The 72089-nt window shown below is 47.2% G+C and overlaps 1 protein-coding gene across 1 annotated transcript; it reads right to left on the bottom strand.

Annotated features, from left to right (window-relative positions):
* Window positions 1–4521: 4521 nt before the first annotated feature.
* LOC125943311 (peroxynitrite isomerase THAP4-like) lies at window positions 4522–44421 on the bottom strand. Its single transcript, XM_049662391.1, has 9 exons — window positions 44244–44421; window positions 44014–44145; window positions 43401–43490; window positions 42628–42690; window positions 42057–42119; window positions 41485–41547; window positions 40304–40336; window positions 37733–37972; window positions 4522–4598 (listed from the first exon to the last, which is right to left on the bottom strand). Exons 1-9 carry the CDS (start codon window positions 44419–44421, stop codon window positions 4522–4524), a joined length of 939 nt encoding a protein of 312 aa, XP_049518348.1.
* Window positions 44422–72089: the final 27668 nt, after the last annotated feature.

Here is a 72089-nt window from a genome sequence, read left to right on the forward strand (position 1 = left end):
CTTCCGCGTCCACACGACCACGTCAGCACTGACAAAATTTGTGAACGCTGGTTTATGAAAACCCAAAGCTCATTGCTGCAAAGATATGTAGGCAATCTCGAATGCTGTGTTTTTAGGCAATGTCGTCTTGTCTGCGCAACCAGATGGCAGAGCATCGCACCAGCTCTGAGGTCCATCCTAAAGCAGTGGAGCGCACCCACTTCGAAACCGCGAAAGAGCGTGAACGTTGTTACGCAGTGAATGTTCCGAGCAAAATGTACGCGGATGAGCCAAACATGCTGTTCATTAGGTTCCTAAGCGTGATCATTGACGAATTCGTAAGAGTAAACAAATTATTTTAATTAGAATCTCCCAAACCAGTTACACTGCACGAAGGCTTGACCACATTTATTGAGTTGATGAAGGGAACGAATTGTCGATCATGTCCAGTTACACAAAAATAAGCTGTGAGGATTAGGGAAAACACCGCATATCCACAGGGTGAATGATGATGAGTGAGCGAAGCTCCAGAGGGAATCATCGGTAAACCGCGAGTCTTCTGTGTAATTCGCCCAGTCTCGCCGCACTAAATCGAATGATTGACTTCCACCAATGACACGGGTATATGCGACGTCATTCCTATTTTACAACAGTGCCCCTCATTATAATTGCACCATCTCCCGCTTAAAGGGACGCTAGCACAAATGTGTTAGAAACGTGCAGTACTCTCTAGTAAGGGGGAGAGGCCACAGCGTCTTACGCAGCCGTTTACACATGCCGGAACGTGCATCGCATTTGCCGACGCCATCACATGACTGCTGAGAGAGTATAACCCCCGTATTCATAAACGCTCCTCGACTTGAACTTGACTTGCCACCGCATTCAACGCGTTTCGAACGCGCTGCCCAAGGCGGTGGCAAGTCAAGTTCAAGTCGAGGAGCGTTTATGAATACGGGGGTAAGGCGGAGAGGCCACAGCGTCTTACACCAGCTTCTTACACGGGCCGTAACGCGCTAGCACAAACGCGTTAGAAACGCACCGTCTTTCATTAATGTTGGGTATTTATTGTCATCGTGGTACATGTGTCCATGTGCAAGTGCACATGGACGGAGTGGTTACATGGCACATGGTAGTGGTTACATCCATGTACACGGCACATGGACGTGGCGTAGTGGTTAGCGCCGCGCGTTCGGAAGCGAGGGGTCCCTGGTTCGATTCCGCGCTACGGACACAGCTTTCGGAATTTTTTTTTTCATAAAAGTAGACGTGGCTACCTACTACGACGACGACTATACTACTACTACAGAGGAGGGACAGACCCACACCCTAAGGAGCTTCGCCCCTAAAACACATCCTCCACGTTAGGGCATGCGGATTCGGAACGGCATTTCTCGACTCTCTCGAAAACTCTGCTCCGATTTTGAATTGATTGATTTTGGGGTTTTACGTGCCAAAACCAGTTCTCATTATGAGGCACGCCGTAATGGACGGCTCTGGATTAATTTTGACCACCTGAGGTTCTTTAACGTGCACTACAAAGCAAGCACACGGGCGTTTTTGCATTTCGCCTCCATCGAAATGTGGCCGCCAGCTGCCGGGATTCGATCCCGCGATCTTGTGCTCAGCAGCGCAACGCCTTAGCTGACTGGCCACCCTGGTGGGTAACTCTGCTCTGAGTGAGTCTGACAAGATAGCACTGTTGGAAAGATGCTGCAAGTCAGTTGCTGCATGCATCAAAAGCGTGAGAAAGCGGCTCCCATCAAATCTGAAGCTTCATGTGCATAATAATATTATGCGGCATTCTTTTGATTCCCTCCGTCTTTTCTTACTTTCTGGAAGATAGCACAGTTTCTTCATTAGAGCCCGCGTATCGTGTGCTGCAGACGACACTATTCACAATTTATAGTAGAAGGCACTGAAAGCATCACCAAGTTGTGGGCTAATATCAGGAATGCAAAAAACAGTGCAGGAAATCCAATGATCCCCTTGCTCTCTGAGCTTGCTTTGTCCCTACTTTAGCTGCCTCGAAAGAAGCAGCGCAAGTATTTCGAGCCAGCGCAAGTAGGGACAAGTTTCTACATTGCCAGAAGCTTGTAGGCACGCAAAAGTGGAAGACCCTGCTGGCCAGCTCTGATCCGGAAGTACAAGTCCGGGTCACAGCACGAGCCCGAGAGGTCGCCTTCAGCGCAGACTGAGGGCCATCTGGTGGGGTCGCAGAACCCATCACTCCCAGTACCAAGAATAAAGTTTTATGACTGACTGAATACATTGCCACAAGTTTTGACAAGTTTCTACATTGGTAAAAGTTTTGGCAAGTTTCTACATTGCTAAAGTCGCGATTGTTTCATGGTACTTATTGAACATTGCATATTATTACAATGATATAAGCTCTGCAAATATATATATAAAACTATGTTCGTCCACAGTGAAGATAAGGCAATTGCTCACCACAGGTCGACGAGTGATTGCCTTGCCAACGTCAGGATAGCTCATCAATACTCCTGTGACAATTCATTCCCTTTAAACTATAGGCGTATCTACCAGTAATTACGGCTTGCTTTTTATATGCACCTACTTCATGATCAATGGGATTCCTCTTTGTTGCTCTTACTGGTCATTACATTGTACTTTGCTCACGCATATTTTCCAGTGTGATAAGAAAAGTACAAAATCTGCGATTAATATACATAATAGGTGCTTGTGGTACTGTTTACTCCATATTTTATTATTGTTGCACACGTCGCAGTGGCGGTTGGGCAAAGAGGTCTTGCCAGTTTATAAATGTATATATAGTGTTCTACTGACTTCCTTTTCTGATGTATAGTGCTTGAATTTGTTATACAAAAATGTTTACTTTGTACTTAACTTCATGACAACCGTGCGCGACCCATAATATCTATTTTGTGTGTTCCTAATGGAAACACAGTTCTTTATTTTTTTCCAAGTCCCACTGAAAGTACGGTACACAGCCCCCCCCCCCCGGAAATTTGGCAACACACATATTCGTTCCTGCATTCACAGAAACTTACACGTTTTCATATTGCACCAAATCTTGCCATCGAATCCCTGTTGAAATATTGCGCAGTTGAACTCTTTTCGATACTACTACCACTTGGATTATTGCCAGCATCTTAATCAAGGTCGCAATTAAAACTAAACTTTAATTCACCTCTTCTGTTATGGGCCAGCAGATCATTCCGTTTGTTGTGCTGGTTGCATGGCGGCAGAAGTAATATTGGAGCCGGAAATACGCGATGAGATTTGGACACCATCTATTTATAACACACTTGCAGAACATCATCAAACGTTTCGGCTATGTTTTTGGCTACTTTTCGCTTAGAAAAAAATTTGGTCTGGCTATTTATGGGCTACCTTTTGAGCCCATTTGGCTATTTTTTGTTGTGGCCATCTGGCACGTTGTTGCTCCTTGCTCCATCCGCCTCGACAGACGTCTGCTTGCGAGCTCCTCTCTGCCTTGCACTATCTCTTAGATTATTTCCTCTGTTTTTTTTTGTTTTTCACTGGTTCCGTGGTCTTCATCTTCATTGCTGCACGCAATGCCGGCAACGAAGCTCAAGCCAGTGCAGAGGTTCGGTGTGCAGAAGCGTGCTATGCGGCTTGTATGAGCATCGAACTTCCTATCTTCTGCTGCCACGGCTGATTGTGTACATGCTTCCAGCAGCAAAACTGTGCTTTCGGCTGTTGCCAGTCGAGAATCCGGCTCATTGAGTGTGCCTGGAGCCGCAAGCACACCCGAGTGTTTCCGTGACAGCCGGACCCAGCTCGTGTTCTGAACCGGCGCCATTGAGCGTGAGCGGACCGCTGACTATTCATCTGTGGGCATGTTTTCTGACTAAGGCAGAGATCAACGCGAATGCGAAACATCGTGATGTCGTTTGCGCTGAACTCGGCTCTATGCCAGCAACCCGGAAGAAATTTCAGCTAATGGTACCTGCTCTTAGACCTGCAGTTACACCTACAAGTGAGGGCGAACATTTTTCTCTCGTTCAGATGGTCGTTTTTAGCAGCCTGCTCGGCTGCACAGTGTGCAAACATTGCTTGAAGGGTGGTTTCACTGTGCGAGAGAGCACCAAGCTTAGACTGGCAACAAAACTCAAAGTCGTGTGCCCCTCTTGTGGCACCATTAAGAGTTCGTGGACATCACTCTGTAAAAAGGACTCTCAGGCTTTCGAAGTCAATGTCCATGCCATAATGGCTATGAAGCAAATAGGAAAGGGGCAGACAGCTCTCAACAATTTTTGGGCAGCAATTAATGTCTCTTACAGAGGTGTGCACCACAAGAGGTTTCAAAAGCATTTAAAAGAGACGTTCAGGGATCCAGAGGCCCACGCCTTGGATAAGTTTTATGCTAATTCTGCCGCAGCAGTCATTACCGCGTAAAAACAAATAGACCCCAGCTTTTGCAAAGACATCACCGTGGTGTACGATGGAACATGGCATAAGTGCGGGCACACATCTCACATTGGAGTAGGATCCATAATTGACTTCCATACAGGTCTCATCTTGGATGCCATAGTTCTCTCAAACCACTGCCTTGGATGCCAAACAGGGCCCAAACCTGGAGATGCAGCATATGACAGCTGGCACCAGCACCACATCTGCCAGAAGAACACCGATGCAAAATCTCAAAGAATGGAGGTGAAGGCGGCCTGACTCTTTTAAAGCGGTTCATATCCAAGCATGGCCTGTGTTACACTACCCTTGTGTCTGATGACAGTCGTACCTTCCCTGCCCTCATAGAAGAGAATGTTTACGGGCTTGTGCCAATTGTGAAAGAATGCCTCAATCATGTCCAAGAGAGGATGGGAAGTGGACTACGAAACATTGTGAAAAAGAGTGATAAGCCACTAAGTGGTAAGGGGAAGTTGACGAAAGCCCTCATTGAGAAGCTTACGGACCATTTTGGTTGAGCCCTTAGGAACAACTCTAGTAACGTGGCACTAATGCAGCGTGCAGTGATGGCAACATCATGTCACATCGACCGACCAAAACCCTCACCGCGAACTTTGCCCAGAGGGAGCTGAATCGTGGTGCAGCCATAAACCTGAAGAGGCAAAGGGTGAGCCATAACCCAAGCACAATCACAACCTTCCAGACTACGTTGCTGCAGCCAGCGGTGTCACAGGTGTCTCTTCTTCAGCGCTGCATGGGAGCGAACACTTGGAATGCGTAGAAATCTTTCCACTCTGTATTCTGGTCCTTGATGCCAAAAGAGCAGCACGCATCCTTGATTGCTGCAGAAACAGCACTGCATGACACGGTGCTGCGCTACAATGCCAGCTGCTGCAAAGCAACTGAAGTGATTTCAGTCTCTGTTGGACTCCAGCCAGGACACCTAGCCATCCAGTGAGCTTTTGAAAACGATGCTCTACACCTTAAAAAACACCAAACGACACAAAGAGAAGCTGAGGATGGAAGTAAGGTGGAACAAGAAAAGAGTGCACAAGGACACTTCAAGCTGCTCCGCAAGAGCTTTCTAATAAAAACACATGTGTTCAACTTTCAAGGCCCGTTTTCTCAGAATGAATTTTTTTGCTAGTAGTGGTGCTGAGGAAGGCGATATCTCAAGAACCGCTTTTCAGATTTGTGTGCCGTTTTTTTAATTCTGTTCCTCAATGACTGCCAGGGTGTAACAAGCTTCTTTTTTCTAAAGCTGGTGCAGTTAATTTATAATAAGCAATTATTTTTGATGAATGTGGTCATTACTGGCTACATCAAATTCTAAGTTGTGTTAAAATTTTTTGGACGAAAAATTAAAGGGCTTTGTAGCTCCACAGGATATCTATCAAGGGATCATCACTGTGAATTTCAGCTTCCTACTATGTCCTGGGATTTCTCCAAGCTCTTCCTCAGGCATACACATGAACAACCTAGTTAGACCTCAATAACTCTGGAACTAATCAACACAGCTTCATGAAACTTTGCAGTTCTTATTAGGTTGGTGGTGTGAACATATCCTGAAAGTTTCATCCGGATATCCTAAAAAATAAAAACGTTCGGTCTCCAGGGTAGCCCCACGAAATACAAAAACAACCACGTGAAAGCACCACTATTTCAGCGCCCCCAGATAACCAATCAGTAAAGGACATTGCTTGCATGCTTTTTTCGAGACTCACTCGCGTGCTGTGTCGCAATCGGGGGCACAGCGCGAGCGCTGGTGATGAAGGTGTGTCGCACTTCGACATGAAGTGGCATAAACATATTCGCATCATTGTGGAATGAAGCCCGAACACACATGGCAAGAAAAAAGAGAAGCTCGGCCCTGAATAAATGTTGACCGCACAACTGTTTAATCGGGAAGGAAAATGCAATTGCCACATTCTTTTCGTTCGCGATCATATCTTACTAGCAAGAGTTGCTGGTGCGTACCTTGCGGCCACCTGAAACGCTAAGCCCGTCCCGGAACCGCTGCACAGATATGCGAATTTTGTTTTTTGATCGATCGTCTGGGGGCACTGACATAGTGGAGCTATCACGCGGTTGTTTTTGTATCTCGCAGGCTTTCTGTAGAGAATTACAAGAAGCTCCATCAATGGTACTCAGCTGCAAACACTTCAGTCGGCCATTTTTAAATGTGATCTACAACTTTTGTATTGGCACTTTTTTGGTGAAGCCAATATTCAAAAGGTTAGGCAATGAGTTTATACTAATTATTTGACTTTGCGAAAGGAAAAAAATACCACACACGAGGACACGCGATCCTCAACACCACTCAGCTGCTTTGAGCATCTTAGCACACTCTGTCATTTTTAAAACATTGGCTACTTTTAGCTGGGGCACCCTGTTTATACAGTAGAACCCCGCTGTTATGTCGTTTTCGGCCAGTCCCGGCATAGCTCCCATAGGACCCAATGCATTGGTAACCCCGCTGTTGCGCCGCAACTGTGCGACCGTTCCCGCATCATACATTGCGAACTGCTACCCCGCGCCGGCCTGAGCAGCCATGTTCACTTTTAATGTTGCTTGGTAGCTTGACGATGGGCCCAAAGCCCAAAGCGGCCGGGGCAACACCTATGACGCATTTTCAGTTTCCGCAAAGCAGAAGCATGGCCTTTGAGATGCGTACTTGCTATCTAAGGATGGTGTCTATGACGCGTTGGGGCCATAAAATTGTTTTTGGCACATAGTTGTTCCGTGTAAACATCATAAGTGAGAGCTGGACCAGTTGATATGGATCCATCTTAAGAAAAAACTAGCGCGAAAAAGACGTGGACGAGCAAGAAACGATAAGCACAGTGCCTGTGTTTGTAGTAGTTTCTTGCTTGTCCACATCTTTTCGCGCTAGTTTTTTTGTTAAGAAGCTTCCATGGGCTATAACGCTGTTGCCGTGCACCGTATGCTGTATGTGCAAGAAGAGCCGACGACCGCAGCTAAATCTCAAGTGTGCAAGAAATAAAAGCGGGGAGGAAGCGCACCTTCCGTCGCACTAGAGGCACCAGAGGGGTGGGGGTGAGGGCGAGGGAGGCATAGCGGGCGGCGTTATACTCTGGCATCAACTGCATACCGCACGGCGGCGTGCAGGCCGTATCTTCAAAATCTGCATTGGGGGCAGAGTCTAGGCAGTGTAGGTGCATTGGCGGCTTGTAGCTTTGTGCGTGCCATGTGTTCTCGGCACTCCGTTTACGTTGAAGCGATCGACGGCACGCTTCCTCGACAGCAAGTGCCCCATCGAGTGTGACGTGTTCATATTTGCCTGTGCACGCTGACACCGTGCTTGTTAATATAGTTAATAAGCAAATGTTTACTAGTTTATGCGGCAACGAAAAAACTACTATCCTAACTTTGTATAGCTGTCTACTAATTTGCTATTGCAAGCGATGCTTCGGCTTTCGGGCGAATCTACGACTTTTCTTAAAACGCAAGAATTAAAATAAATTGTGTGCAGTTCACCAATACCCTAATTTCTCAATTTTTTCGATAGAATTTGTCGATAGCAGTCGCGGTTTTCTCCGCAGCAGTTGCGGCGAACAGTAGTTTCGTTTTTACTCAGCATGCACGTTGGCCGCATGCTTAAAAAAGTGCGTAGCCGCCATTCATGATAGCATAGTCAGCGACCATGGTTTTGTTCCCAGTTCCTGCCGCGAATGGTAGTTTCGTTCAGACTCGGTGCATGCGTCCGGCGCATGCCTTCAGCATGGCAAATTCGCCGCTCCTAATCGCACCAATAGCGGCCACGGTTTTCTCCGCAGCGGTTGCGACAAACACTTGTTTCGTTTTGACTTGGTGCAAAGCTGTCGAAGTTCAAGAGCACTGGCTACATCGCGATACTACAAAGCATGTCGCAAATGAAGGCGTGCGCCGCGGCCGTGTTAGGAAAGTCGCGAGGCCTCGATCGCCACTGCAAGAGCCAATGAGTCACGACGTGAGAATTTTAGCTTCCACTTTGCTTTCGTGCAAAATAGCAACAGGAGTAGCTCACTCATTCACTAAATAAAAGTGCATTGACGTCGGAAGCATTTGCTTTATTGTTTTCTAGATACCCTCGTTAATTCGACATAAAATTCTTCCCATAGAGTTACGCCGACCCCATCGACCCAGGATCGGCTTCGCCGCAGTAGTTGATGTCCCTAATTCCTGTACTTGCGTAAAAACCAGTCCAACCTGTATTTTAATTAAACGAACGCTGCGGATCACGGTTACGTACATATATTTTGCCTTAACTAGGCCTGAGGTTTTATTTGCGCTGTATAATGACGTGTATGACCCGTGCCACCAGTGCTCGTAGCTTTATTGGTTTTGGCCGGATGGTTGAATCGAGTGACAGACAGACAGACAAAGTATCTCGCGTTTAGGTACCCAAGAAAGACTATCGTCTTTAAAAATGCCCAAGTTGCTTTAAACGAAACACGCGACGGGTAGAGCCTTTATGTACAGCTGCAGCGGAAGAAGATTAGCACACGTGACCGATCAGATCAACGGCGGTACGCAACGCTGTTGCTCCCTAGCACGCTGAAAACAGAGTGCCAGGCACTTAGAAACATGAATCACGTGACACTTTAGATACCAGTGTGCACGGGAACAAGAGCGCCACGTACAGCAATTTCCCTGCTCGGACCATCGGCCACTTGTGCAAATCTTTTTCCGCTACAGCTGTACATGCTCTGCGAAGCGCGGTAGTCTCGACTGTGGAACAAAACTAAATGTTCTGCTCTAGTTGTGGTCTGCATGTTCTCCAGAGCACTGCACTCAGTGAGAACACTGACAGCTTCTGATGGGGAATGCTTTTCCCAGCAGAGAGCAGTGCGCTGTGTAAAACAAAGTAGCGCGATGCAGTCATGGCTTCCATTACGTGATAGCGCTAACCACAAATCAATAAGGTCTCATCAGATATTCTGGTTCAAGCAAACGTAGCGCATTCTGGTGACAGTTATAGCCACTTGGAGGGCACGAACATGTTCAGGCTGCTGTAATCGTCTGACTGAGAATTCTGGGGGAAAAAAAACTTCTCGCCTTCTCAAAACTGAGCATGCATGGGCAAGTGGGTGAAAGACAGCTGTGCATACAATGAATGGGAGAAGGACCCCTCTTTTAAAGGTAAACTTTACTTGATGCACATCTTTGGTTTTAAAAGTCTGTGCTGCTGCGTAGTTTCACAATGGAATAAGAAACTCGGCGAGTTTCTTACTCCATTCCAAAATTTACCAAATTCATTCTGCACTGGAAATTCATCTTGCATCTGCAAAGCATCCATTCAAAGTTTAAAATATAGCAGTTGAGAATGAGCATCTTTTAAGGTAGAGTCAAGGTCTTGTGTGAGGTTCCCATATAATCACGAAATATTTTTCCCGACTCTTATAGAAAATGCCTGGGGTAAATCGAGGTGTGACCTAAAGTTCGCTCACAACATGGCTCAGTAAATACCGATAACGTCATGATTAAATCGGAAAAGAAATCCTTCGGCTCATTGTAACAATAAGTGGTGTTCAAGTGTGAGTGGCAGCTATCACTGGAATTCTTTACGCAGGTCTTGAGGCCAGTGTTGTGCTGGTTTCGTGCGGCAGAAGTAATTTTGGGGCCGGAAATAGGCGGCGATATTTGGATACCATCTACACCATCTATAAGACACCTACAGAACATCAGGAAACGTTTTGGCTATGTTTTTGGTTACTTTTTTCTCACGAAAAATTTGGGTCTGGCTATTTCTGGGCTACATTTTGAGTTAATTTGGCTATTTTTTGTTGGGGCCATCTGGCAACTCTGGTGCTAAGCCTGCTCTAGTGTGAGCATTACGATGCGCGATGTTTACAACGGAGTGACCTCTATAACGTTTGGAGGTCCCAAGCACTTCATTATGAATGCGTTTGAATGTATATTTATCTGTACATGAATGCTACAAGTAAATCTAATGCCATACATGCTAAAAAGGCGCTCTATCCTTCGAACAACGCAGTTGCTCAGACCACATTTCATTGTCTTGGCTGAATTATTACTCAGAATTTTTGGCAATTGCAGTTCGCAGACAACAGTCAGGAAACATTTCATTTACAGCACCTGCCTTTTACCTTGAATCCGAACCCGCTTCACACTCGTTCCTCAAGTACAGCCATATCCGACGCTTCAACGCGCTGCGCCACGAATACTGCGGGAAGAGAAGGATTTGTAGCGTCCTATATAAGGCGCAGCGTTTTGTTACGGCTCGAGGTGGCGTTTGGGCCAAGAATCCACCGAGCCCACTGATGAGTGCGTCCGGTCGTACGAATGAAGGCAAAATTATTTAATTTACAGTATTTACACTGGCCCCCTGGGACGGAAGCCCACTCTATCAGAGCCATATTAAACATCCGAGTTCACATCAAGACACGTCAGAACCACCCTCACTGCACCACAGGTCTCCGCTTTTAATACCGTCGTCTTCCCTAGGAGACTGATGACGGTAGCTCGGTCTGTCCGAATCGTTGAATCGGTCGCAACATCCCTCTCATGTTGACGCACCGTTCCGCCGGGCCGATCTCCAATGTCGCATCCCCGTATTCTTGAGTAAGCGTGGCCACCTGGGAAACTGAGCTCGAAGCTGTTCCCATGGTTTTGGGCAACGATCGCTCGTTTCATCAATTACCGGGCTCTGCGTGACGGCCCTTTTGTCAGGATCAGGATTAGGTAGAGTGATCTCCACGGTAATTACCGTATCCACGGATGACGGTGGCTGTTGTTGACTCGACGCGAGCTCCTTTGTTAACGCGTCACAGTCTAGACACGCCCGATCGCTGTCAGTGCGCGCGCTGATGAATGGACCGCCTCGTGGGAAACGTCCAAGGTATGCGCTTGTCCAGGTTGAAACTTAACAGTTTCTTAGTAGCGTCCGAAGGTGTGCACGCTGCGGCGCCTGCGTGTATAGCAGTGGCCTTACCATGCTTAGCCTACTTCACCCATTACCAATGGTAAATAGAGGTGTCTTGAGCAGTACGGTTTGACGCTGCAGTGCTTCAATGCTAAGTCATCGTAAGATGGATTCTGCCGAATTCTTTTCTCCTGTATCGCTGCACGTCGCGCCTTCAGAGGCGGTCCTGCTCGCTCTGCATCGAGTTACTTGTGCGCTGCAGATGGGACGCGTGTGACGCGGAAGCGCCATGCCTGTGACGTCATGCCGCTTGCTGCCGGCTTGACGGCTTGTATTAGAACTTCGAGGGGCTTTAGCGGTTTCAACAATGATCTAAGCACGACCGGCGCCGTGAATGCCTGTTCGCGATTTCGAATCCGGATGATCGGGCCCTTCAGGACGTTCGCCGTGCTATGGCATGCATGTCCCGATGCTGTCGAAGTACAGCCCTAACTTTGTGTGCATTAATGGGACATGCTAAACGGTATTAGTTGGCGACCGAGCTTGAAGTGACTTACTAACCGAAAGGAGTGTAGCGTGGTCGATGTGCCACGACTGGTGTAACGCGTCATCAAGGAATACCAATGGATATTTTTCTAAATGGGAGTGGGAGAAATTCGCACCAGTTCAGTTCTGACATGCTGTCAAATTACTCCCCCCCCCCTCCCCTCCAGAGTACCCTTCAAAATATGGCCGCCACAGCCGGAATTGTAGCCGCGGCCTCGAGCTCAGCAGCACAACGATATAGACACTGCGGCGGTTATTCCATCTTTCAATAAATTTTACTCATCTATAGTGCTTAATCAAGCGAGCGAAAACAAGAACAAGCTATGAACTGTCACACAGTGAGCGCATGCTTTGTCATCCGTCCTGCCAATTAAGCGATCCTGCGGGACTAATTATGTTTCATATACGCTTGCATTAAATCACGAATCCTCATTATTCAATCAAACACGTTATTGTACAAGAATGAAGAGAAAAGAGCTGTTTGCATGCTCTGTTATTACAAAATGAACCATTGTGAGAGACGGAACCGTGCTAGCCAGGCGTGCCTTCGTGGTGGTGTCCCGGTTCTCCGAGAACGATGCCAACCCGAGGTCACCAGATACCGGCATTTCCATGCATGCAAGTGTAGCAGCGCCCCCCAGTTTTCTCTCTGAAATTTTCAATACACGGTACATTTTCTTTAATGCAGCCCATGTATTCTTGCTCGTCTTTTAATGCATACATTCTTACCCGTGCTGCTAGGGCCCAGATTGTGCCTACAGCGTTTTAGTAAATAAAAAGGAAAGACATAAAGTAGGTGGCATTGTAAGAAACTGTGACAAAAGTGCCTTCGGCTGCGCGCATACCATCGGTGAATTTAGCAAAAGCGCTCGGCATTGCACTCGCATTTCTTCACATATCCTGAGATTATGACGCTTCCGCGTCAGGCGATGCATTTTCTTCAGCTTGTTAAAAAGCATGAAAAATAGAAATGCCCAGGACATCACCCCTTACACAAGCAGGAACGCGCCCAGGATTTTTTTTCGGGGGGAGGGGGGTAGCTTTACAAGATGAAACGTGAATACCCACAATTCACCATAAAGGTGCGTAAACCCTCGAACGAGAAATGAAATAAGGTGTATCTCACAGGCGTACCCGTGAAGTACACCTCTCCTTTACTTGGTAAACAAGGAACCACATCAAACGCATTCAAGCAGGAAAGAAACGCAGGAATGACACTGTGCCGGAGACTATACCGGTAACAAAGGAAAGGGCTATGCCGGTTAATTTCAGGGAAAGGGGCGCCCTGGGTACGTGCCCGCGTACAAGACTGCTTTCGCTCAAGAGTTAAACGTTAAAACGAAGTAACTGACACATGAAAGTGCAGCCGCCGCACGGGAAAGCCTATTGTTACGTTCATTCTTTAAAATGCATTGTTCTAAACAGGATGCGATTGTTTGATGCCAATCAAGAATTCTCCATAGCAATCGGTAAAAGAGGCTCCAAACAATAAGCGCGAAGCATGCATCGGTGACTTGGAATTGAATAAGGCCGATTGGGAGTATTTATGTATTGATATTTTCGGAATATTTACCCCCACGTGCAGATTTTACTAGGGTGTTATATCTGCACAAAATGAAAAAAAAAAGAAATAGTTGCAAAAGAGAAAAAAAAGTCGAGCCAAACTTTCCAGCAAGCTTGACAAAGAACACATTCTGTAATGCCGAAGCAAACAATTAAACGCAAACAAGAGCACTGTAAACAGACGCCAGAATGCACGTCTCTGTCACACACACACGCACGCACGCACACACACAGTTCGAAGCAAATAGTGATTTTGGCCAAATATTGCTTTCGAATCACATAGTTGCTGATAAAAAAAATCACGGTCGTAAAGTGGCATGCACGATAATTATTATGTGCAACAATTTGCGTGTGGTTTGAGACGGTTATTTTTCCCGCCGTCGTCTTCAGTTACTTTTTGCTGTTCACGGCGTGCTTCTTGTTTAGAGGGAAGTTGAGGGAAATACTACCAAGCTAAAATTTTCAGGCTGTTATTCGTGTCTGTCTTGCCGACCAACAGAGCTTCCGCCATTTGGACAGTGTTGATGTCATTCACTCATCTTATCGCTTTCTTTCGGAATATTATAGTTTAAAATCTTCGAAAACTGCGTTTAATAGTTTTCTCGCAAATGAGAATTTGAGCAACTATGAATGTTATAAGGAATGGTCAAAGGTATGTATTTTTATCCGAAACTTGCATTTACAAACCACCAGTGATAAATATTAGTTAGACTTGTGTTCAGGTGATCCTGATCGCTAGACCAAGTTATCTGAAGGAAGAAAACTCCAATCATCTACGAATGAGCTTATTTAAGCCCACATGGGTTCACAATATCATTTAAACATAATAAAAAACAGCAAATGACCTATAACACGTACTGCCCTATGGAACACCAGCTGTGACCACAAGACAGTCCGAGTGCTGCCTTCACACATCAACAAATTGTTCGCGATTATTCATGTGTGCGCTGCAGTCCAAGACATAAATAGCTCAGCAATGCCACCTAATTTCTAAGCTTAAATATTGATTTATCGTGAGGGACCTTAGCGAATGCTTTGCTAAAATCTAAAAATAATGAATCAATTTAACCGCTATTATCGAGAACCTAAGCATATTAATGTGTAACTAAAGCATGCTGAGTAACTGTAGAATAGCCCTTTCTGAAACGATGTTGTGTTGCATCAGTTTACAACAGAAATTAGCCTGTGTTTTCAAATAACATTCGATCGCCCATTTTGAACACTGGCACCACTCGGGCTGTCGTCAGGCAACCTTGCATGCAAACGAGAAGCGCGAAAATGATTGCTAGAAACGTTGCATGCAAGAGACTGCGTACTGCCGCAGAAAGACATCTTGGCGAGTCGTTCTTAGATCAAGTAACATGGAGACCACTCCCTGATAGTTAATGAAGTTCACATCCTGGCCAAGCACTGAACTCTAGGGCATTGGTCGTGCATGAAGCGTTCGCTGAAACGAGACTATTACAATAAGTATTACGACGCTACGTAATATCTTTTTTATCTGTGATAATAATGCCATCAGCTCAAATTCGCGACACCAATCTCCACTTTTCACTGAGAAAGTCCCAGAACTTTTTCGGGGCTATTTTGATGATGTAGCGTTAGTGTGAAATAATTATTCCTTGACTGATGCAGTGCACGCACAAGGCATCTTTGTACTCCAGCTATTGCCGTAGGTGATGCATTTTTTCCGTTTTAATCTTTTCAATTCCAGCTTTACTTTTCAACAAACTTATTACAGAGCCTGCTAAAGGGGCAGAGGCGAACGTCTTAAAATTCCTGACAAAGGCCTCTGATCCCTTACAGTTTGTAAGCGGTTTAAGCAAAAACAATATGCACAGTCATGCTTTCATCACAATCAAAATACAGAAAAACACAGAACATAATCATTTTACACTTTTATAAAGGCAAAACAGTATCACTAAGGTTTTTTGATCGTGAATTTAGCACATCAATGATTAAAACCCTTCCAAGCGAGATTTACAGCCCAGGCAGAAGGACTACAAACGCTAAATATTTAGGAAACTGTCTGAATAAGGGCCTTAAGCACTCTGGTCTCACACAGCACTAACGGCGCTCACGCTCCGATCACGCGCGCCGGAGGACCACCACGGGTTGGAGCCCCACGGCCGTTCCGTGTGCAGACCCGCCGCTGCGTGCGCACGTCCCACCGCAGTCCCAGCTAGGGGAAAGCGAGACCGCGCACGCAGGAAGGGAGACACTAGACGAAGCTCTCCGGAAACGACAACGCGACAGTTCAAAGCCGGGATTCGATACAAATACAAGGTTAACAAGCATGACCGAATCTGAATCTATAACTGCTATACAAAATGGTTTGCAGGTGACCGCTAAAGGTTGCCGCTATCGAGACAACGTGAAAGTGCGCGCGCCCGCCGAGTCGAAGCAAGCGTCGGCCGGGGGGTAGACAAAGGGGCAGCCGCCGGCAGAGAGCAACCGATTGTGGAGCCAGGATCCGTGGTCTCTCCCCTCAAGGCCCGAAACGCACCCGAAAGTCGGCCAGTGGGCCCTTCCCGTGTGGCCGGATGACATGGACTTCTCGGAAACGCAACGGAACGGCGTCCCACGACTATTGCGAGCGCTCGAAACCTGACAATGTAGGATAAAGTTCTTTATTTGCTCTGCAGCACAGCTTCTTGCAAGAAACACAGACAAGTACGACCAGATATCTTGGCACTGCTGGAAGTATTTCGCCTAAGGACAAAATTTGCTAACCCGTCGAGGTGGCTCAGTCAGCTAAGGCGTTGCGCTGCTGCGCACGAGATCGCGGGATCGAATGCCGGCCGCGCCTTCCGCATTTCGATGGAGGCGAAATGCAAAAAAAAAGAAAACGTCCGTGTGCTTGCGTTGCAGTGCACGTTAAAGAACCCCGGGTGGTCAAAAATTAATCCGGAGCTCTCCACTACGGCGTGCCTCACAATCAGAACTGGTTTTGGCACGTATATAACCCCAGAAAGAAGAAGACAAAATGTGCTAAAGGACTCTTTCTTTTAAAAAACATGCAAATTCTTATTTGCGTGTTTGTGCATGCGTGTGGCGCCAGCTGCGTGCACGAACTTTGGTTTGTGAGGCGCACGCGTACATGCCTTTTTTGGAAGCTTAGCATAGAACTCGGTCCCTTCTCTGTGGCACTGTACGGGCCTGTCTCGTAGTAAACAAAAGTGGACGCTGCTAAAATTGTGCACAAGGAAAACAGGACTTTACGTAACTCCACATTTTAAATACGATCCACGACAGCACAGCAGAAGGTCCGACTCGCTGTTTCGCGTTGTCGGACGTCGGCCTTCCTAATTTCTGGTTTGTCCACAGTCATCAACACTGATGTTGTCTATCTATCTACGTGAAATAAGTGCAGATGCGCACTTCAATCCGTGACGCTATTGACATCCATATCTGCTGTCAATGTCGCTGAACGAGGGCACCAAACACGGAAGAAAGAAAAGAACCAGGAGAGAGCGTCACGTGACCACATTGATGCCTAGTCATAAAAATGAAAAGGCTCAAGGCGTCATGCGCAAGCGGTAAATTTCTATGCGCTGAGCACGGTACGCGAGAGGATAGAACGGAGAGCGCGATAAGGGCACCGCTAACAGGTCACTGCGTACCCCGAAGTGTCTTGAAAAGGTCAGGCCCAGAAAAGGGGGCGATGGGGCGGCGTTGGAAGAGGCTGGCTTGCCGGGGTTAGCTGCTTGGTGTCATGCTCCCTCCTAGTTTTTCTTCTTTTTTTACTGTCTTCCAAGGCATCGAAGTGCCCGCGTGCAAGCTACATCTGCGACGTTCAATAGGATTACGGTTCACGAGAGCATTGCTGAAGAGTACAGCTCACCTGGTTGTTCTCGAAAGCTGAGCATTTGGAAAGTCCGGTCGATCCGCAGAAGCAACTGGAGTCCCACTCATTCTATAAGTTGCCATGAGCGTAGAGGCACAGCACAACCGGCAGACGCTCAGTGCTTGGATGTCAGTAGCGCTGAACGTTGGCCATCACCGCTCCCGCACAAAAGCAAAAGAGGCGACAAACCGGGGGATGGGTCGAGCGAGTGCAGCAGAAGAAACCTGCCAGACTCGAGAAACACGGACGGCGTAGCCCTTGCCTGCTTCCTGTTATCACTGCAGCCCACCGAGTGCTGTAGCATCCCCTGTCATTTTCCGTGCGTACGCACGGAAAAAACAAAACGATACTTTTTTTCCAACGTTTCGGCCTTGGTCCAACCTTCGTCAGGGAATACATAAAATGGTGAGGCGGCGTGCTTAAATACCTACATGGTATTGAGGGGGGGGGGGGGGGTGTGCGGAGGGGGTCCTCACGACACACTGGTGCTGTACGGCACCCGTGTCGCATCAGCATTGCGCATATCAAACGTGGTTAGAACAAATGAAAAAAATATATATAGATGAGAAAAACAATATATATATATATATATATATATATATATATATATATATATATATAAATGAAAAAAATGTTGACGCCACGGTATGGTTCCAAGAAAAGGTTTGTACAACAAAGTCCGTAGAGCAGCCAATGTCCCCTAGTATATACACAAGAAGATCAGGGTTTACAACAAGATGACACATCAAACAACCTTTACAGGGAATGACAGACAACTTTGACAGAGACCAACATGGTATTGGGGGGGGGGGGGGGGGTCCTCACGCCACACTGTTGCTGTAAGGTACCCGTGTCGGATCAGCATTACACATGTCAAACGTGATTAGAAAAAAAGAAGAAAAAATATAAATAATAAGAAATATAAAAATTAAAAAAACATTTTACGCCACGCCATGGTTGTAAGAACAGGTTTGTACAACAAAGTCCGCAGAGCATCCAATGTCACCAAGCATATAGACAAGAAGATGAAGAACAACCTTGGCAGAGACAGCTTTTTGCTGTAGTGTACTTGCACCATGACGAATGATCACTCAAACATGCTAAGAATGCACCACGGGATGATTGCAACGACAGGTTCGTAGAGCAACAGATGCAAGAAAGGAACAGTTTACAAACGAGCTTAGCAAGAAAGGTGTGTAGACAAGTTCTAACAAAAATAAGACAGCAATAAATCGTTAATATCACTCATCCTAGGTTAAATATAATACAATGACTCATCATCAATTAGAAAAGTGTTTCGGGCGAAGCTTGTGTGTCGGGTGTGCGAACAGCAGTTCTGGCGATGTGGCGTAAACGATGCGACGATACATGAGCTGTTTCTTCTGAGGACAGTAGGAATATGAATCTATTTCGCGGACAAAAAGGTTAATGTGCACGGGTTTTTGTTAATCCTAGAGGCCACGGCACGAAATTTAAAACCAGATTCAAGTATGGTGGCAATTAGCTTGTCCAGGATAGAGACATGCTTGGATAGCGCAATATTCAGAAGGCTCACGGCATGCCATCTATGCTTGTTCAAACGCAATCTAAAGGCAGTTTCCGTTTGTCCAATGTACTGTAGCTTGCACATTGAGCATTCAAGTAAATAGACAACATTGGTTGTGTCGCAGTCGATGTTGCCTGTGATCTTGAGGCTAAAACTTGAAGCGGTGCTCATAACACTTTTCGATGTCGTCATGTGAGCGCAAACCTTGCACCGTGACTTTTTGCAAGGATGACAGCCTATGTGGATTGGTTTTCTTATTGTAGAAGTAGGTAGCATGTCGCGTAAATTTTTTGATCGTCGGTAAACTGCGCGTGGCGGCTCCGGAAACACGTCGATGCGGTGATACTCTGCATGAGTATGTTATGATGGTTTTTTTTAAGGATGACATTAACGTTTGGAATCGATGCAGAATGTGTCAAAACTAAATTTGTATGCCTTCGTGGCTCAACACGCTTATCCTGTTTAAATTTCTGCCCGGCTACCGGCGGCTTTAACGAATTTCAGCTAGCTAAATATTTAGATAACTTCGCGAGAAATATGAGGCTGAGGGAGTTTTTTCATGAGCGAGCCGGCTCGAATACCATATCTCCCCGCCAACACTGGACCCCGCCCACTCAGCGGGATAAATTTCTTGATTTGTATATTTCAGTGGTGCAACGTGACAACCTGCAGGCCTATGGTAAACGCATTTCATTCAAACAAAACATTCCTCTCCCCGAACGAAAAGGAATTGAAGGATTGCAGAAACGCTCACACATTTTTATAAAGCCCGCCGATAAAGGTATAGCTATAATACACAAAGCTATAGTATAGTAATGAACATGACTGACTACGTCAAGGAGGCTCAGAGGCAATTAACTGATGAGTCCTTCTACAAGCGGCTTCATGACGATCCAACTGACAATTTTAAAAGTATTGTCTCTAACACCATCAGTCATCTAATAAGAGATGGTAAACTCGCCGACTAAGCAATGCACTCGTTAATGCCTATCAGTCCGGTACGAGGAAGGTTTTATTTACTACTCAAGATACACAATACTAATAACCCCGGTCGCCCTATTGTGTCAGGCATTGGAACTGTCACCGAGCTACCTTCAAGCTATGTCGATAGCCTAATATAATGGGATTCCCTCTACTTTTCCTTCTTATCTAAAGGACACGTCCCACTTCTTAGCAGATATAATTACACTTGACATCCCCTATGACTAGTTGGTAGTTACATTGGATGTTGCCTCTCTTTATACTAACATTCCCCATGACGACGGAATCCGATCAGTCATTAACGCTTACGATGATTCTCCTCTTGACAAATCTGTTGATAGCTCTACTTTAGCTACCTTGCTTAAATTATCTTGCATCCTAACAATTTTGAATTTGACGGCGTACACCTTGTACAAGTGAGTGGCACTTCAATGGGGACCAAAATAGGTCCCAATTACGCTAATACATTTATGGTACAACTGGAAAATGAATTTCTTACAACACGTGAACTAAAGCCCTACTACTATAAACGCTATATTGATGACATCTTTCTCATCTGGCACCACGGGGAGGCGGAACTTCTCGCTTTCATTGCTGGCTTTAATAAGGTTCATCCATCCATTTCGTTTTCGCAATCATACTCACACTTATCTATCTGTTTTCTTGATGTCACAGTATCCTTGTGCGGAAACAGACAAACCACCACAATTTATCAGAAGCCTACTGACGTTCACCGACACCTCCATTTTCAAAGTAGCCATGTTAAACACAGCAAAACCAGTATACCCTATAGTCAAGCACTTCGCTTTAAGAGGATTTGTTCCGAACTATCTGATTTCATTAACAACTGCGACAGACTCAGCGATGCCCTTATAATGCAGAAGTATCCGCTCCTAATTGTGAATGACGCGATTAAGCGAGCGGATGCAGTGGACCGCTTTGCAGCTTCTTAGATAGGATAAGCGGGTTGAGCAACGAAGGCATACAAATTTAGTTTTGACACATTCTGCATCGATTCCACACGTTAATGTAATCCTTAAAAAAACATCATAACATACTCATGCAGAGTATCGCTGCAGAGACGTGTTTCCAGAACCGCCACGCGCAGTTTACCGACGATCAAAAAATTTACGCGACATGCTGCCTACTTCTACAATAAGAAAACCAATCCACATAGGCTGTCATCCTTTCAACAAGTCACTGTGCAAGGTTGCGCTCGCATGACGACTTCGCAGAGCACCACTTCAAATTTTAGCCTCAAGATCAAAGGCAAGTTCGACGGCGACACAACCAATGTTGTCTATTTACTTGAATGCTCAACGTGCAAGCTAGAGTACAATGGACAAACAGAAACAGCCTTTAGATTGCGTTTTAACAATCATAGATCGCATGCAGTGAGCCTTCCGAATCTTCCGCTATCGAAGCATGTCTCTATAGACCTTTTCATCGGGCGAGGACGAAACGGCGCGCGACGAGCTTTTCCTCCTCTCTGGCTTGTGCGAGCCGGCGCGGCGCGGCTTCAATGTGTTGCTGGTCGGGCGCCGCGGAACGATTTGGAGGTGTTTTAGCTAGTTCTGAGTGCAATTTACGGGATGTCAGTTCTTATGAGGTCGTCGAACAACCACTGTGTAGCTTTTAGGTGCAGCAGTAGCTCTGTATCTGGAAATTTCTCTTTGATGTGCAAAAATGCGACGCGCATAATCAGCCGCGGTGTGTGTATGTGTTGTGAACTATGTTGGATGTATCGGTTTTCACTCGACGAAGAATTGTTGTAAAACATTTCCATCAGCCATCGGCATCGTTCTCACACATCTTAAGTCTAGCAGACTTCAAATCACTATCTCTGCGTTAGTCTCCTGCAAGAGACTGTTAGATACGGACCCTTTCCCGGAATCACCCAAGTTTCCCCACCACCTTAAAAAGGTCGTCGCGTTCCAATTATGGTGCACCGAGGCGCGTCAACCACGCTACCGGACCCGTCAGACAGGTTGGCGACTCCTACCTCACGCACCGCACGTCGAGCTATTGTCTTTCCCCCTGCTTGACTCTCCCAAAACTGGAACGGGAGGCTGGCACGGTTCCAGGAAGGAAGCCTTGGTCGAGTGCAAAGCGGTTTTGCAGCTCTGGAGGGCCGTTCCGAGAACATCCCGTCTCCTTCAGCCGAGCGCTTCCAGGCGAGGAGGCAAAGCCGGAAGTAAATCAGCCATCGGACAATGAAGCCCTCGGAGCGTCCCCATTGGCCGAATATGACGGCACTTGCACGGGCCAATACCAGGGGAGGAAAATGACGACACCTTAGCTGGCTCGACGATTGGCCAAAAATGACGGACCCCGAGAGACCCCGAGAGACCGAAGGGGTTAAAAGAGCGACAACTCAAGGAGAAGAGAGCTCTTCTTGCCACGGGCCGCAGCGTCCAAGATGCGGCCGGCCATCGATCACTTTGTGACTGTTCAGTATTTTGTACTTTAATCACTGTACATAATGTAAATAAATCCCTCCTGTTTCTCCCAAGTCCGCCTCAACGTCCCCCAACTCCCGCAACCAACGCCTACCAGATCTAATAACTGGTGTCAGCGATAAGGATGAACCTTCGACCGAAGAAGAATGAGCCTTCGACCAAAGGAGACCTGAGAGCGAACAGCGAAGGAACTGGGAGCAACGAAGAAGTATGAGCCTTCGACCCAGGGAGTCCCGAGGAACTGGGAACCGCGGACGGATGGACGAGATGGCGTGGTGCTGCATCCATGGGTGAGCGCGTGGTTTTTCCTTTGATTCGCCAGACTTCAAATATTGTGTGTTTATTTTGATTGTTCTAGGAATCGGGCATTTGTAGCATATTTTGAGTTTGCACAAATTAAGGAAACAGTTCTAACCACCAGTCGGGGCAGCTACCATGGATCTCATTAGAAGGTTGACGAGGAAAGACTTGCTGTTGATATGCGAGGATTTGGAAGTTGAGGCGGAAGAAACAATGGAAAGGCCAGCTATCGAAAATGCAATAATAGATAGTGGCTTTGATGATGAAAGCATTGAGATTGCTTGGGAGGTAGTGAGCGTCAAGAACGTGAGGAGGAACGTGAGCGCCAAGAACGTGAAAAAGAACGTGAACGTCGAGAACGAGAGCTTGACAGTGAACGCGAGCGAGAACGGAAAGAGCACGAAAGGGTAATGGCAGCCTTGAACAAAAAGTTTCAAGCGTTGATCGAACAAAGACAACCGCAGCCAACAAAATCCGTAGGTAATGCACAGCCAAAGTATGAGGAACTCGCTAGCAGATTTTCGTCAAAAGCCGAAGAGAAGAGTAACTCATGTGAGATTAGCAGCATGTTCATAAGTGAACCAAAAGTGTTATCTGCTAGCAATGCCTTAGTGGCAACGGAGGCCGTTGAAGGCGGCTTTTCCTTTCCGCCGCCGAACAGGCCGGACGTGTTTCGAGCGAGCTCCGTCTCGGCTCCCTTTTCTCCTCGACCTGGCGGCCGGCCAATTACTCCGACCATTTTCGACCTTTTCGAACCCTTGTGATCTGCTACGCCACCGACGCGCTAAGCATAGCGCGCAACGCTCGACTCCGAGCACCTGCGCAACGCGCAGCTGCGTTCCACGCCACACCTGCGGCCGACGCCGCCCGTTTTCACCACCTCCGCCGAAACCGTTCGTGACCATCCAAGCCGCCGACATGGCATACCAAGTCGAAGGCGTCTCCCTCACCCCTGCTGAGCTAGAAGCCGACTCACAATGGATCCGTGGCGTGAAAGCACACCGTGCAGCCGCGGCCCACCAGGCCATCGCCTCAACGCCGCCTACCTCGCCCCCATCCAAGACCCCTACTCCACCGCCAGCCATCATCCCCAGCACTACCACTCTCCGTCGTCACGCTCCCCTCCCTCGTCTCCCAGCAGAGGACTTCAAAATCGTTTTCAGACCGGGAGGGGGCTTGACCTCCGCACTACCACTAACGGAGCCCTGCTACAAATCCTCTGCACGCTTGCCACCATCGACTATGCCACCGCCCGCACCGCCGACCGTGTACGGATCAATCCGTACAACAACTCCCTGACTATCAGCACCCCATCTGAACCCCGTGCTCGTCTCTACCTTCAGGTATCGGAACTCCGCCTGAGTCCCACCTCTTACCCCCTGCGTGCCTACATGGCAGCACCCGACAACGCCCTCCGCGGCATTATATAAAACGCCGTGGACTCCAAAACCCAGGACGAGATCGTCCAAGATCTACAAGCCATGAATGTCAACACCCCCTACGCCATCGCCGACGCACGCCAGATGGGGCGCTCGCAATCTATCCTCATCACCTTCGTCGGCACTACAACACTGCCCAGTGCCATCGTCTTCAACTGCGGGATCTACCGCTGCCACCCGTTCCGCCCGAAAGCCGAGGCCTGCACTAACTGCTGGGCTCCCGGCCACCGCGCGGACGTGTGCACGAAGCCCAAATCCACCCTCTGTCACCGCTGCGGCCAGGCTCACAAGGCAGTCGAGCCCCCGACCTGCGTCCCCTGCTGCATCTTGTGCAGGGGAGCCCACGTCACGGGCTCGCGTCCATGCAAGCTCCGGTTCGACCGGAACGGCCCGTCGTCACCTCCGGCCACCTCTAAGCCTCAGCCTCCCCCACCAGCGCCACCCACCGGGCCCATCCACAAGACCTCTCGGCCTTCCCGCCGCCGCTCTCCCTCCCGTGGTGCCCGGTCTGCCAGCTGCCACCGCTCCGTCTCCTTCCCGCCTCTGCCCAGGTCCGAGGCGTCCACCGCCCCCACCACCACATCACCGGTAAGCTGGAAATCGCAGCCTCACACGTCGGACCCCCAAACCGCGGCCCTCAAGGCCACTATCGCTGCCCAGCAGCTACAAATTCAGGAGCTGTCGCGCCAGTTGCAGGCCGCGCTAGCGCGTCTGTCCTCCCCCGCTCCTTCTCCTTCTCCTTGCCCAGCTACCTCACCTTCACAAACGCCGCCTCAGCTGGCGCCAGCAGAGGAGCCAATGAACACGGCACCCTCGGCTGCGTCATCGCGCGCCTCCTCTCCCACCCGCCACCCCCCGCACAAACGCCGATCACCCTCTTCCGATGACGTAGCGCCCGAGCGTGACATCGTTCGCAAAACAACCTCCTTCTTGGAGGCGTTTGAGCAGCGCGTCATGGCGCGCTTCGTGCGACTTGAGGAGCGCATCGCCAGTGTCGACAACCGCGTGGCCACCATCGAATCCCACCTTACCGCCCTAGACACCAGGGTCGCGGTCCTAGAGGCCCGCCAGAGCGCGACTGAGGCCACCCTCGCGCACCTCTCGCGCCCCGCCCCCCTCCCCCCTGCACCTACCCCAACTCCGTCCGGTGACCCCGCCATCCATCATGGCCAGACACCCCCCGCACCTTAATCTCTGGCAGTGGAACTGTCGGGGGTTCCGCGGCAAGCGGAGCACCCTGCAGCTCCACCTCCAGAACATCCCTCCCGACACTCTCCCCTCTGTCCTAGCACTCCAGGAACCCCTAGCTCCCGTGAAGCTGCGCGACTACACCTCCTTTCATCCTTCTTCTGAGACCCACCCAAACGTTGCCACCCTGGTGCACCGTAACCTTGCTGCCGTACTGCACCAGCTGGACTTTTCAGGCTGTGCCCATCTCCTCCTCGAAATCCTTCCCCGCCGTCGCACTGAGGCAAGCCTCTTTGTTCTCAATGTGTACACCCTCCCAAAGCCCCTTCAGCCCCTCTACTCCTCGTCCTCCGCAAAGCGCTCACCTGCGCTGGCCGCAACGCCATGGTCGTTCTGGGCGATTTCAACGCACCTCATACTAGGTGGAGCTACCCCCAGAACACCCGCAAGGGCCACTCGCTCTGGACTTTCATCCACAATGAATGTCTTTCCGTCCTTAATGACTTCGCTCGCCCCAACAGGATCGGATCCAGTGTCCAACGAGACACCAATCCGGACCTTACCCTCGCCAAAAATGTAGCCGATCCGACCTGGTCTAATACGGGAGTCTCCTTCGGTAGCGATCACTACATCCTCTGCACCACTTTCCCTCTCCCCTCCCTTGCTCGCACCTCTACTCGTCTCACCCAGATAGTTGACTGGGACCGCTTCTGTTCCACTCGTCTTTCTACTTCCTCCTCTGCTCCTATCATCGATCTCTCTGCCTGGACTGAGACCCTTTTGGCAGACGTCCATACTGCCACATCCACACTCCCTGCAGCACCACACTCCACCACGGCAGACAGCCGTCTACTGCACCTTTGGGAGGCCTATCACGCTGTCCACCGCCGGTGGCAGGCTCAGAAACACAATCGCCGCCTGCGCCTCCGTTTGTCCCGGCTCGCGTCGGACATGGAGGAGCACTGCTCCTCTCTTCTTCGACAACAGTGGGGCCAGACATGCGACCGCATGGCCGGCAACCTGGGTCTCCGCGACACGTGGTCACTTCTCAGGGTGCTGCTAGACCCTACACACACCAAAGCTTCCCAGCGCAAGGATATATCACATCTCCTTCACTCCTCCCCACTCACCGATACTGACTTCCTGGCGGCCCTCCGGGACCGCTACCTCTGCACCGACCCCCCTACAACTCTTCCCGCCTACACCGGTTCCCCCAACCCTGACCTTGAGGCGGACATCTCCCTGGGAGAGCTTCGTGCGGCGCTGCTCACGCTCCGCACCACTTCGGCCCCGGGGGTGGACCGCATCACTAACAAGGCACTCCGAAACCTAGATACCCCCTCCCTCCAATCCCTTACTGACCTTCTCAATGAGCATTGGCAGGCTGGTACTCTTCCTTCCTCCTGGACCCATGCACGTGTCTCTTTCATCCCCAAACCCGGTAAACCTATTGCCCTCGAGCACCTCCGCCCCATCTCTCTCACCTCCTGTCTCGGTAAGCTGTTCGAGCACGTCATCCTGGCTCGCCTCCAGACCTATCTGGATCATCATGACCTATATCCGGACTCTATGTTCGGCTTTCGTCCCCAGTTGTCCACCCAGGATGTCATGCTCCAGCTTTCCGAGGATGTCCTACACCCCTCCCACCACAAACGCGCTCGAGCTATCCTGGCGCTGGACCTTACCAAAGCATTCGACAACGTACACCACACCGCCATTTTGGACGCTCTCTCCTCCCTTCATGTCCGACCCCGTGTCCATGCTTACGTGACCGCTTTCCTCGCCCACCGCACAGCCGAGATCTCGTATGGCCAACTTTCTTCTCCTTCTTTCTCCCTTGGCAACAAGGGTACTCCCCAAGGCTCTGTCTTGTCCCCTCTTCTATTTAACGTCACCCTCTTCCCGCTGGCACGTGCACTACGCACTATCCCAGCTCTGTCTCATGCTTTCTACGCCGATGACATCACCCTATGGGTGACCACCGGCAATCTTGGCGACATGGAGACCACTCTCCAGGCGGGCGTGGACGCGGTGGCGACTCACGCCCGGTCTGTCGGGTTGAGCTGCTCCCCGGCCAAATCGGAGCTTTTGCTCTTTCTGCCTCGGGGGATGGCCCCCCTGTCGCCTTCTCTACTCACAGTCTCCCTTGACGGCACACCCATTCCCCTCGTCTCTACTCTCCGCATTCTCGGACTCTTTCTTCAGTCCAATGGCAAGCACACCACCCTCATCACTCGACTCACAAACACTGTACACCAGACCATCCGCCTAATACGCCGCATTGCCAACCGTCACCACGGCATGCGCGAACACGACCTCCGCCGCCTAGTCCAGGCCTTCGTTCTCAGCCGCTTCATCTATTCCATTCCGTATATTTTCCTTTCACGCACCGAGGAAGACAAAGTCAACAGCCTCATTCGTCAGGCATATAAGTCGGCCCTGTCTCTTCCCACATCTACTTCAACGGCTCGGTTACTGTCGATGGGCGTCCACAACTCCCTTACAGAGCTGACGGAGGCCCATCGCACGGCCCAGCTCCTCCGTCTCTCCCACACTCGGCCTGGTCGCGCACTTCTCTCTACCCTTAAACTCTCCCCTCTTACCCCTCTTCCCACCTCACTGCCCATCCCTTCCCACGTCTACTCCCTGCTAACCGTTAATCCCCTCCCTAAGAATATGCACCCTGAACACCACCCGTCCCGTAGAGCAGCGCGAGCCTCCGCGCTCTGGCGTCAGTACGAACGGCAACCCACCGTGGCTTACGTGGATGCCGCCCCGTACCGCCACTACCCAGCCCATGCCCTTGCAGTCACTGACAACTCTTTTCGACCCACTCTTACTGCCTCAGTATACACTTCGACCTCGGTCGAGGCCGAAGAGGCAGCTATTGCCCTTGCCATCACGCAAACCTCCGCGGAATACATTTTCAGTGATTCCAAGCCTGCAGTCTACAACTACGCGGTTGGACGGGTGGCATCCCCGGCCTCCGGTATCTTGCGTTCCGACACTGTTCCCTCTCGCCCAATCCAAATCATCTGGGTGCCCGCTCACGCGGTCCATCCTGGCAACGAGGCGGCCAATTCCATCGCTCGCGATTCGACTGACCGAGCAAGCCCGCCCCCGCCGGTAATGGATACGCGCGATGCGCTCCTCACGTACCACGATATCACCTTGCACTACCGCCTATCTCGTCTCACCTTCCCCCCACCGCACAAATCCCTTTCCCAGCACCACCAACACTTGTGGCGCCACCTTCAGGCCCACACCTTTCTTACTCCTGCACGTCTTGCCCTCTTCCACCCCGGGACGTACTCGCCGGCCTGCCGCTTATGTGACAGCTCCCGCGCCGATTACGATCACATCTTATTCTCCTGCCCGGCACACTTGCCCCCTGCCTCTTGGCACCTAACCAGTCCGCAGCAGTGGGAGGCTGCTTTGTCCAGTACCGAGCCGGATCTCCAACTCCGGCTGGTGACCTGGGCAGAGGACGTGGCGACTAGGCACGGCCTGGACGCCACAACCGGCAGCCTGAAGGCCGCCCACAACGCTGCTTTTTAATTTTCATTACTTCGGGCCTTCTCAATAAAAGTTTTCCACCACCACCGTTGAAGGCCGTAGTAAGAGCGACGAGGTGCTGTGCCAACAGAGCACTGTAGAGACAGCGAGGCCAGCTGTGAATGAATTGGCACAGTCACCGTGTGTGTACGTCGCAAGTAATGTTAACAAGGTCGTTAACGAAATAGTGAATGCTGCTGACCCGACAGTCACGAGCACCCATGTCGAGTCAGGACTGAGTGCCGTAGCGTAGTGCAGGCTGGACGATGTAGTTGAGGGTAGACCGCAGGAGCGCGAGCTGAGTAGCTCAAGGTCAGACAACTGCATTGTTCAGGGATCAGGGAAGCTGTCAGCCAGTCTAGGTAGCCAAGAGAGGGATGATTTAGATAATCATTCAGACTGTGCGAGTGAGACAGCGATCGAGACCGCAGTGTTGTGTGTCGATGCACAGCGGGAGCTGGACAGTGTAGTAGTGCGCAGTTCGCAGGAGTGCGAGTTGCGTAGCTCGAGTAAAGCCTGCTGCATTGTTCCAGAGTCGGTCGAGCTGTCCGCCAGTCAAGGCAAAGAGAGATATGATTTAATGGATAATCACTCGGACTGTGCGGATGAGACAGTAGTGATCCGGGACGACGAGATGTGTAACGGCCAGCACGAGGCGCGAGCAGATGGCTCAGAAAAGAGCACTAGAAAAAGGCGCCGTAGAAAGAAGCGTTGTAAAGATCAGAATGCGGCAGAGAGTTTGACACAGCCTAAGAAAGTGAGTAGTGTCAAGCTAGTCAAACAGCATCAGCGGTGCGCAAATAAAAGAAAGGTGCGATCGCCGTTGACAACGTTTTGCAATCAAGCGCGTCCAGGCCACCGGAGAAAACGAGTCAGAGAAGCGTGTTCGGTGCGGAAAAAGGGCAAGGGGTAAGTAGTGTCCCAGTCATTCCGTCGATCTTTTCGGGGTGCAGCACGCATTCCAAGAAAGCGCAAGGTGGCAGGACGAGAGGAGGTTGTAAGCAGACGCGACGCGGTCAGACGAGGTCATGGCCAAAGCGTGTCGCTGGGACGCAAATTGACAGGGGACCGTGACGTCTCTAAAGAGCTGATGGGCGGTCAGGCCTTTTGTTGTCCCTGGTTAGCTAGAATAGCTTTCAGCGCGCGACCACCTCGTGTACGGCTCAAAAAACGAGTTCGTCTTAAACAGTCGGAACGATAGACAAAAATAACGGTTCCGTAGAAGCAAACATTCTGTTTTGTTTGTTTATTTTTGAGCATTTGATAGTTTTCGCAATTTTAGACTGGAGTTTCTTTCAATAAGTAAGTTATGAGTTTTGTTTATTTCTTAGTTTGAAAAGCTCCGTAGTTTGAAAGATGCGTTTTGAGTTAAGCGTTAGTTTCGCGAAGTAATCATTCCATTAGTGTTTAGGCTTTTTTTGTGTGAGCGACCTGAAGCGTCTAGGTCATTTGTTAAAAGCCGGTAGTAACGCGCGTGTGTATCAATTAACCTTGGTTAAAAGTATAAGTTACTATCTTTTAAGGTTAAGCGCGTTAGTTTTCTGTAAGTGCATAATTTGCATTGAGAAGCGTTGGTACGATACCACTTAGCACGTGTCCTGTGCAGACAGAAGGAACCAGAACTTTTGTGACTGGGTCGCTCGTGTGTGTTGAGGGCGGCAGTATTCTGAGTTTTCTATTAAACGTGCGTGGAATTAGTTAATAGCAGACGAGGTTTCTTTTAAAGGTTCTTGTGAGTGCGTAAATTACGCAAGTTTAATTTTGTTGTTCACTTAAGTTATGTCCTGTGTGGACGAAAGGAAGAAACCTGCCTGAGCGTTATAAATCGTCTGCTTGAGACGCAAGAAGGCATGGGGAATAGTGCCCCCAAAATTCGAGCGGTTTTGATTATATGTCAATATATTTGACGAGGCTGTTCAGTGGCACCATTACCTACGATAAGTAGGCCACTGTGATAGAGTATGAACAGGCTGTTCATGAAGTTAGGCAGCATACTGTGTTTTGAAGCAAAGGTTATTTGTGGCCTTTGATTGAGCTTTACGTGTTGCCTTCCTTCATTTGAATAACGAGGTATGGCTTAGTATTATGGCCTGGAAGTCATCCTCGTAGCATCAAAACTCCGCTTGCCTATGATTAAAATGGTTGTTTCTATTGATTGTTCCGTTTCCTCCCGATTCTTTTGCGACGACAATAGCATTCTGGGCTTGTCGGAATTCGAGGAGATATGGAAAGCTGTTTGGAAAGGTGGTTGGAACGACTGTATCAAAATTGGGGAAAAAAGAACACAGGGTTGATTTTGACATGGTAATAGCCTGGCGAATCAAAGTTGAAGACCCTGCGCTTGCACGTGGTGTAGCGCTATGTTGTTTCGTTTGTTTGACGTACGTTCTCCAGGGCCCCGGATCCAGGAATTCGTCACACGAGGCTCGTCGCCAGTGTACTAGAGGCTTCATCAACGTTCTTCATTGTCAGCGAATTGAGTTCACCGGCGATTCCGAACTTCCGGGGCGAGGAGGAGCTGTTAGATACGGACCCTTTCCCGGAATCACCCAAGTGTCCCCACCACCTTAAAAAGGTCGTCGCGTTCCAATAGACCTCTCCCTGTTTGCAAACAATGTGACGTCACTGTGCGTGGGCGGTGCATCGGCATCGACATCATCGCGCCCACCAAGTTTCTCTCTGGTTGGCAAGAGACTCCATTTCGGTTAGGCTTCTACGCGGAGAACACATGGAGCTGTCGGAGTATGTGCAGTCGCTGCCCGAAATTGCGCGCCAGCGTTACGCCGAAAAGCTGGAAGTTCGTGGCAACCAGTATCCTGACCCGTACACCATTTCGGTGTGGAAGAATGACCCGAAGTGTTGGCCAAACGTTCGGTTTGGGGACATATACGTGTACCTCGTTCACACGCCTGGCCCGTACAGTGCCGAGGCGAACTAAATTCGCATATAAATCCTTAATATAATCTTTCCCCACAAAATTCAGATTGTCACACGATTGTCAATCCAGACGAAACAGTTGGTGTCAGATCCCTAAGAAAAAGCAGAAATTCCTATTTCCCTACAGTTTCAATAATGCATCTTGAAGAAATTATATGTAGGGACTGTTTTCTCGCAGCACACTCCCACATGTAAATACAGTAGTGAACAAAAAGATATATTTGGCATTTAGGACCTGTGAGTTAATGTGCTCGGTGCATTATGCCAGATGGAGAGCCTAGGACCTTGCAACATGCACAGCCATGGTACTTTCTTCGCACCGCATAGCCTACCTGCCGTGTGCATAATTTGCGTATTCCAAGAATGTATTACAATGAAGCCGTAGTATCAACCAGTAGTGAAAATATGCGAGCGCTGGTGAGGTACGTTTAAGTGACAGGTGGATAGGGTGGCTGAGCAAAAGGTTTGGCATGCTGCTACACGTTTATTAGATAACAAAAAGTTTAGGAAGGGGGCAGCAGTGAGCATTGTGGAATCAATGCCGTGGGAAGTGGAGCTTTATGGCACCTTTAATAACACTCTATCCATCTCAGTGGTGCAGCCAGAAGGAGAGTTCGATAACATTTTGCTTATTGATAGTGCCAGTACCATAAAACTCCTTTGTTGATACCATGGTGCTCACTGTTGCCCTTTCACGAGCTTTTGTGCGAGTGGATGCATGTGCATTTTCTTTTCTCTCGTCATTTGAGCTTGTTATATATTAAACTTGAGTAGTAGCATGCCAAATCTGTTGCTTGGCTATTCTATCCATCATTAAAATGTACCTCGCAAGCCCTAACATATTTTCACTACTGGTTGATACTACAGTTTCCTTGTAATACGTTCTTAGAATACGCAAATAATGCACACGCAGGCGGGCTGTGCGGTGTGGATAAAGTGCCATGGCAGTACCTGTTGCAGGGACTAATTCCCTAGGCTAGCGATCTAGCATACCACAGCACCAACATGCTGAGCACATTACATCATGTATTTTTTTTACTACTGCATGTTAAACTGTTCCAGGAAGCTCCTGTAATATATAAAAGTAGTATAGCAAAAAAATTTTTGGAGGTGACACTATTGTCAGGTTTGGCACACACAGTGTTTGGTATCTGCCATGTAATCAACGAGAGACTTGGTGTCTGTTTCTTTTTAGGGTTATGCATTGTGTAGTAAAATACAGATGTATACACTGTCGTTGTGAAGTAACATTTCTTGTAAGTTTGAGCATCCGTTTCAGTGCCCTTGTAGTATTAGCACTGCTGTTACTTATTTAGCCATCTTTACCTTTGTTATACTTCTCTGCAGTCATTTCATTTGCCAAGTTTATAGCAGCAGTGATGTAACATTTCTTGTACAATTAATTGCCCAGGTGGAGCCTACACGGGTTTGAGACTTGAACATTGTCAAACACCGGCACGGCAAGGTTTCCAAGGGAGTGAATAGGAAGCGCAGTGCTGCACAAGCCCCAAAGGCAAAGTTTCCAGAAATTCTTGACTCCCTTTATTCTGTTCTTCCGAATGCAGCTGTGTTTACAGCATTCTCAATGTATGCCACACTTGGTGAAGAAACAGACAGCGCTGATGAAGGCGAGATTGCTACAGAACTGCCAGAAAGCTTGTACGAAATGTATGACAAGACATGAGAAACCCTGAATCAATCTGCAAGAGAAGAGAAAATTGATTCATTATTGAAGATGCGGATGAGCCACAGCGATGTCGCACAAATAGAAGAGAAAACGAGAGTGCAACGGAAGTGCCTGCTCTGGTTTCAACAAAGATGTGGGCGGATAACGGGATCAGTCTTCAGCAAAGTTGTTAAATGTAAGGGCGAGAGTTCTGCAGCACGCCTAGCTGGCAATATTGCCCAGTCTCCTCTAGTGCTCTATGAAACTCGTCACAGAAAGACTGTTGCTATGAAACATGGAATAGAGCACGAGGAGACTGCAAGGCAGCAGTATGTTCAGTACCAGAGGCAACATCACATGAATTTTAAATGTAGAGACGCCGGCCTGTTTATTTGCGAGGAATTTCAGTTTATTGCAGCCAGTCCAGATGGCATTGTTGAGTGCAGTTGCTGTGGCCGTGGAGTTCTCGAAATTAAATGCCCATATAAGTACAGAGACGTGCCCATCAATGAAATCAGTGAGAAAGGTTTCTACCTAGATGAAAATCGTCGCCTGAAAGATAGTCATGAATATATGTTTCAGGTTCAAGCTGAAATGGCTTCTGCAAATGTCAATTATTGCGATTTTGTGTGTTGGTCGAAGAAAGGATTCATCGTTCGGCGCGCATATTAAGGGACCGTGATTTCCTTGCAAAACACATGTCAGTGCTAAAAACATTCTTGAGGCAGGCCGTGCTTCCTCAGCTGCTGTCAAAGAAGAGCACGCAAAATGTGTAGCTCCCTGCAGAAGTGGATTGCCAGATGGATTTCCGATGTCCAAAATGAACACAAGCTCTGAAAAGTTACATTCAGCTGGGTCAAGATCCTGCAAGCGTCTCAATTTCCAAACCAGAAGATAACATTCAAGGGGCTGAGATACATAGGAGGCTGAATTACAAGAATGTGGCAACTGCTTCGGCAGCTCAGCCGTTATGAAGAGAAAAGGCCCTTGTCAGGGCCGCCCAAAATATTGCTGGCAGGCATGAGATTCACGCACCCGTCTGTTTCCCTCTAATAAATCAAAAGTGTTCACCAGCATGATTACAATGTAAATTTAAGAGAAATAGAAGAAAAACAATCAGAGTGTTGAGCACAGTGAGCATCAAAATTATCATTGCAAAGCACAGCTAGATTGTGTTTACATGCCAACAGAAAAAATTGCATGCTTCCCCTGTCTTTTCACTTTCAAAAGTGTTTACAAAGTGTCTACTACATTGTAAAATTTTGATGGGGAATAGAATCAATGAATAGTTCCCACGAAAGAAACTGTTGTATTTCCACAAATTTAAGAACTTGTGTTCCTTACAGCATGCCATCAGTTAATCCAGCTTAGCATACACATTACCAACTTCAAAAACAATTAGGATGCTATTAACAAATCCGTGTGTTGTGCTGTCGTCTGCTACCACAGGTGCACTTTCTCTACATTAACCCTCCATGTCTGGTCCTCGGCGTTAGTGATAGAAGTAAATACTTTGCAGCATGTTAGCACAGCAATTTTCATTTGATGAGCATTGGTGCAATGCAGTTTGTGCTCTTCTCAGACACATATATGGAAACATCCACAGTTGAGTAAAAATTGGAATGTGCATGTTCATAATGCTGATGCTAGCAGCATCAAGTGCAATGTAAACTGTGGATCACTACTGTGCCTAAAGTGAAAATGTGCCTGTTGGCATTGTGCCACTATTGTCTACAATCAGTGCATACCAAAAACATGTTGCTGCAGTTCTTGGCCACTAGCTTGAGAGACAAAATAGCGCCAAGTGTGGCGATGTCTTTTTAAAACATACTGCACGCAAAAATAGAAACAAAATGGCAATAAGCAAAGTACAAACTTGGAATTTAAAGGCTACATAAACTTGACATTTTCATAGCGCTGTTGCAAATAATCCATGAAGCATATATACGGATAGCCTATGAACACAGCATCACAGGTAAATCATGACAACAATACGTGATGCTTGGAGTCTGAGGGATGAATTCATTTGCCTGTTAATCATCAATGCTCTGGAGTGCTTGCGATTCAGCTTGGGAAATCGGCTAATGGCATGCCAATGGGGTTCAACCAGCAGTTGGCACCGCTAAGGAAAAACCAGTTGTGCTGGTGGAAACTCAACCTGGAGCCTACACTACTCTGCAGGGGCTCAATGCAAAAGGTGGTGATCCAGATTGAAGCACACGCAGCACCATCAGGCTGCAAGCATGAAACTTTATTGAAGAACAACATGTACATGAAACGACAGGCAGCCAATGTTGATATTGCTCAGTGAAGGTTAGGCCTAGTGGAGTCTAGTTTGTGCACCCGCTACCGGCACACATGAGCTGAAAAGTAAGCAGTTAGGATAAAGGGAACTGTTTTTATAGTTTAGTTCTGGCCTTAGCGATTAGAAATCAAATACTCTTCGGACAGCGCTGTGCTGAGTCACCGTTCCCGAAGGCTGCCAATCGCATTCGCTGCATAGATAGGTGGGTCTGTATGTTATGCAGACACATTTATTAGTTCCAAAGATGCACTGTTTACCGCTACATGAAACGGTAAACAAGACACGGTGCACGCAGTACAGCAGCAGAAACAAACTCCTCGCTCAGTTGCCTACACTGTCGGCGATGGCACCCACATTTTTGCAAGAGAACTACACGACCTATCAAAGAGCTCTTGTGTGAGCATAGTTTTCTCTAATAAATGAAACGCTCAAAGTTTAACTATGATGAAAGAAAAGTGAGAATCGGGTATAACAATCTAATATATATGTATCTGGTTCACAGTCGCCGTTGTTTAAGGGGCTCGACTGCCCATATTGACTCGTCTCAGGGTAGACCAATGTGGCTCATTTGCACAGATATATGGTTTGCTACATTTTGACACTATTTCATATCAGTGATCCACAATATCTGAAGCTAACAACGATCTGTGGCTATAGATGTCGATGTAAACAAATGCACTGCTTAGATAAATTTAATATAGAAGGTTGCACTCAAAGGCTCTTCAAATATATGAAATGTCTAAAGAATGTGTAGAGGAATACAAAAAGCGAGCTGCAACTGCAGAAATCGTCAACAAATTCCAAGACAGCCGTGTCAACAGACGGAACTCGGTGTGCTTTTATCGGGTGCACTGTTAACACAACAGTGCAATCAGGCCTGAAATTCTCACCCAGTAGCCGGCGAGTGTTGCGTGGCTTCCAGGAACAGCATGCTGCCCCGGAGAAGCCATAAATCATAAGTGCTATTCGTGAGACGCACAATTGAAGCACACTCAACATAGGCACAGCTACACAAAACACACAAAAGCTATGGTACCTTTCCAAAATGTTTCCAGCGGCAGAGGGCAGCAAAGGAAAATGAAAAAGGCCAATTACTTGTTCTCGACCAGTAGACTGATATTTTGTCCTTGGGCACCGTTTCTAGAGTTACTGAAGGTTTCCTTGAGTAAGGCAAGTGATATCCAGTCGACGTAAACCAATAGCTGTGGTTATCGCCGTCCTCTTTTCTGACCCTGATCTACTGGTGGGGCTGACATAAGATACTAACTAAACCGTGGCATCAGATTTGTAAGTGCTGCAATCAACAGCACAACATCATCTAAATAATCCTTCATAAAGTAAGGCACAGTGTTTTTTAGTATGTGGAATCTCTTCATGCGCCCAATTACTTGTTCGACTCTGATGCGCCGGCAAGAAATTTCCCTCGATGCTGTCACTTCAGCTTGGGAAAGCTGGTTTTTCCCTTTAGTGTAGGCTGGGATCATAACCTCAACGCCTAGCACTGCCAGTTCTTCTGTGACATTAAAGCCCCGGTCTGCCATGACTTCATCGCCATAGTCGAGGTACTTGGTGAAATCTGTCTGGAGAACAAGCTGCTTATGACTACTTTTGCCGCCCCAGCACTCCAAAATATACGAGATTAGCCCATTAGGTGTGATCCCCACCAGTACCTTTATGGTGTTGGAGTTCTTGTACTGGGACCAGGTTGTGCTCTGTGCCGTTGAGGCACTTGCCCTTTCAAGGCGAATCTCTGTGCTGTCAATAATTACTCGAACGTGACGAAACCTCTGGCATTGAAATATTTTCGGTTGCCACGCGTGAAATGCCACATCGTCTGGCCACACAACGAGCCCTTTTAGCTCACTCACTAGTGTTGTGAGGGCACTTTCAAATATTGTTGACACATAATTTTTATTTATCTTAAAGAGATCCGCCAGAAAGCACAGGTGAATATCAAGGCATAGCCTCATCAGCACGAGCAAAACCTGGTCTTCATGGCTCATCGTTTCCACAGAAGGGCAAGCAGTTCTATATACAGACACAACCCATGCAAATGTCTCCTTATTTGGCAGGCCTGTGTAGTATGCAACCTTTTCAGAGTGCCCGGCTATGGCAGCATAACCCCATGCAGCAGCAGCACCGTTCGCTTCTGAACTTCTTTTTGCTCGAAGGTCTCGAAGTTCATTTTCCATGATTAAATAGCGCTCCTGCAATGCATTATATGCTCGACATTTCTCCAGGTACTTCTCTTGCATGCGAGTCTGCAGGTTTCTTGAAAATCCACCCATGTGGTGTGATGGTGCAGGCAACTGTGCTTGTAACAATTGCATGCTCTCTGGCAAGTCGTTTGATGCCTCATCGTCTGAAAAAACAAGTTCACAATCAGTAGTCATTGGAGACTGTCAATATGCTCTATGTTGCTGATGAGAAACAGCTTTGAGAAATAAAGTGGCGCAAGCTGCTTGGTTAGCATGGTTAGTGCAGTTATTTGCAGGTTATTTGCATGGGGGCATTTGACATCAATGTGACCTGTGCAGCTGTGTGTGATAAAGAACAGTGAGAAGTAGGATTGCGAGAACAGTGATCTTGTTACGATAATGTCATCCATGAAGCCATCCTTAGTGCGTTAGAAGCAGTAGGACTTGGTTGTAAGATATATATGTGGGTGTGCAGCTACTTACAGAGATCATTCTATGGTGCACACAGAAAACGGCCCGACATCTGAGCATTACGGTAGCCGAGAAGTACCTCAAGGCGGAGTGCTTAGCCCAACACGTTTCAATCTAAGCCTCATTGGATTAGTTGACAACCTGCTAAGCACCATACGACTTTCCATCTATGAGGACGACATCTGCATTTGGGCATCAGGTGTAACACGACTTCAGCTTCGCGCTCGGCTTCAGAAGGCAGCCACAATGACATCTCGCTACCTTCGTGCAAAGTGCGCAATTTCATGTGCAAAGTGTGCAATGCCACATTCACCAGGAAGCCGATGTCCGCTTACGGCATATCAATTAACGGACAACTTATACCGTACGGCAGAAGTCGCAGGTTCTTGGGTGTCGTAATTGACAGAGACCTGTCTTGGACTTCACACGTGAATTACGTGAAAAAGCGGCTGACTGCTATCTGTCACCTGTTGTTCTTTGCAGGAAAAAGTTGGGGAGTATCTATACACGGTATGTTACAGCTGTACGTGGTGTTGTTCGTTGGATTCCTGCGGTACAGCCTGCTTGCAATATCCAACACCTGCAAGACTAACTTGCGTACGATTCAGAGCATTCAAGCCCAATCCCTTAAGATATGTTTTGGCTTACGTGCACATCTATACCGATGGATCGACTACGTCGTCCAGTTCTGGTGGTGCGGTGGCTATACCAACGCGAAAAATAACACTGCGGTTCAAGACATCGCATCTCACGACCTCACAGCAGCAGAACTAACGGCTCTGCGTCGTGCACTGGAATTCATTGAGTCTGAAAGACCTGAAAAATGGGCTATGTTTTCCGGCTCAAGACCAGTATTGTGTATGCCGGTTTTGGTAATTTTTACCAGTGGTGGCATTGTGTATGCTCTGTGTTATATGTGCCGACGGCAACGAGACACTTAATTGTGTTTCACTGCACATGTTCTTGCCTGAAATAAAACTGTACAGTGATTTGGTTTTTTGACTTTCCTTCATGGTTACAAATGTCCTATAACAATGCATGATATTCCAGACATACAAAGAGGTAACAAACACGCTGTATATATGCTACAAGCATAGAAAGGTTATCAAACCAATAATCGTAAAAGAAATGCACATTTCTACACAATGACTGAGCATGACATCATAGCTCACTACAAGTCAGCAACACACTATAGTGTTAAGTCAAGTAATTTGAAAAGGCTCTGAAACACATTTTCTTGAAACCTGAGCAACATGCTTTCTACCAACCAGCGTTTATTGCGCCGGTACTTCATGTGAGAAAGGGGAGGGAGTACTTGCAGTCGCATCGAAACATATGTCTCAAAATTTGGAGCGCACAAGCTTTTCAATGAATAGAAAAGTTGCAATGCTTATTAGGATTTTTGAAGGCTATGAATTGAAATGACAAATTAAATAGTCAAATTAAACTTGGTTATACCGATGAGAAAGATAACCCAGTTGCTAACAAGTGGCCAAGCATTTCAATGTTGCTGTGATGCAACTCAAGCTATTTGTAAGCATATTTTACTGGAATCATGCACTGCAGGTGTAATGTGGCACCAGGGTGCAACCAGCAGCACACAAGCACAAAGTGTTAACGTAATTGCAAGGCTGGAAAGATGCACAATGAATTCCACTAAAAAATATTAGTGCGCGAATGACAGATGTAAAAGATGCCAGTATGAAGGGCAAGCATGCATAGTCACTTCAATTGTGAAGAAAAACTAAGTCAAATGTAGGGGAGTTGCACACAGTTTCTTTTAGTACAGTAGTCGGATTTTGCTGCAAGAATGCTATGTCATCATTGCAGAAAGCCTACACCTTCACGGACTACAAAATAAATAATATTGGGTGACATATAGCTGATCTGCGAAAACAAGCTCTTGTGCAGTACAACCACCCAAATAATATACATAGACAATGCAAAGAGCAGTTATATGAGGCCTGCGTGGCATTTGTCATGTACATAGCAAAGTCGTCTAATGTAAAGCAACTACTGCTTACCAGTGCTGTCTGGTTCCATCTTGTTATCTCCATCTGATGAAAAAACAAGCAATAAATGAATTGATACCTCATTCAGCTCCAATAAGCTGTGTTATGTAGCAGCATCATAAGCACAATATTAGATGTCCTAAAACTGAAAAAAAGCACACAAATTTTACAAGTGGCAAGACTTGCAGTAGGACATTTGTTTGCCTAGTAAAACCTACAGATAACAATTTTGTATATGGAGCTGTCTGGATTGGCACCTGAGGCAACAAAGTGCCATGTGTGAAAGCTGGGCCAGTGCTCAAGGCAAAAATCTCGGTTAAACGCAGGAAAATTGAGTTAACTCGTTCCAGCACGCCTACCGCACTCGACTGCTTCTACTAGAGTAAGTGTACGTTGCTGTAGCAATGCAATATGTCTTCCCCAGCAGAAATGTTGCAGCATTCTCTAGTGAATCGCAGATAATCGGAGTGACACTTCCCTGATCTGCGAAAAGTTGCATCTGAAGTCAAACCACACGCGTCACACACATAGAAGGCAAACAGCAGTCATGTCAGGTCTGCGTGACATTTGTCATGGCTACACATAACTTAAGGCTTTGATGAAAAACAATATATGGCTTACCAGTAGGATCCGGTTCGATGTCTCCCAAAAACAATGTTGATGCGACAGCATTTCCATCGGATTCTGCCAAAAAGAATTGTGATGCAATAAGTTCAAACGAGCTGCAAGAAGTTGCGTTGTGCAGCAGCAGTACAAACACTGCATCACATGTTAAAAATGAGACAGGAACATAAATTAAAAACAGCTGTTTCGCTTGTCATCAGGACCCGAGGCAACAAAGTGCCATGTGTGAAAGCTGGGCCAGTGCTCAAGGCAAAAATCTTGGTTAAACGCAGGAAAATTGAATTAACTCGTTCCAGCACGCCTACCGCACTCGACTGCTTCTACTAGAGTAAGTGGACGTTGCTGCAGCAATGCAATATGTCTCCCCCAGTAGAAATGTTGCAGCATCCTCTAGTGAATCGCAGATAATCGGAATGACACTTCCCTGATCTGCGAAAAGCTGCATCTTTGAAGTCAAACCACACGCGTCACACACATAGAAGGCAAAGAGCAGTCATGTCAGGTCTGCGTGACATTTGTCATGACTACACATAGCTAAAGGCTTTGATGAAAAACAATATATGGCTTACCAGTTGGATCCGGTTCGATGTCTCCCAAAAACAATGTTGATGCGACAGCATCTCCATCGGATTCTGCCAAAAAGAATTGTGATGCAATAAGTTCAAACGAGCTGCAAGAAGCTGCGCTGTGCAGCAGCAGTACAAACACTGCAACACACGTTAAAAATGAGACAGGAACACAAATTAAAAACAGCTGTCTCGCTTGTCATCAAGACCCGAGGCAACAAAGTGCCATGTGTGAAAGCTGGGCCAGTGCTCAAGGCAAAAATCTTGGTTAAACGCAGGAAAATTGAGTTAACTCATTCCAGCACGCCTACCGCACTCGACTGCTTCTACTAGAGTAAGTGGACGTTGCTGCAGCAATGCAATATGTCTTCCCCAGTAGAAATGTTGCAGCATTCTCTAGTGAATCGCAGATAATCGGAGTGACACTTCTCTGATCTGCGAAAAGCTGCATCTTTGAAGTCAAACCACACGCGTCACACACATAGAAGGCAAAGAGCAGTCATGTCAGGTCTGCGTGACATTTGTCATGGCTACACATAGCTAAAGGCTTTGATGAAAAACAATATATGGCTGACCAGTTGGATCCGGTTCGATGTCTCCCAAAAACAATGTTGATGCGACAGCATCTCCATCGGATTCTGCCAAAAAGAATTGTGATGCAATAAGTTCAAACGAGTTGCAAGAAGCTGCGCTGTGCAGCAGCAGTACAAACACTGCAACACACGTTAAAAATGAGACAGGAACACAAATTAAAAACAGCTGTCTCGCTTGTCACAGGACCCGAGGCAACAAAGTGCCATGTGTGAAAGCTGGGCCAGTGCTCAAGGCAAAAATCTCGGTTAAACGCAGGAAAATTGAGTTAACTCATTCCAGCACGCCTACCGCACTCGACTGCTTCTACTAGAGTAAGTGGACGTTGCTGCAGCAATGCAATATGTCTTCCCCAGTAGAAATGTTGCAGCATTCTCTAGTGAATCGCAGATAATCGGAGTGACACTTCCCTGATATTCGAAAAGCTGCATCTTTGAAGTCAAACCACACGCGTCACACACATAGAAGGCAAAGAGCAGTCATGTCAGGTCCGCGTGACATTTGTCATGGCTACACATAGCTAAAGGCTTTGATGAAAAACAATATAGGGCTTACCAGTTGGATCCGGTTCGATGTCTCCCAAAAACAATGTTGATGCGACAGCATCTCCATCGGATTCTGCCAAAAAGAATTGTGATGCAATAAGTTCAAACGAGCTGCAAGAAGCTGCGCTGTGCAGCAGCAGTACAAACACTGCAACACACGGTAAAAATGAGACAGGAACACAAATTAAAAACAGCTGTCTCGCTTGTCATCAGGACCCGAGGCAACAAAGTGCCATGTGTGAAAGCTGGGCCAGTGCTCAAGGCAAAAATCTCAGTTAAATGCAGGAAAATTGAGTTAACTCGTTCCATCATGCCTACCGCACTCGACTGCTTCTACTACAGTAAGTGGACGTTGCTGCAGCAATGCAATTTTTCTTCCCCAGCAGAAATGTTGCAGCATTCTCTAGTGAATCGCAGATAATCGAACGACACTTCCCTGATCTGCGAAAAGCTGCATACACGCGTCTCACACATAGAAGGCAAAGAGCAGTTAGGCGAGATCTGCGTGACATTTGTCATGGCTACACATAACAAATTTGAAACAACTACTTCTACATGCTTTCATCTATTTCTGTCTTGTTCTCACCTTCTGCTTCCGATGACAAAAAAAACGTATGCGATAATTTTCTTTGAGTTGCATTTCTTCGTTATGCAGTAGCAGTATAAGCATTTCCCAAAATGAGAAAACACGAAATTGAACCAATGTGACTGACTCAGTGTGGCTTGTCCTCAGTTTTCTGAAAACTATGGCTAGCATTTCTGAATAGAAAGCAATTAACTTACCTGCTTCAGCGTTCGCCTTGTCTCGGCTGGCATAAGCAGCATAGGCTGCTACAACGCATCGTGTGTGGGCCGCTGATCCGTGGTTAGAAGCTGCAAAAGTGCATCAGTGAGCTGAATCGATGGATAACCTTTGGCGGTAATGGAGTCTTTGAACCATTGCTAACAGGGCGTACCTAACGTTCTATCATTGACAGGAAACACTTTTGACAGCGCTGTAATGTCGAATTCTTGCCCGTCATTAAATCATCATAAGCTGTCACGTTGCCAAGACAGAAACATCTAGATCGCTTGACCACCGCAGCAAACGATATGTATGCAGTTGCAAGACTGGGGATGTTATAAACAGCACACGCCGTCATGCCTACGAGGAGCCGCACATGTCGCGAATATTTGATGATGCCAGTCTTCGATGTCTCATAGGTCCCGCGAATAACAAACTTTAGATTTCATAAATGGGGGAAAAAATGCCGCGTTATTTTATGTAGCGTTAGAGAATGCATTCCTTTAGGGCTGAGTGATAACCCGCCGCATACTTCAGCAGAGGGCACGCGAAATGTGAGCATTGCCGGCCTGCAACTCGCCGCAACTGTACGACTTCGCGACCGCCACTTACCCGAACAACGTTTCCGCTTCAACGTCCGTTCGTATCTGTCGCATTTCTTTTCTTCAGCTTCGCGGTTAGCCTTCTTGAAGGCAAAAACGTTAGGTGCCCAGTCCGGGTGGTTCGGGAATGGAGACGGAGCGCCTGAGTTGATAAGATATAAATGCAGGGCACTGTAACAGTTGCACGAATGTAACAGTAGCGTGCTTAAAAGATCTACGTAACAAGAGAATCTCACTTACCAGTGATGAAATGTAGGCCGCAAATCCTGCTGCTGTCCGAGGGCTGCCATTTTTCTCGGCGCACAGCTTGCACCCATGCCTTGCGACGAGTGTTTTCTTTCGGAAAACGAAAAAAACCGACGCCGCTGCCTTTCGCCGCGCGCTTGGTGCATCCAACAGCGCAACAACTAACCACCATGCTAAACCTGGTAGATAGACGGCCGCAAAACAAAGCAACACCAGCGTAAAGTTGCGCTCGCGCAGACCCACTACACACGGAGCATTGAAATGTTTTGCCAACCAGCCGTTAACTACAACCACCCACGTGCGCGTAAGGGTCATGTGACATGACGTCATTCGTTCTGTGTGACGTACCCCAGGAGAGGTCTATTATGGTGCACCGAGGCGCGTCAACCACGCTACCGGACCCGTCAGACAGGTTGGCGACTCCTACCTCACGCACCGCACGTCGAGCTATTGTCTTTCCCCCTGCTTGACTCTCCCAAAACTGGAACGGGAGGCTGGCACGGTTCCAGGAAGGAAGCCTTGGTCGAGTGCAAAGCGGTTTTGCAGCTCTGGAGGGCCGTTCCGAGAACATCCCGTCTCCTTCAGCCGAGCGCTTCCAGGCGAGGAGGCAAAGCCGGAGGTAAATCAGCCATCGGACAATGAAGCCCTCGGAGCGTCCCCATTGGCCGAATATGACGGCACTTGCACGGGCCAATACCAGGGGAGGAAAATGACGACACCTGAGCTGGCTCGACGATTGGCCAAAAATGACGGGACCCCGAGAGACCCCGAGAGACCGAAGGGGTTAAAAGAGCGACAACTCAAGGAGAAGAGAGCTCTTCTTGCCACGGGCCGCAGCGTCCGAGATGCTGCCGGCCGTCGATCACTTTATGACTGTTCAGTATTTTGTATTTTAATCACTGTACATAATGTAAATAAATCCCTCCTGTTTCTCCCAAGTCCGCCTCAACGTCCCCCAACTCCCGCAACCAACGCCTACCAGATCTAATACCTGGTGTCAGCGATAAGGATGAACCTTCGACCGAAGCAGATACAATAAGACCGAAGGCTTTGCTCAACACAGCGAGCACTGCGGTTGGCAAACCAACATGATACACACAAGCTTCGTGCTTTGATCGGCATTGCCTTTTTGCCATGTAAGGTACAATATACAAAGGGTATCCCGTAAAGAGAATGTAACAGCTATTTGTAAGGACACAATTTCCGTAAGATGGGTGAATGCGTCGTACATGACTGAACTTACGCGACTGACACAAAGAAAAAAAAAGTTCATATGTCCTCCTTTTGCGGCAAATTAAAATAGAACAAGAGATAACGACGCAGTAAGACTTCACATGGTCGTGCCGCATGCTTGGATCACTTGGTCCATGCGCTATATAGAACAAACAGATCTATAACACAGCATTTAGTACTGCCTCGGACGCTGACGCAGTCTGCAGCTGGTCGTTCGACCACTCGAAAAGTGTGATTCACACTGTACGGTATGCGGTTATTATTATCCAAACTATTTTATTTGTGGGCGGAAACCTTGCCCAGCAAACAAGGCAGTCGTCCAATGTATCTACAGATAACAACTTGAATGTTTGTCAAAGAAAACAGCACGACTTATTCTCCAACAGAACCGTGCCCACGCTGTTATAGGATCGTCAAATGGTTCGTAACTTCTCGTTGCAGCTAAACCAGAGCTTAGAATTACAGTGCTGAGAATTCTGCAGTAACGTAACATTCGTGAAACAAATTTTCAGAAATACCTAGCTCATATCCAAGGCTAATTGTAAGCTTAAACAAACGCGCACACCTCTCGCTGGGTGCTGTTACGGTTGACGTACGACAACCCGTTTAAAAGGATTAACGGAGGAGGTCTCCCCATCGTGCGTGGTTGTCGCAGGCGGGACCATCCTTTTGTGTACAGGTGCGGGGACTGGGACGCCCGAGTTGCAGATCGTTTTGTGTGCATGTGCGTGGGAGGCGAATAGGCCCGCCTTCCACGAATAACGTCTTCAGGAGCTTCGGGTTGCCGCCAGCGGAGGCAAGCCCGGGAAACGTCGCCTAGGGGAGCTGTCCACCTTCCGCGAATGACGTTCTTCGGGAACTTCGGGTTGCCACCAGCGGGGACAAGCCAGGGAAACGTCACCTAGGCGAGAGGGAGATGCTGCCACACCCCCCCCCCAACTGGACTTGCCTGTCACGTGACTGGAGCGAAACCCCGCCTCATTGTTAGAGGGCCCATTTAAGCGGCCCCCCATGTATTTTCATTCATTCATTCTCTTCTTTGCAATCCTTCAACATGAAATAAACCCTGCAAGTTTCGCACTTAAAATCCTCTCGCCCTGCCTGGTCGCCATGATCTACCGGACATCTGCAGCCTGCCGGCAGCGCCACGCTACCTAGAAGTGATGCCGGTCGAGGTTGTAGTAGCAGGCGCCCCAACAACTGGCGGATCGCGGTAAGATGGAACCGGACATCAAAGCGAGTCCCAACAACTGGTGGCAGCGGTGGGATGCGCTACCCCGGAGACCCCTACTTTGGATAACATCTAAGAGATCGTCTTCTCTTGGTCCTGGTGACAACTTCGGAAGGAAGGTGTCAGGATTCATGACTGCATAGGGTGAGTGCACGGCTTTTCTTCACTGAGATATCACTAGGCTTTACGTATTTTTTGGGGAAGTACAGAGCAGTGATTTTCTTTAACCGTTGACGGAAGTTTGGAGTACGTCGAGGTTGTTATAGAGTGAAGAGTTAGCAGTACTAAGGGCAGCCATGAACCTAAAGGCACTAAAGAAGCCGGAATTGTTAAACTTGGCCAGAGAGTTGGGCCTCCAAATTGCCGAATCGGAGAGAAAGCCGGAGATCATTGAGGCGATCGAAGCAGTCGGGGCAGACGACGATGAACTTGAGGAATGTTTAGAAAGCATTGAGCATAAGGAGGAAGAACGCAAGCGCCTAGAGGCTAAAGAAGAGCACGAGAGGGAACAGGAACGAAAACGGGAAGAGCACGAGAGGGAACAGGAACGAAAACGGGAAGAGCACGAGAGGGAACGAAAACGGGAAGAGCACGAAAGCAAACAGGAACGAAAACGGGAAGAGCACAGAATTCGGATAGAAGAAATTCGACAGAAAATCCAGTCTCTTAGAGGGCAACAGGTACGATCTAGGCTGGGCGTATTCAAAGTCGGTGAAAGCCTAAAAAGTTTTCTTGCCCTTTTCGAGACGGTATGCGCGGAGGTGCAGCTCGACCGTGAAAATTGGTCCTTCGAACTGTACAACGTGTTTCCCTTTAACGTGTCCTGCGTCTTGTCTCGCCTTTCTGATTACGAGTACCGGAATTGCGATACAGCTAAGAGAGCTTTATTCCGGCAGCTCGGCATTCCGATTGAGAGCGATCGGAAAGGTCAAGGGGACGAACAAAGAGTTCCTACTCTTGAGGTAACTGAGCGACAACCCACGGTTGAGGTCGCGTCAGGGAATGGAGAGCACGCGGAGTGCGACGTGGCAGAACCCTCAGAAGTAAAGCACGTAAAGAGCGAGGCCGTCGCCTGTCTACAAACAGGGGCGATTCCGGAAAGCGTTCCTTGCGAGGACGAGGCTCGTTCCAGTAGCCATGAGAAGATTAAGCAGGCGCTGGAAACCTGCCTCGTGCCTGTGCATATGGGCGAAAGGCCGGAGTCGTCAAAGGTAGACGTAGATAGTGGGGTGGCCAAGCAAAGTACGGAAGCGGTGATTCGAGATCCCACCGGTACAGTTGGGGAGGGCCTGGCTAAGGAAATAGTTTTCAATGATAGCGCAGGTAAATTGGCCCGACAGTACAGGGAACCGGATATTGCTCTGGACTCAAGCTTCGGAGAGAGCGCATTTGAGGCGTCCACCAAAACTGAGTCAGCGGCCATCCCGGAGAGCACTCCTTGCGGGGACGGGGCTTGTTCCAGCAACCCCAATGGGGTCAATATGGAGCTGGATACGGACCTCGTGCCTCGGCACTTGAGCGGCTCTCGGGTACGGCCGAATGTAGAGCGCGAAGACGTCGTGGAACCAGAGCCAGTGGCGATTCCAAAGAGCGTTTCTTGCGGAGACGTTCCGGAATCGTCAAATGTAGAGCAGAATGCCATGACGGCCGAGCAGAAAGGGAACCCAACACTCGGGGGTTTCAGGTGCATAACAGATGACCGCATGGCAAGGAAAAACGTTTTCAGACAGTGCCGCCAGAAAAAGAGAGCCAAGTATTCGGCTCATCGAAAACTTGAAAAAGTCGCCACACCGCAGCCCCTAAGGCAATGCACCAGGCCATCGCGCCGAACGGGAAAGGGTTTTTTAGGGCGGCTTAGGAAACGGAAGCGTCACCAAAGGCTGACTGCGACAGCAAAGGGCGCGTTTCCGCGAATAAAGGTGCGGCTGAAATGTTCAGGTTTCAAACTGGTTGAGTATGCGCGTATGAACCCAGCCAGTCAAACAGGCACCGAGGAGGAATGCGTCGCGAAAGCGAGAACAAAGGGAGAATGGCTATTCTTCCCGCGTTTATGGCCTCCCCTTCGGGGACGAGAGGGCAAGCTGCGAGGACACAGAGTGGCAGGTGTCAGCAGAGGGCAGTGTATGTCTGGCGCCCTTTGTCGTCCTCGGCGAAGCGCGAGGGCTTTCGGACTGCGACCCCATCGAGGGCGCATTAGGAACTAGTCAATTTGCCACACCGATCAGTAACTTGTTTGTATGTAAGCGTGAAGCTGGTTTGGCAAAGGTGGCGGCTCTTGACCGCGCTGATTTTGTAGTTAAGCATTGAGATTTGGGGTTTGCGAAGGCAGACCTTAGTTTTGTAATTTAATGCTTAAAGTGTAGGGCGTGTATCAGTTACCAATGTAGAAATTTTGTTCATTGAAGCGCGTTTGTAGAAACATATTTTAGTCTTTTCGCGCGTGGATAGAGTGTAGCTTTTGCTTTTTAGGTTTTAAGTACCACTCTATGAATTAGTTAAGAGTTGAAGCAGTCACCAAGCCAAGTATATTTCACCTTAGAGGCGTTGGTACTGGCTGGTAGCAATGACCGAAAGAGCAACTTTGTCCCTTTGACCTTTTTCGATCGCAGTCACGGGTTCCGTGATTCGAAAGTGCCCCTGTGTTTTCTTGTCCAGTGAAGACTTGTGAATCACGTGTCACGAAGGCGAATTCACAGTTTGTAAAGGCGGAGTTAGAGGACGCGGAACACGTTACCGGGAGAGGGTCCCGATTCTTTCTATTCATACCGGGTGACATGATTGACAGCGGTCGTAGAGAGTCATTTCGAGAGGGAGGAACAAAGGTGGCTTAGAGAAGCCTGTGTGCGAGGTGGTCGCAAGATAGCGGCACGCGAAGATGCCTATGGCATATGAAAGAACTTGTGCAGTGCTAGAGTGGGCTACTCATAAGCTTAGCCGCTAGTTGGCTGGTACGCATTTTAATTAACTGCCATTGTGACAGCTGCGAAGTCTATCTTAGGTGCTCGCTTACTGCGACGGTGTCGCTCAGTCAAGCATAATTTTCAGTTCCCCCCACTCAACGGGGTAGAGGAATGAACACGCGGATGTCATCAGCTGAGGCTTTATGAGTTTATTGGCAGAGCTTGGCTTCGATGTTCGCTATAAGAAGGGTAAACTTAAAGGCAGTGCCGAAGGTCTGAGTCGTTGCCCCTAGAGTAGCGAAAACCTCATGCTCACTCTGGTTTCAGCGTGATTTCGACGTTAGTCTCTTTTTTTTGTACGTTTTTTTTTCACGTAGTTGTAGTTGATCGTTAGCGCATTTAGTAATCCTGTCATAACGCTTTCAGGAAATGGCTGTTTTTAGTGTTCAAGGGGGAGGACGCTCGAAGGGAATGGGAAAGCAGTAGCAGTTTTCCTTTTTTTTTAAAGCCTGGTGTGTATTGGGGGAGAGTGGCCTTGTGCTCGTTTGTTTGTGGTTGTGGGTCCGGCACTGTTCTGGAGTGATTGCGTGCCCAAACAGGAGACGAAAAGTTGCGAGACCTGTTTGCAAGCCCTGTTTCACCGGTCCGGACCAGGAAGAGAAGGCCTACAAGAGCGCCCCGAGAACTGTTGAACGACTCCAGGGAATCTGCAAGCTACGAACCAAGGGTTCGTCACTACGGAGAGAAATTCTACTGCTGAAACGCCAATCCCTCGCCCAGTGGCTGCTGGCCCCTACGCGTCGGGATCTTCTTCCCCCACCGGAGATGCTGTTACGGTTGACGTACGACAGCCCGTTTAAAAGGATTAACGGAGGAGGTCTCCCCATCGTGCGTGGTTGTCGCAGGCGGGACGATCCTTTTGTGTACAGGTGCGGGGACTGGGACGCCCGAGTTGCAGATCCTTTTGTGTGCATGTGCGTGGGAGGCGAATAGGCCCGCCTTCCACGAATAACGTCTTCAGGAGCTTCGGGTTGCCGCCAGCGGAGGCAAGCCCGGGAAACGTCGCCTAGGGGAGCTGTCCGCCTTCCGCGAATGACGTTCTTCGGGAACTTCGGGTTCCCACCAGCGGGGACAAGCCAGGGAAACGTCACCTAGGCGAGAGGGAGATGCTGCCGCACCCCCCCCCCCAAACTGGACTTGCCTCTCACGTGACTGGAGCGAAACCCCGCCTCATTGTTAGAGGGCCTATTTAAGCGGCCCCGCCATGTATTTTCATTCATTCATTCTCTTCTTTGCAATCCTTCAACATGAAATAAACCGTGCAAGTTTCGCACTTAAAATCGTCTCGCCCTGCCTGGTCGCCATGATCTACCGGACATCTGCAGCCTGCCGGCAGCGCCACGCTACCTAGAAGTGATGCCGGTCGAGGTTGTAGTAGCAGGCGCCCCAACAACTGGCGGATCGCGGTAAGATGGAACCGGACATCAAAGCGAGTCCCAACAGTGCTTCGTTCGCCCTAACGCCAGCAGAAACTGCAGCCGCTTAATTACTTCAGACCTAAATTCCTTCACTATGCCTCACAGGACCATTCCCCACGTAGAAGACGCTATTTCATGCTAAATAGACCGCGCGAGTGCGAAAAAATCCACCAGAAACTGCTGCCGAGCGTATAGATAGTGTTCATGTGACGTCACGCAGCCATACCTCACCGCGCTGGTACCAAAAGATGGCGACTACGATGACGTCAGTGCAACGTATTGTCACGCGAAAACTGTTTTGCTTTTTCACGGCGATTGTTTTTCACCGGTTTATCATTGTTATAACTCTTACGTTCGACGCAAGACGCGCTTTTTGTTGCTGTTTCACCGGTTTATCATTATTATCGCTCTGACGTTCAAAACAAGACGCGCTTTTTGTTGCTGTCAATGTTCCTTGCTGACGCCCCTTCTCGACCTGCTGGTACCTAAAGATGTCGTCCATGATGACGTACGTGCAATCTATGTATACCATAGCATACAACACGGGCGTTCGCCCAAGCCAACATGCCAAGCGCAAGTGCCCATAGATGGCGCCACTGCCTACGCAATGGCGGCGCCCATGAAAAAACGGTCTATAGGCTACCTACAATGGTCACGCGGCGCAACGATCGGCGGTCACTGATACGAAGGCTTGCTTCTGCTTCTGCGGCGCTCGTTTGAAACAAGTCGGGCATTCTAAACTGTGGTTTTTAAGGCAATCGAAAACATTGGTGCCCATTTTTGACCACCGACACTTGAGAAAGGATGTCATTTTTACAACAAGCATGTATATCGTGTCAAAAAAAAGTAAACAGGACGGACATCGCAGCAAAGTTCTTGTCACAACAAATAGAGCACGTTTACGACGACGAACTCAAAGTAAGTTAGCAAATAAATAATTTATTCCGCTTAAGTTGGGAAATACGGCCCGTAGACATTTTTCAACTAACATTTGTAGCTTCAGTATACTTCGAGCGTGCATTGCTCATCACATGGCAGGTTATTTGCATGATTCTATATGGAGCTTTTTTCTCCGTTGACAACGTGCCTCGAGCATATTCTGGGGTTGTCGTTCGGTCTCTGGTTGTCGTTCGGGCTCCACTTATCAGGCGGCAATGAGCTATGTAAGGGCCAACACGGAATGATTCCCCAAGATGTTTCTTTCTCTAACATTGACTCCCCCCAAGCAACAATAACTATTTCAGTACTCGCATGCACATATATAAAGAGAGGTATTATGAAACATGGTTTTACGGGGCAAATTTAAACGGGACACAGCGCGATACATACTTAATCCTCGTAACCAACTAGCCCACCTTAGTTCCTTGAACACAGATAGAGATAATTCACAGCCGTAATATGTCGACGATACCACCATTTTCACATCTTGTTGACGAAAATCCCCATGTTGTTGACCAAAAAGCGAAAACTTCTAACGTACCACTTCAAATAAACTGAGTTTCGACAAAGAAATGCCCCTTGACAGCGCGCAGTTTTCAAACATTTTCAGCACTTCATTTTCTAATTACGCTAGCTGCGCCGTCACTGACGATATCTGTTGCAGCGACGATCACAGGGCAGTATTTACCAGATGGCTATAGCCATCGCCTAGGCCCCCGATATCTAAGTAATGCTTCTATACGCTTGATAAATTATAGGATAACGATAGCTTTTTCATCTCTCTGACGGACCCGCAGGCAGAGCAGTCAGTGACGGTGCGTCCAAGCAGCAGCAAATGTCGTAGCGCTAAACCTGGCAGAAACAAAAAAGGTTGCCGAAACGAAAACCAGAGTTTCTTTATGAATAAAAGCGTATCATTGCCTTTCTTGGCTCGTCATCGTCGCGCCCAGAGTGAACAGAATCCTAGAAATGAGCTGCATGAATGGTACGACATTGCTGGTCGACAAAGGGGACGGAAAGCTTCGCACGACTGACAGTTGAAACCGCGAAGAAAAACACGTGCGCCGGGCATGCCGCCGCGTCGTCTGTCGAACCGGAAGCTGCTAGCAGACGGCGCGCCCCACAATTCCCTGCGATTGCTCGTTTTACGTAGAGTGACCTAGAATATGAGAGAGTGTCCAAAGCGCCGGCTCCGGCGAGGGCCTTTTTCTGTGAACTGCCGCGCCGCGCCGCTGCTGCTCCGGACCCGTGGGCTTTTCGCGCTCGCGAAGCGCGCGGGAAGCGAGGGTCGTCTGCTACGCGCTGTAGTTTTTTGCGTTCATTTTCCACGCAAAGCACTTAAACTCTATTTAACTTCAACAGTGTGGCGCTACATGGAGGTTATCCATCTTTGAGTGTTTCTTTGTGCTTGGGCAGCAAGATAATGCAAAAACTAACGTATCAAACTCATCAGCGCGGCCTAGCTCCGGTGCTAGAGTTCGAGAACTGTGTTACGGTAACTGTGCGTGCACAGAAACGCGCTAAATGAGTCTGCGCAAGGAAAGAACGTAAAAAAAAAGATGGGCACGTGGACAATAGCCCCATGCTTGCAAGAATAAGAGTAACGAAAAGTAAATTACTCGCGAAGTCAAGTGAAATACGTGCTTGCAGTGACCGCTTCGCTCATCACTACGCGCTTTTCACTCACGGTCGGTAGTAGTTTAGAGCCATATGCATATGTATTTATTCATGAATTTTTTAGCCTCGACAATACTTTATCATGAACAGAGTGCAGTGAGAAGGTGTAAGGGAAACAAGAGAAGGAGCATAGACGGTCTTAACGCCGCAATATTGTTTGCCAATTTCGCTTCAGAGACAGCCTACACGAACAATTCTTGCTGTAAGCTATCTCTTCAATACAAACTTCGCGCACGATGTACCTTAAGGTTCACCGTGAGCGAAGCTGGTTTCAAATTCAGACATTCGAAAAAAGGCCATTCCAGCCAATAGGTAAACAAACATAAAATGGTGAACAAATATATATTTTTCTACATTGAAATGAATAGATAGGTACTACTGGCCTAGCTATTTACTGATGTCTTATGCAAAAGGTATTGCAGCAATAGCCTTGTTTTATTAATCCATAAATCCTCTCTGAAATTACCAACATATAACTTCTCATGATATAATAGTTATTGCTTAACGTGTGATTTTTTACATAAACTAACAACCATTCATGGCGCGTGATGATGTTTGTGCTTGCATTATATTGAGTGGAAAATCGTCTTGAAAACTACAATCTTTGATACACTACAAATATCGCTATTGATTCTACATATCCCTAAAACAGTTACCTTCAATCAGTAAAACATGAGAAGCTTATGTTCTGGTGATTAGTTGCCTCTTTCATTATGTAACTACAAGTACGTAATTATTTATCAGTAAGCATATTTGCTGTGTACGAACTAGCGAGCATACGCAATAAATATTCCTATAAAGTTACTTTCACGTTCAAATTCGCTTAGTGTTTGTGCTCTTGCAATACAAGAAGGCGAAAGACGAGTTGCACATCCGTAAAGCATCACGTTTCCGTTTTCTGACGTTCGCTCGTAATTATGAAATGAGACATACGTACACAATGTTGCACTGTTAGCATTTCATTTATTTTGGTTTGTCTTGTTTTTTGCCGCCGTTTATTTCTCGCGTACCCTTTCGTACACGCCGTGGTAGCTTAGTGGCTTTGGTAGGTTGGACTGCTAAACTCGAAGACGCGGGTTCGATTCCCGGCCACGGTGGCTTACATTTCGATGGAGGCGAAATGCATAAAACACCCGTGTACATAGATATAGGTACACGTTAAAGAACCCCTAGCGGTCGAAATTACCGGAGCCCTCCAATACGGCGTTTCTTATAGCCAATGCATTGTGATTTTTTATGTAAAACCCCAGAAATTATCATTACTATTATTACCCTTTACCTGTGCTCTCAGTTCTTCATAATAAATGAGCAAGTTCGACACACTGAGATCGAGATTGGCATTCAACACGGTCTTACCGTCACACCATATCAGAGGGATTTCTGGCCGAAAAATGCGGGTTTGCACCACACGTAATATTGTTGTCGTTAATCGCGACGTGAATGAAAGTATGTTAAGTTACTAATGCCATGACCCATCAGTCATCTTAGTAACACATTTGTGCCTTTCCACGCTATACTTTGAAATATATACCAAGTGAACGAGTATTTGTTTTAATTTTTGGTACCGCGACCCCACCGACGGACACATTACGCTTCCCATGAGCCTGTTAAGGATTTCGCCTTAATAAATAAACAGCAGAGCGCGACAGGCAGTCTTGTAAAACAAATCGAAGGAATGAAATAAAAGAAAGGGAACGATAGGGTGTAAAAGCGTTAGCATGAGCTCGCCATATCTTCCACGTTCTCCTGGTTGTCATCGTGATCTCCAGCTTATTTTCTTCTGCAGCACGTTCACGTTGCTCATTGCACGCATAACTAAATGAAGTAAGCGCGCGCAATGCGTTACTCAAACAGCCGCGTAAGCGCGGCCCCAAGCGAGCTAGAAGGAAATAGACAAAATACCCGTATTCACAGCCGGCAAACGCGTTCTCCGTGCGGTGAGTCACTGCGGTATTACCTTGCGGTAACGTGGTACTTAATATATCCCAAATTATTGCGATGTTGGCTAATAGCAACCAAAATATCGGGATCGTAGCAGACGCCCGCCGCCTTGGCGCGGCTTCCGCAGCGGAGAAATCCCACGGGTTCGGTACAGCAGCGCCGTGGCGCGGGAGTTCACACAAAAAGGTCCTCGCTTCTCCCATGCATTCGCGCGGCGCTTTGGACACTCTCCCATTTTCTAGGTCACTCTAGTTTTACGGGTAACCTACTCGGCTCCTTCTTCAGGGGGTATTCTTTGGAGGTGGCGGTGTGCCGCTTTTAAAATGCCCATCGTAAGAAAGGAGAGGAAGGGGGAGAGAGCGGTAGGTGGGGAGACACTTGACAGAGCACCTGTTATTGACAGAAAAAAGACGTGGTAGGGGGAAGGGGGGGGGGGGCGTTGCTGGTCGGCTGGGTTTACCGATGCTGGGGGCCCTTTACTCGCGGGAAGGGCATTGATGAGAGGCGGGGGACGAGATGAAAACGCTTGATGATGTCAGATCTAGCCAAGCAAAAGTTAAGCAAACCGTAAGTGAACTTGACAAACGACTAGCAAACGTTGAAGCCCGCGTTAACACCTTCGATCAGTTAGGAAGCTCGGTCGTGCAAAATGCAGTAGCCGATGTGCTTGGCGATGAAAACGCTCAGTTGCATGCCCGCCTCGATTATTTTGAGGACAGGTCTAGACGGGAAAATCTAATATTTTACGGCATGGCTGACTCCGCTAGTGAAACATGGTCGCAGTCAGAAGTAAAAATTCGCGAAATACTGTCGTCCTTAGTTAGCGTGAACATACCTGTTGAAGGTATCTCTAGAGCTCACAGATTGGGCAGTTACATCACCAATAAATGCCGACCAATAATTGTGAAGTGTCCTTCTAATAAATTCAAGGACACTATTGTTGCAAGCAAGAAAATTTGAGAACATCAGGTGTAAGCATCAGCGAAGATTTCTGTAAGACGACACGCAACTCGCGCAAGAAACTTCTCGAATATGGCAAAGCAACAGGCCAGCAATATTCACTGCGGTATAACAAATTATACATAAACAAGAAATGTTTTGTTTATTACCCTCTAACTGATAGTGTCTGTGAACTATGTGAATTACACGAAAGCACATTCTCACGTCCGACACCTTCCACCACTTCCCGCGATGCCGCTCAGAGTCGTAATGGGAACAGCCCATAGCAATTCTCGGGCAGAAATGACAGTACTAAACTAAAAGAAGCGTTCGTTTTCTTTTCGCTAACGTTCGAAGCGTAATGCGCAAACGTGAGGAACTGTCTTCGGTTATGGATGATTGTGCTGCCGATATTGTCGCCTTTTGTGAAACATGGCTTTCGAGCAAAGTGCGGGATAGTGAAATTCTTGAATGTGCAAGTGCATTCAATTTCTACAGGTCTGACCGTGAATCAAGAATAGGTGGGGGCGTTCTAATCGCAGTTTCAGTGCACCTGCCCTCCCATATCATCCCAGTCACGTACCCTTGGAACTAGTGTGCGCATGTGTTCGCTTAGGCGAGAAAAATGTTATTTTATGTGCCTGTTACCTTCCGCCAAATTCCTAATCTAATTTCTGCGATGCCTTACACAATGTTATTGTTAGGTACCCTCCCTCTCTTATTATTCTTCTTGGTGATTTCAATTTCCCCAATATCTCCTGGGTTAAAAGCAGTGGCCCTGCCACAACACTTACCTCCGAGGGCACGCGCTTCATAAACTTGTGTAACGACTTCAGTTTAACACAGCTTGTGAAACTGCCCACGCGCACCACTTCTTCAAATCTGTTAGATTTAGTTCTAACCACTGAGCCTGATTATATTTGCAGTTTAACCCATCTGCCCGGTTTTAGCGATCACTGCATGCTCTCGTTCAAGTGCGACATTAAATCTGCACGGAAAGCCAACTCTACTAAAGTAATTTTTGAAAACAAGAAGGCTAACGTCGACTCAATTAACGCCGAATTGGAATATTTTTGTCATGAATTCCTACGCAGCATTTCAGAGCGTTCCGTTGAACAGAACTTGTCCATCTTCAAAGACCAAGTCTTATTATTAATAGACAAGTATGTTCCACGGCGTAGTGTTTGTTGTTCTTTCCGTTCCCCCTGGTATACGCCTACACTGAACCGCCTTCGCAAGAAGAAAGAGAGGTTGTATCGTAGTGCGTCACTTTATGATAGCAGTGAAAGGTGGGCTGTGTACCACAGCACCGTGTTTGAGTATAAACAGGCACTTAGGGTAGCCAAAGACATTTTTTTACCTCTACACTACCATCTTTCTTACAATCCAACGCACAGAAGTTTTGGAGTATTGTGACTGGGCAAAAAAAAAACAGGAAATCAGCTATGCGATGAGCAAGGTGATATCACATACCAAGCAATCAGTGTTGTGTGGTTCTTCAAAACCATTTTGTAGTATCATTCTCGAATGATGTATCGTGCATTGCCCTCAAATCTGTAGTGATTTCTTTTCCTATGATGAATCCAATCTTGGTTGACTGGGTTGGTATTGCCAGACTAATACATGCACTGAAGCCATCTTATTCATCTGGTACCGATGAATTCACCGTGGTGTTTCTGAAGCACACCGAGACATATTCATCAATAATCTTGTCACAAATATTTACTCAGTCTTTGCAGTGTTCCCAGCTTCCTCACAACTGGAAGGCGGGGAGGGTGGTACCAGTTCCCAAGCAAGGTAACTTATCCAGCCCCCTAAACTATAGACCCATCATATTAACCAGCATTCCTTGTAAGCTTCTAGAACATGCAATATACTCCAATTTGGTAACTTTCCTTGAAAGTAACAACTTCTTCTGTATGCATCAACACGGCTTCAGGAAACATTACTCTTGTGAAACCCAGCTCCTTCTTTTTACTAACGACCTCTTTAACATCCTCGATCGCAACTCTTTCGTAGACTACATATTTCTGGACTTTCAAAAAGCATTTCACACCTTCTCTCACCGCCTTCTTCTTCTAAAATTGAAAACCCTTAACGTCGACCCCAACGTGCTCCAGTGGATTGAGTGCCTTTTATTAAATCGAAAGCAGTACGTCACGACAAACAGCTAAAACTCTCCTAATTGTACTGTAACCTCTGGTGTACCACAAGGAACCGTTCTCGGACCGTTACTCTTCCTAATTTATATTAACGATCTTCCTAACCACGTTTCCTCACAAATTAGACTTTTTGCAGACGATTGTGCAATTTACCGGGAGATAACTAAACCAGGCGACGCACTGCTGCTTCAAGCTGATCTGAACTACGTTCAAGCATGGTGTACTCAGTGGCTAATGAAACTGAACGTAAATAAATGCAAAGTAATGAGAGTATATCGTGACAGTAACGCTCCTGCCCTTTATCCTTACTTTCTCAATAACGCTATCTTAGAAGCTGTTAGCTCGTATAAATACCTCGGCGTCCATATATCTAATACCTTGACATATGGCAAACTCACATAGATTTCGTGGCTAACAATGCTAATCGCATGCTAGCTTTCCTTCGCCGAAACGTTTCATTGGCTCCTATCTCTTTCAAACTGTTATTGTATAAAACACTTGTAAGGTCAAAACTCGAATATGCCACCGGTATCTGGGATCCTCACTCTGCCTTGCTTTAACTCCTGTCTCGAAGCTATTCAAAACCGAGCCGCCCGTTTCATCCTTTCTAATTACTCTCGCACCGCAAGTGTTACTGCAATGAAAATTTTCCTGGGCCTCCCTGACCTTACGACACGAAGAAAAATTGCGCGGCTTGGGCTATTCCACAAGATATACCATACCAATAATCACCTCAAGAATGCACTACTCGCTGCTCCTCATATTTCAGCACGCACCGATCACAACTTCAAGGTCCACGTCTCAAGTTCACGTACGAACCTACTCGCTTATTCCTTCATTCCAAGGACATTGACCAGCTGAACCGCCTCCATTGTCAGCAACCCCGTTCCATCATCCTTCATAACCGCGATTTTCACTTCTTGTATTAAGACCCACTCCTATCTGTAACGCCCCACGTGGCATTGAGAGTATTGAAATAAATAAATAAATAAATAAATAAATAAATAAGATGTTTTGGTGTTGGTGACCTAGAGCGGGGGGTCCTTCTCTTCGTCGCGTCTGCTAGGCCATGAACATACAACGAAGGAAGGATGCCCTTCACGCGGTTTATATTACGCGCCATATTTTGGATAAGCCATGACTCCAGTAGTAGCCTTTTCCGCCAGTTTGTCTCTGTTTGAAGGATTTGGGTATCTTGGAAAGAAATCTTGTGGTCGGCGTCTTCGGAATGTTCGGCGACGGCGCTGCGTATTCGGTTGAATTTTCTGACGTCATTTTCATGTTGTCTGATTCTTTCTTTTAGATTTTTGGTTTCCCAACATGAAAATGACGTGAGAACATTGAACCGAATACGCAGCGCCGTCGCCGAACATTCCGAAGACGCCGACCAAGTGATTTCTTTCCAAGAAACCCAAATCCTTCAGACAGAAACAAACTGGCGAAAAAGGCTACTACAGGAGTCATGGCACATTCAGAATACGGCGGGTAAAATAAACCGCGTGAAGGACATCCTTCCTTCTTTGTATGTTCATGGCCTAGCAGACGCGACGAAGGGGAGAAAGGACCCCCCGCTCTAGGTCACCAACACCAAAACATCTCGTCCCCCTTCCCCCCGCCCCTCGTCAACGGCATTCCCGCGAGTAAAGGGCCCCCAGCATCGGTCTACCGAGCCGACCAGCAACGCCGCCCCCCCCCCCCCTACCACTTCTTTCGTCTATCAAGAAGTAGTTACTGGTTCGTGTGAAAAGGGAAATGTTGGCGCTATCTTCTGCAGCCCTTGAGGGAGCACGGCTCAGCGCCATATCAAGAACAGGTGTGCCCTGTCAAGTGTATCCCACCTTGCGCTCTCTCCCCCCGTTCCTTTCCTTTCTTACGATGGACCTTTTAAAAGTGGCACACCACCACCTCCGAAGAATGCCCCCTGAAGAAGCAGCCGAACTGGCTCCGAAACGTCGGGCTTATAAAGTCCCTTATTTGGTTGGCGTCAATCTCTAAGTCTTAATCAATTTTCCCAACCAGACAGGTAATTCTGTTTATTATTTATTAACCACAGGCAACACACAAAATCTCTGTTGAACCTTCCCGGATCCAAACATGTCTATCTGCCCGGTCACTCTTTGAATGACTTAAAAGCGACAATATCGGAATCAGGCTTTCACTCACACCACGACCGGGAAATTCGCGAGTCCTATTTTATCTATAAGTTTAATACCACCGCATCCGGTATTACTGAAAGCACCGGTAAACTCACGTCCTTGCCTTCTGATTAGAACAATGTGGTTATAGCCGAAAGTAAATACCTTGTAGTCAAACCGCGACGCATGTAAAACGGTCTTGCTTCGTGCTGACACGTCCGCATATCCTCTCGCTTTTTCACTCTGGAGACGCTATTGTGTCGCATGCCCCCTTCGCACGGCGTGTCTGCGGTAGAGTGTCGTCTTCTTATCTCAAACGATGGTGGTCCCTCGAGACTGGGCAACGCGCTGCCTTAGAGGCCGCTCATCAAGGCCACCCACTGTGTTTCCTCCCTTTTGCCCCTTCCGCCACCGTAATTTTTTTCCCCGCTTCTTTGACGGTGAGGCCAACGCGTCCACCTCCGTAACTCATCCCAGACATCCACGTGTGGTGCTCTCTCCATCTGTTGGTGCCTCGTTAAAAAAAAACGTGTTTTTTATTGTTTATTTTTATTTTTCCCTTTACACTTTCTTTGGAGCCACATGTCCTTTCCACGTGACTTCCCGACACCTTGGGAACGAACTTGTGTATTCTCATTCACTCCGATGAAGGCTGGACCACCAGCCGAAACGTCACTAAAATAATAGTACTTTTGTTGTTGTTAAACGTGTGAGCATTTCTTTCATCATATTATCACCAGATTCAGCGAAAACTCCGAATTGACAATATATATATATATATATATGCGAGATTAAAGTTACCCGACATATCCACTGCAATTACGTCAGCTAGTAATGCACGCGCATTTTAGCATATATATATATATATATATATATATATATATATATATGCGAGATTAAAGTTACCCGACATATCCACTTCAATTACGTCAGCTAGTAATGCACGTGCATTTTAGCATGTATATATATATATATATATATATATGTGTGTGTGTGTGTGTGTGTGTGTGTGTGCGTGCTAGCTTAAAGTGACCCGACATATCCCCTTAAATAACGTCAGCTCGTAACGACGTGCATTACCAGGTGTAATGCACGTGCATTACTTCTACTACGTTCTCCTGTTCTTTGAACTGTATATACATATACGTATAGATGTACATGCATTTCGTAATGATTATATAACACATATTATACGGCATGTTTTGAAGTGATATGCGATGGATCGCAGTTCGTTCAACTTCAGAGGTCAGTGGAGTTCGCAGTGCAGGTGTCCTACGGCCGGGTGGGGGTGTACTTTGTGGTCAAACATGGATGGATGGATTGAAGGATGTTATGAGCGTCCCCTTTGAAACGGGGTGGTGAGTTGCGCCACCCCGCAACTCACCACCCCTTGTTGTTATTTTACCTAATGCCCTACCGTTATTTTTGAGAAAACATACAAATACGAGGAATTCCAAGCATCAACCTTTTTGAACCATTACTGGGAACTCTGTTTCTGTACGTCTCCGTTGTTTGTTGTCACTCTCCTGGTAATAGCGACCACTCGCATGCTCTTTGTTAACATGTTTTCATGATGACGCTATATGTACGCGCAACTTTGCACCCCTTTATGCAACACTGTATTTCCCGTCGTATTTGTTGACTTGGACATAAGACAATGTGTTGACATTCATGACGCCCCTAAATCTGCTCGCGCTTGTGGTCATAAACTATGTACGTTTTACAAGTTTGTGTTCATGTCTTTGTTGCACTGAAGTTTTTTTTTCTTATTTTTTCGTTATTTTTGAAAATATTGCCACTCTGCGTACGCGCAAATATTTATTCCCGTTTTTGTTGTATTCCTTTTTTATTTTTTCTAGATATTATTTTTTCGTCTTACGCAGAACATGTAGAAATTGTCTCCTGTCAAACAACCTTGACAGGAGACATCTTTTTGCTGTAGGGTACTTGCACCAAGACGAATCATCACTCAAACATGCTAAGAAAGCATCACGGGATGATTGCAACGACAGGTTCGTAGAGCAACAAATGCAACAAAGGAAGGGTTTACAAACGAGCTTAGCAAGAAAAGTGTGTACGCAAGTTCTAACAAAAATGAGACAGCAATAGATAGTTAATATCACTCACCCTTGGTTCAATATAATAAAATGAAACTAAATCAACTAGAAAATTGCTTCGGGCGAAGTTTGTGCATGTGTGTCGGGTGTGCGAACAGCTGTTCTGGCGATGTGGCATAAACGATGCGACGATAAATGAGCTGTTTCTTCTGAGGACAATATGAATATGAATCTATTGCGCGGACAAAAAGGTTAATGTGCCCGGGTGTTCGTTAATCCCAGAGGCCACGGCACGAAATTTGTGGATTAGAAATGATTCGTGAACCGCCGTTTCGTGGTGCTATTTGAAACCAAATTAAAGTACGGTGGCCATTAGCTTGTCAAAAGAGTGGCCCCGGATAGGCCCCCTGCAATGCAGTTTGGCTGTACATGTCGCGCCACCTAGCAGCGGCGGTGAGCACCCGCGAGTAGGCCCTCACCGCCATTTCACCTTGCTCCGTACTGCGCTCCGGCATTTGCTTCCTTCCTTTTCCATTTTTTTCAATCGATTCACCGCGACCTCTCGGCAGCTCCTCCATGAGAAGTTTGAATAGAAAGAACATGCGCATATACTGCTGTTTTAGGTATTTTCACAACCGCGAAGGGGATGTCGGCATCAAATTGTGCCGCTGCCCTTCAAGACTGTGGGGAGAAACCCGGCGGCTGAAGGTGGATCGTCGCGGTTCAGCCAGTCAAGTAAGTGTCGCTCTTGCGAATTTCTGTTCAACTAAGACGCAAATGCAAAATTTAAAAAAAAAGAAAAAGAAACAGGCGGCAGCATCCGTGAAAACGCACAATAAAGCGACAACTGCATAAACACGCGTGATCTGATTCCCGCCGTTGTAAATTGGTTCGGACAGTTGTTTAGCTAGCTTCGCTCCAAAATAAACGCGCAGTGATTGTTACGTGTCAAATCTAGCTTCGTAAGCGCTCCGCGTTAGACCTTTGTACGCACTGCAGTTCTTGTTGTGCATTAATAAGCCAACGTGCAGCTCCTTTCTGCGCCTGGATCAAGACGCGACTGCAGAAACCGGGCTCATTCATGCCGATGTTTTCGCGCGTTTAAAACAACAGAACTAAGGCTGAAGTGCACACCGCAGCACACATCGAGCATTCGTTAAAAATTTAATGATGGGGTTTTACATGGCAAAACCACGATCTGATTATGAGGCACGCCGTAGTGGGGGATTCCGCAAATTTGGACCACCTGTGGTTCTTTAACGTGCACCTAAATCTAAGTACACGGGTGTTTTCGCATTTCGCCCTCACCGAAATGCGGCCGCCGTGGCCGGGATTCGATCTCGCGACCTCGTGCTCAGCAGCCCAACTCCATAGCCACTGAGCAACCACGGCGGGTGAGCATTCGTAAATTCGCACTTCTCTCGCGCACGCTAGCACACATTTATTCATTCTTTGTGTTGCTTAGTGTCAGCTGATTGCTCTCTGTTATGTTTCAGCGGTGATGACCTCTCGCACTGGAGCCCGAACGACAAACCCAGAATATTCTCGAGGCACGTTGTCAACGGAGAAAAAAGCTCCATTTATAATCATGCAAGTAACCTGCCACCTCGCCAAAACCTCGACAAATGTGATGAGCAAGGCACGCTCGAAGTATACTGAAGCTACAAATGATAGTTGAAAATGTCTACGGCCGTATTTCCCAACTTAAGCGGAATAAATTATTTATTTGTTAGCTTACTTTGAGTTCGACTTCGTAAACGCGCTCTATTTGTTGTGACAAGAACTTTGCTGTGATGTCCGTCCTGTTTACTTTTTTTGGCACGATATACATCGTTGTTGTCGTAAAAATGACGTCCTTTCTCAAGTGTCGGTGGTGAAAAATGGGCCCCAATGTTTTCGATTGCCCTAAAAACCACAGGTTAGAACGCCCGACTTGTTTCAAACGAGCGTCGCAGAAGCAACCCTTCGTAGAAGTAACCGCCGATCGTTGCGCCGCGTGACCATTGTAACATGCTTGGATAGCGGAAGATTCGGAAGGCTCATGGCATGCGATCTGTGATCGTTAAAACGCAATCTAAAGGCTGTTTCCGTTTGTCCAATGTACTCTAGCTTGCACGTTGAGCATTCAAGTAAATAGACAGCATTGGTTGTGTCGCCGTCGAAGTTGCCTTTGATCTTGAAGCTAAAATTTCAAGTGGTGCTCTGCGAAGTCATCATGCGAGCGCAACCTTGCACAGTGACTTGTTGCAAGGATGACAGCCTATGTGGATTGGTTTTGTTATTGTAGAAGACGGCAGCATGTCGCGTAAATTTTTTTATCGTCGGTAAACTGTGCGTGGCGGCTCCGGAAACACGTCTGTGCGGCGGTACTCTGCATGAGTATGTTATGATGGGTTATTTAAAGGATTACATTAACGTGTGGAATCGATGCAGAATGTGTCAAACTAAATTTGTATGCCTTCGTTGCTCAAACCGCTTATCCTATCTAAGAAGCGCAAAGCGGTCTACTGCATCCGCTCGCTTAATCGCGTCATTCACAATTAGGAGCGGATACTTCTGCATCATAAGGGCATCGCGGAGTCTGTCGCAGTTGTTAATGAAATCAGAGCGTTCGGAACAAATCCTCTTAAAGCGAAGTGCTTGACTATATAGTATACTGGTTTTGCCTTGTTTAACATGGCTACTTTGAAAATGGAGGTATCGGTGAACGTCAGTAGGCTTCTTATAAATTGTGGTGGTTTGTTTCCGCACAACGATACTGTGACGTCAAGAAAACAGATAGATAAGTGAGTATGATTGCGAAAACGAAATGGATGGATGAACCTTATTACAGTCAGCAATGAAAGCGAGAAGTTCCGCCTCCCCGTGGTATCAGATGAGAAAGATGTCATCAACATAGCGTTTATAGTATATAGTAGGGCTTTAGTTCACGTGTTCAAAGAAATTCACTTTCCAGTTGTCCCATAAATGTATTAGCGAAATTGGGACCTATTTTGGTCCCCATTGAAGTGTCACTCACTTGTACAAGGTGTACGCCGTCAAATTCAGAATTGCTAAGATGCAAGATAGTTTAAGCAAGGTAGCTAAAGTAGAGCTATCAACAGATTTGTCAAGAGGAGAATCATCCTAAGCGTTAATGACTGATCGGATTCTGTCGTCATGGGGAATATTAGTATAAAGAGAGGCAACGTCCAATGTAACTAGCAACGAGTCATAGGGGATGTCAAGTTTAATTATATCTGCTAAGAAGTGGGACGTGTCCTTTAGATAAGAAGGAAAAGTAGAAGGAATCCCATTAATTAGGCTATCGACATAGCTTGAAAGTAGCTCGGTGACAGTTCCAATGCCTGACACAATAGGGCGACCGGTCTTGTGTATCTTGAGTAGTAAATAAAACCTTCCTGGTACCGGACTGAGAGGCATTAACGAGTGCATTGCTTTGTCGGCGAGTTTACCATCTCTTATTAGATCCCTGATGGTGTTAGAGACAATACTTTTAAAATTGTCAGTTAGATCGTCATCAAGCCGCTTTTAGAATGTCTCATCAGTTAATTGCCTCTGAGCCTCCTTGATATATAGTCAGCCATGTTCATTACTATACTATAGCTTTATCTATTATAGCTATACTATTATCGGCGGGCTTTATAAAAATGTCTGAGCGTTTCTGCAATCCTTCAATTGCTTTTCGTTCGGGGAGAGGAAGGTTTTGTTTGAATGAAATGCGTCTACCGTAGGCCTGCAGATTATCACGTTGCACCGCTGCAATATAATATCGAGAAGTTTATCCCGCTGAGTGGGCGGGGTCCAGTGTTCGCGGGAAGATATGGTATTCGAGGCGGCTCGCTCATGAAAAAACTTCCTCAGCCTCATATTTCTCGCGAAGTCATCTAAATTTTTAGCTAGCTGAAATTCGTTAAAGCCGCCGGTAGCCGAGCAGAAATTTAAACAGGATAAGCGTGTTGAGCAACGAAGGCATACACATTTAGTTTTGACACATTCTGCATCGATTCCAAACGTTAATGCCATCCTTAAAAAAAAACATCATAACATACTCATGCAGAGTATCACCGCAGAGACGTGTTTCCGGAGCCGCCACCCGCAGTTTACCGATGACCAAAAAATTTACGCGACACGCTAACGTCTTCTAAGACAACAAAACCAATTCTCATAGGCTGTCATCCTTGCAACAAGTCACGGTGCAAGGTTTGCGCTCACATGACGACTTCGCAAAGTGTTATGATCACCGCTTCAAGTTTTAGCCTCGAGATCACAGGCAACTTCGACACAACCAATGTTGTCTATTTACTTGAATGCTCAACGTGCAAGCTACAGTACATTGGACAAACGGAAACAGCCTTTAGATTGCGTTTTAACAATCATAGATGGCATGCCGTGAGCCTTCCGAATCTTCCGCTATCCAATCCGCTATCTTCCTTCCGCTATCATTCCGCTATCTATCCTGGGCCACTCTTTTGACAAGCTAACGGCCACCATACTTGAATCTGGTTTTAAATTTCGTGCCGTGGCCTCTGGGATTAACGAAAACCCGGGCACATTAACCTTTTTGTCTGCGAAATAGATTCATATTCTTATTGTCCTCAGAAGAAACAGCTCATGTATCGTCGCATCGTTTATGCCACATCGCCAGAACAGCTGTTCGCACACCCGACACACAAGCTTCGCCCGAAACAATTTTCTAGTTGATGATGTGTCATTCTATTATATTTAACCTAGGATGAGTGATATTAACAATTTATTGCTGTTTCATTTTTGTTAGAACTTGTCTACACACCTTTCTTGCTAAGCTCTTTTATAAAGCGTTGCTTTGTTGCATCTGTTGCTCTATGAACCTTCGTTGCAATCATCCCATGGTTCTTTCTTAGCATGTTTGAGTGATGATTCGTCATGGTGCAAGTACACTACAGCAAAAAGCTGTCTCTGTCAAGGTTGTTCTTGATCATCTTGTGTATATGCTTGGTGACATTGGATGCTCTGCGGACTTTGTTGTACAAACCTGTTCTTACAAACATGGCAGGGCGTAAAATGTTTTTTTAATTTTTATATTTCTTATTATTTATATTTTTTCTTCTTTTTTTCTAATCACGTTTGACATGTGTAATGCTGATTCGACACGGGTACCTTACAGCAACTGTGTGTCGTAAGGACCCCCCCCCCCCAATACCATGTAGGTCTCTGTCAAAGTTTGTCATTCCCTGTCAAGGTTGTTTGATGTGTCATCTTGTTGTAAACCCTGATCTTCTTGTGTATATACTAGGTGACATTGGCTGCTCTACGGACTTCGTTATACAACCCTTTTCTTACAACCATGCCGTGGCGTAAACGTTTTTCATATATATATATATATATATATATATATATATATATTGTTTTTCTTATCTATATATTTTTTTCATTTGTTCTAACCATGTTTGACAAGTGCAATGCTGATTCGACACGGGTACCGTACAGCAATAGTGTGTCGTGTGGACCCCCCCAATCCCATGTAGGTATTTAAGCACGCCGCCTTACCATTTCAAGTATTCCCTGACGAAAGTCGGACCCCGGCCGAAACATTGGAAATAAAGTATTGTTTTTTTTTTTCGTCCGTACGCCCCCCCCCCCCCCTCCGCCCACCTTGTATCTTCACTGCTTGGCGTTTTCCTGACTATATCCGGCGCCGTGGAACACTGGCGGCAGGTGTGGAAGGGAAGTGGGGGAAGGCTCACTGCGAAGCGCGATACATCCGGGCACATGCGAGCACAGTGTATGCTGTGTGAGCTTTCCCTTTCACCTTTACGGCCAAGGTCAGGCACGGCTAGAGATGACAGGGGATGCTACAGCACTCGGTGGGCTGCAGTGATAACAGGAAGCAGGCAAGGGCTACGCCGTCCGTGTTTCTCGAGTCTGGCAGGTTTCTTCTGCTGCACTCGCTCGACCCATCCCCCGGTTTGTCGCCTCTTTTGCTTTTGTGCGGGAGCGGTGATGGCCAACGTTCAGCGCGACTGACATCCAAGCACTGAGCGTCTGCCGGTTGTGCTGTGCCTCTACGCTCATGGCAACTTATAGAATGAGTGGGACTCCAGTTGCTTCTGCGGATCGACCGGACTTTCCAAATGCTCAGCTTTCGAGAACAACCAGGTGAGCTGTACTCTTCAGCAATGCTCTCGTGAACCGTAATCCTATTGAACGTCGCAGATGTAGCTTGCACGCGGGCACTTCGATGCCTTGTAAGACAGTAAAAAAAAGAAGAAAAACTAGGAGGGAGCATGACACCAAGCAGCTAACCCCGGCAAGCCAGCCTCTTCCAACGCCGCCCCATCGCCCCCTTTTCTGGGCCTGACCTTTTCAAGACACTTCGGGGTACGCAGTGACCTGTTAGCGGTGCCCTTATCGCGCTCTCCGTTCTATCCTCTCGCGTACCGTGCTCAGCGCATAGAAATTTACCGCTTGCGCATCACGCCATGAGCCTTGTTCATTTTTATGACTAGGCTTCAAGATGGTCACGTGACGCTCTCTCCTGGTTCTTTTCTTTCGTCCGTGTTTGGGGGTGCCCGTGTTCAGCGAGATTGACAGCAGATATGGATGTCAATAGCGTCACGGATTGAAGTGCGCATCTGCACTTATTTCACGTAGTTTGATAGACAACATCAGTGTTGATGGCTGTGGACAAACCAGAAATTAGGAAGGCCTACGTCCGACAACGCGAAACAGCGAGTCAGACCTTGTGCTGTGCTGTCGTGGATCGTATTTAAAATGTGGCGTTACGTAAAGTCCTGTTTTCCTTGTGCACAATTTTAGCAGTGTCCACTTTTGTTTACTACGAGACAGGCCCGCACAGTGCCACAGAGAAGGTACCGAGTTCTATGCTGAGCTACCAAAAAAGGCATGCACGCGTGCGCCTCACAAACCAAAGTTCGTGCGCGCCGCTGGCGCCACACGCAAATAAGAATTTGCATGTTTTTTTAAAGAAATATTCCTTTAGCACATTTTGTCTTCTTTCTGGGGCTATACGTGCCAAAACCAGTTCTGATTGTGAGGCACGCCGCAGTGGAGGGCTCCGAATGAATTTTTGACCCCGCGGGGTTCTTTAACGTGCACTGCAACGCAAGCACACGGACGTTTTTTGCATTTCGCCTCCATCGAAATGCGGCAGCCGCGGCCGGCATTCGATCCCGCGAACTCGTGCGCAGCAGCGCAACAACGCCTTAGCTCACTGAGCCACCGCGACGAGTTAGCAAATTTTGTCCTTAGGCGAAATACTTCCAGCCGTGCCAAGATCTCTGGTCGTACTAGTATGTGTTTCTTGCAAGAAGTTGTGCTGCACTGCAAATAAAGAACTTTATACTACATTGTGGGGTTTTGAGCGCTCGCAAAGAGGCCTTCTGCATGCACTGCATCGGTCAAGGAATAATTATTTCACACTATCGCTACATCATCACCACAGCCCCGAAAAAGTTCTGGGACTTTCTCAGTGAAAAGTGGAGATTAGTGTCGCGAATTTCAGCTGATGGTATTGTTATCACAGATAAAAAAAAGACATTACGCCGCGTTGTAATGCTTATTTTAATAGTCTTGTTTCAGCGAACGCTTCATGCACGACCAATGCCCTAGAGTTCAGTGCTTGGCCGGGATGTGAACTTCATTAACTATCAGGGAGTGGTCTCCATGTTACTTGATCTAAGAACGACTCGCCAAGATGTCTTTCTGCAGCAGTACGCAGAGTCTCTTGCATGCAACGTTTCTAGCAATCATTTTCGCGCTTCTCTTTTGCCTGCAACGTTGCGTGACGACTGGAACACAGCCCGAGTGGTGCCAGTGTTCAAAATGGGCGATCGAATGTTATTTGAAAACACAGGCTAATATCTGTTGTAAACTGATGCAACACAACATCGTTTCAGAAAAGGCTATTCTACAGTTACTCAGCTTGCTTCAGTTACACATTAATATGCTTCGGTTCTCGATAATAGCGGTGAAATTGATTCATTATTTTTAGATTTTAGCAAAGCATTCGCTAAGGTCCCTCACGATAAATCAATATTCAAGCTTAGAAATTAGGTGGCATTGCTGAGCTATTTATTTCTTGGACTGCAGCGCACACATGAATAATCGCGAACAATTTGTTGATGTGTGAGGGCAGCACTCGGACTGTCTTGTGGTCACAGCTGGTGTTCCATAGGGCAGTGCGTGTTATAGGTCATTTGCTGTTTTTTATTATGTTTAATTGATATTGAGAACCCATGTGGGGGTTTAAATAAGCTCATTCGCAGATGATTGGAGTTTTCTTCCTTCAGATAACTTGGTCTAGCGACCAGGATCACCTGAACACAACTCTGATATTTCTCACTGGTGGCTTTGTAAATGCAAGTTTCGGATAAAAATAAATACCTTTAACCATTCCTTATAACCTTCATAGTTGCTCAAACTCTCATTTGAGAGAAAATTCATAAACGCAGTTTTCGAAGATCTTAAACTATAATATTCCGAAAGAAAGCGATAAGATGAGTGAATGACATCAACACTGTCCAAATGGCGGAAGCTCTGTTGGTCGGCAAGACAGACTCGAATAACAGCCTGAAAATTTTAGCTTGGTAGTATTTCCCTCAACTTCCCTCTAAACAAGAAGCACGCCGTGAACAGCAAAAAGTAACTGAAGACGACGGCGGGAAAAATAACCGTCTCAAACCACACGCAAATAGTTGCACATAATAAATATCGTGCATACCACTTTACGGCCATGCTTTTTTTTGTCACCAACTGTGTGATTCGAAAAAAATATTTGGCCAAATTCACTATTTGCTTCGAACTTTGTGTGTGTGTGTGTGTGTGTGTGTGTGTGTGTGTGTGTGTGTGTGTGTGTGTGTGTGTGTGTGTGTGTGTGTGTGTGTGTGTGTGTGTGTGTGTGTGTGTGACATACATTCTAGCGTCTGTGTACAGCACTCTTGTTTGCGTTTTACTTCGGCATTACAGAATGTGTGCCGTATCAAGCTTGCTGGAAAGTTTGGCTCGACTTTTATTGCGATAGCAATTATATGGGCACTTCAACCGGGTTTGTGCCGTCGCCGTCGTCATCGCCGTGAGGTTCCGTATAGATAAAATCTTCCCCGCGCGCCGTGCACGCTATCATGGAGGGCGAACGCACTCAATCTCC

Source organism: Dermacentor silvarum, chromosome 1 (assembly GCF_013339745.2).
Source record: "Dermacentor silvarum isolate Dsil-2018 chromosome 1, BIME_Dsil_1.4, whole genome shotgun sequence".
In the NCBI taxonomy this organism is placed as follows: Eukaryota; Metazoa; Arthropoda; class Arachnida; order Ixodida; family Ixodidae; genus Dermacentor; species Dermacentor silvarum.

What these genes read in the sequence shown, in the direction of transcription:
- LOC125943311 (XM_049662391.1), bottom strand. Translation starts at nt 44,421, where the DNA reads ATGGTGGTTAGTTGTTGCGCTGTTGGATGCACCAAGCGCGCGGCGAAA. An exon ending in GAAGCGGAAACGTTGTTCGG is followed by an intron (nt 43,491 to 44,013) that starts GTAAGTGGCGGT and finishes GCACTTTTGCAG; the next exon opens with CTTCTAACCACGGATCAGCG. An exon ending in CATCGAACCGGATCCAACTG is followed by an intron (nt 41,548 to 42,056) that starts GTCAGCCATATA and finishes TCTTTTTGGCAG; the next exon opens with AATCCGATGGAGATGCTGTC.